This window comes from Nelusetta ayraudi, unplaced genomic scaffold (genome assembly GCF_046127955.1).
Source record: "Nelusetta ayraudi isolate G7.1 ecotype Tasmania unplaced genomic scaffold, CSIRO-AGI_Nayr_v1 ptg000071l, whole genome shotgun sequence".
NCBI lineage: Eukaryota > Metazoa > Chordata > Actinopteri > Tetraodontiformes > Monacanthidae > Nelusetta > Nelusetta ayraudi.
In genome coordinates, this window is record NW_027466121.1 from 3,410,753 (window position 1) to 3,482,501 (window position 71,749).

Genomic DNA, 71,749 nt, shown 5'->3' on the forward strand with positions numbered 1-71,749 from the left:
TTGTGGACATCCTGTATTATAAGGGATGACCTTCAACACCATGAAAAGCCATTAAAGCCTCCTTTGATCCTTTTGGCCTGTAGGATGATTTGGACAATAGCCAGAGTGTACCCGTTCAATAGCTATTGAACTTTGTCTCTGCTGACATCGTGTACGTGTGTGTGTGGGTGCGTGTGAGTGTGAGAGAGAGAGAGAGAGATTTGATAGTCCAATGGCTAGCTTCCAAAATGTGGAAAATAAAACGTCTTGAGAATTTGCAGTTTACGTGCACTGATCATCGTGGTGTAAAACCTTCACAGAACAGCACAGTTTATTGTAACGCCTTGCAGAATCGTCTCTCGTTTACATATTTCTGGGGACTGTTTTGGCTCACGCTGACCTTATCTCCACTGTTCGACCTACTCTTCAATTTGAAAGGGTTTTTTTCTTTTTTTTGCATGGCCCCAAGTCAATTTTTAATGTAATCAGTGAAGGCTCCAAATTTGATTTTCCCCGACTGAACCCTGATATCTGTTTTGAATCTTGGCGAACGCAATATGATTATCTTTGAGACAGTTGTCTTCCTCTCCTGTCTCTTTCTTTGGCGCTGTTATGCTTCATAATATTCTTCTTGCTATGGCCGAAGGGCAGGTGGACCCAAAAAGCATCAGTCTTGTGTTCGCGCTACATTCCTAGTTACACCAGAATTAGAGAAACTCGAGAAATGGCTCTTCTGCCGATTATACTTCTATGGCAGCTTGTGCCATGGCATCGGCACCATGTAATGAGGCTCCAGTTAAAGCTCTACAGTGTTTACATAACAACTACATTAGGTTCCCCCTCCATACACCTTCCACTGGCTGAGCTCTGCGTATTCTTTCTGTCTACAAAACCTCACAAATGACAGGAGAGCAATGATTTGTGTATCTGGGATTAGTCCAAGTGAGGTTCAGTGGTGCTGTGGTAAATGGCATCAGTACTGGTGACCTCTTCAGGAACATTTGCTGGGCCAGCTCGTCCCACTAAAACAGTCTCAAGTAATCTTTTTTTTTGTGTGTGTGTGCTTTTTGCTTTTATTGTCAACCTGGTGTATTTCACCAGGAGAATGAAAAGCTTCCGGATACATCCCATGATGCAACTTGCTGTCCAGTGACTGAGGACTTCTCCCTAATACAATTATGTTCCTTTCAGATTTTATGTTTGTTTCATTCTATGCCTTATCATCATCCTCATGGTTTGAACTGAAAATCAACCAGTGCTGGAAAAAAAAAAGAAAAGAAAAAGGCCAAAATAATGCTGTTGCTGTCAGGAGTTGAAGAAACGAGGCTCATGAAATATTTATCGAAAGTGATTGGGCGACTGTCAAGGTTTTTGCTGAAGCACATTAACATCTCTTGATTTCAGATAGTGTGGATGCCTTGAGCTGTTTTGAGGGTTTACAAAATGACAAGTATAGCAACACCTGCCGGACTTTTTGGTGACTTGCATATCGATTGGCTGTTCGATTCCTGTGGAGCGAAAGCACACAGATTTGGAGAAAGTTCTACATAACTCATAAGTTTGATACTTTTTTAACAGAAAAAAGAAAAATCACAATAAAAATCTTACTGACTTAAAGCCCTCATAAGGCTGCAGCCTCTACAAGATGTCTATATTATTGAAACAAAAAATAGTCTATATGCATGTACTGTATAATTAATCAATACAACACATGCTTGAATTTGGAACAGATCATTACAAGTTTTTCATCTCCGCAAGTAATGCCATCAAACTGTGTGCGATACCTTGAGCAGACACATCCGAGGCGAGTTCATAATGAGAAGACTGAACTATTCAGAGGAGCAAAGTGTCAACCTGTGTATATTCCTTTAATTGGCTTCGGATGACAACAGTGTTCCATTGTAGAAAGGAATTACCACCCGGCAACAGACAATATGTGCGAGGATAAGGTTTCTCTGTCGGAACACTGTGACATAATATCTGGGTTTGCCTTGATTTCACCACTGCAGGGCTGCAGAAGAAAATCATTCTGTATCTGCCTGAGTCACGTATGGGCCAACAAAACCACTTTTGTTGATTTTGTTGTTCAAATTTGTTGATGGAGACTGGGCGCTTTGCAATAAAGACAACTTGAAATATGTGTCCACTACTCAACTTTACTACTTCACTCTACTTCATTTGTTTGTGTTTTATCTGTGTAAATTGTAACCGTGTCGCCTATCTTGGCCAGATCTCTCTTGAAGAGAGGTTCTTCATATTAAACGTTATCTTCCTGGTTCAATAAAGGTTAAATTAATAAAAGGTAAATCTCAAATATGGGTGACTGCTAAATACCTGCTGCAAGAGGTTTCATCAAAATATGAGATGGTAATTGTCCCACCATCCTAGAGAATAAAAAAAATAAGGCTTAAAGATCTTGCTTTGGTTAAACACAGGAGATCGTCAGTGTTGTGTAGGCCTCGTCACTGACCTCTACTTGCAGGTAGTACTCTGACTACTCTAAGGTACCACTAGTTCAGGACAGTCGGTGGGTCTTGCAGGCAGGAGACAATAACTACCTGACCCTTGCATATTTAAGCAATATCAATACTTAAAGAATAACATGTTTACTCGTGCTCCACAATGGTTTGGACAAGACTAACTGGAGCTTGCAGACATCAGTGCCTCCGTCCCTGTCCCTGCTTCTCGGAAACTGTTTGAATGCAATAAATAAGACATCAACAGGCAAACGTTACCCACTGTGTTTTGCGCTGAGTTATTCACTTCAACATACATTGCACTCTGAGTACATATTGTTTTTTAAATTTTTAATACAACCCACAAGAAATGCACACGGGGATGCGATGCGAAGCAAAGCGACCTATTTTGAATGCATCACCGGCATGTTTTGTTCCTTCATATCCCTCAGCTCAGCATCCCTGAGTTGTTGGCCCATACCAACGGTGAACTTCTCCGAAAAGGTCATCCAAGGTCATGGTGTCATACCATAGAGCGTCATTCATCAGCTTGATGATGCTGACTACTAGTGATGGTTAAAGGAATAGTTCAACATTTTTGGTAAATCTGCATATTGCCATACCCACTACAGTCATATGAGTTCTTGGTAGATTCCCTATTTTTGAACATGTTGGAAACCGACATCATCAACTAAAACCAACTATTCGATGGTCACTTTCTTGGGCCAATAAAAAAAAAGATCTGACTGTACTTCTGCCGTCAACAAAAGAACATCCAGGAGTTAGAGAACCTTTACTCTTAATAAATGTATTAAAAGACACTGATTCAATCAGTTTTGTTGCCCCCTGTCTGCTGCAAGTTGTGCAACTATTTAACCACCTCATTCATTATCACATGCAACAACACACCAGTTGTCAGCCAAAGACACGCCGCATTGCCGTGATCACAGGCAGTCGCAAAGCTCAAGACATGTGATTGCTCCGAGTGAATTTTGGCTTTAATGTAGCAAAGAAGCCAGCAGGCAAGAGGCCTTCGACTGCCTCTTCAAAACAATCCTTGGGAGTTGAGTAACAATGTGTCTGTTGGTGATGTTAGCTTGCTTCACGCTAGGAATATAACCTCTTCTCTTTCATTTCTGAAGAAGACAAGAACTAAAGATGTTATAGATAGATATGTAGATGTAGATAGATATATAGATATGTTGTGAAGAGCCTACAGACATGTGATAAAGCCTTTGATGTGTTCAACTTCAAAGTGAAAAAAATACTAATGTGGATGTTTGAAGATGTAGCTTTTATTGAAGGTTTTTACACAATGCCAGATTTTGGTAGAACTTCAACACATTAGACCTAATTGTCTTTGTGCCCATCCACCCTGCATATCCGTCTCTGCTATTGATCAACGCAATCAAAGAAAAGAAAAACATTCAATACCCTCGGAATAATCCTGAAGCATTGTAGTTTTGACATCAAATTTTCAACTTTTTTTCTGAGCCGTAGCATTTCCTCTTGTACGAGCAGCGCCAAACAGATCCATACTTCAAGTGGTACACTACATGCCTGAACAAAAAGGGCAGTGATAAATAATGCATACCAATTTCAGAAGTCGCAGGAAGTCGTTAGTCAGTGCGTGTATCGACAAACGAGGCTGTCACTTTATTTCAGAAGATTCGTCTGACATACTGCAATAATGGTGTGCTGTAGTTGTAAAGCAATATCTGGATATCTGTGATCTAGTGCACATCACTACTGATTAAAAAAAAGAAAATCAGTGACACGATAAAGAGCACATTTTTTCCCCTTGTTTTCTTCATGTTATTCCTTCCATGTTATTCACAGCAAATGGGACCCAAATCTTCATTTCAGTTGAGACGGTGTTGCAGCTGCTTATCCATGAGCTCAAGCCCAAGATCATTTTGTTTTGGCAGAGGGAGCCTTTGGCAACTACCGTGGGAACTATGTCAATGAGGAGATTAAATTTTCCTTAGCACAACTTGCTAACCTTAGCAACTAGAATACCTTTAAAGCAACTATTTCTCTGAGAAATAATACACTGGTAAAACACTGCATATTACAGGATTTGCTGATCATCAGGGTGTGGTTTCCTGCATATACACAGTGGAAATTATCCACTAAGTGTAGCACTTCACTGAGTGCTGTGATGGCCAAGACAATTATTACAGAGCAAGGCATTCAAGTAGTACTGCATGAGTCTCAGCTGTTTACATAGTGCTCCAATTCAAATACTTGGAGCCGATTGTCAGTTTTTCTGTACTGTGAACACTCGTACAAGTATAAAGCCAGAGTTTCAAGATTTGACACGCATTCCAATTCACTTTGCTGGCACGGAATTAAAAGTCCTGGACATGTCGGCACTTTACCATCAACCTGGTTTCATTTCTTATCTGTTATTTTAAGAGGTCAACACATTGCTGCACACAAGAACAGGCACATCCTTGTGTTCTCCAGGGGTTTCTGGGTCACACACTTGGAATATGAACATTAGACATCATCTTACAGATCATTTCCACTGTTGAATTCGCATTTATCTAAACGTGTTGATGCACACATGCAGCTTTTGCTCGAAACCTTCTGCTGGTAAGCCCAAAAATGGAAAAGAGGGGGAAAGTGCTGATGATGACAATGAAAAACGAAAATAGCTGCTACAAAAGGTCAGGCGCAAATATTAAAGCCGGTTCTTTGTTTATTTTTCTACACTTTCCCCATTGATCATGTACATTTTGCAATCATGAAAGCAATTACCGAGAACAAGGGCCAACAGAAATCTTTTCTTTTTGTGCGTGGCTTCCAACCTGCTTAATGACTGTGATTTCAATCAGGAAACGCATGAGAATAAGGATTAGACCGAATGTGATTTCTGGTCTTCTCCGCAGGACGAATTGAATCAATGGATGAGAAAGGAGGGACAGGATGGCGGCCCTTTATTGCTGTTTTTCTGCAAAATACAGATTCATGTTTTAAAGAAAAAAGGGTGCAGAGGCAATAATCCCACTTAGTTTGTCGCAGTGTGAGATGTGCGACCGCACGGTTCATCGGTCCAAGAGGCACAGGGACACACAGCGTTCAACACAACTGAACACACCACCTTACCAGGAATTAGGGTAGCGTTCTTGGTGGGCAACACAACTGACAAGGCTCAGTTACAGATCGGCTCATTTGAAAGCAGTGATGAGTGTGTGTGTGTGTGTGTGTGTGTGTGTGTGTGTGTGTGTGTGTGTGTGTGTGTGTGTGTGTGTGTGTGTGTGTGTGTGTGTGTGTGTGTGTGTGTGTGTATATATATATGTGTGTGCACACAAGCCAAGACCACCACAATGCCGCGCGGCTTTGGAAAGTTTTCAAAGGTCATTTCATGAAACCCCGGCTTGTGCGTTCCTATTTGTGTCCCCTCTTTTGTGTGTCATGACATTATCATTACATTCCCTAACCTGTGCACCTATGCAGCACACGCCGGTCTCTATAGCAACTAATGTCCTTCACAGAGACAACTGCGCCCTGCGCTATTCAGACCTTCTCTTCCCCTCAGAGTCTCCACATTACGCAAGACTTGGGAAGCGGGGGTGTTGTCGCCGCCTAAAAAGACCTACAATGACCCGCTGTCTTCTCCTTTATTACCTGCCATTTTTTCATATTACCTGAGGAGACAACTGCCTCCAGTACGACTTGTTCTCCGTGCAACAAAAGCGGCGCAGAGGGTTTCTAATATTAATAACCCATGACATAATCAAGTCCTCTCCAAATGCACCGCGGATGTGGAGCTCGCTGTTGGTCCCTGGCGAAGGTGTTGATTTCAGCCATGTTACTTGGAGGAGAAAGATGGTGGATGGTATTGTATTAATAATTTGTTTTCTAGGGCTAAACAATCTTTATGAATATATGCATAGACTTTTTTGCCTACTTTTTTGTGGGCAGCCACGATAAGCCAATGTGTTATAGAGGGTGTCTGAATACGCATTATAAAGCCGCGCGAATGACTGTCATTGATCATGGAGAACAAATGACAAACACTCCAATGACAAAGGCAGCAGATACGTAGTTACTTTGAGGCAGGACATGACAAAACCTTCATTTCATGACTGAGGAATTGTTTTAATTCTTCAAGCGCTGGTTATTTTGTTCCTCATCACATTCTTCTTCAGAATGTGGCGACATTTCGTGCTCACAGAGGGGTTTTTTTTTTATTTATTTTTTTTCGAGCTGTTCCTTTACACGGGCAAGAACTGACTTTGAGCACTAAGAAACTGTAATTTAGCATGCACATATGCTTAATACAGCCTCAGGGAACAGCTTGAGTCTTTTGGTTTTATTTTTAACAGCTCAAAAACATTCTTAGGCTGCTGAAGTTTTACTTTTTTTTTTTTTGAGACATTTACTCTCTTTGGCTGCTCCTGAGAGCTCAGTCGGCAGAAGGTTTTTGCCACTAAGCTGTCTGGAGCATCTGGAAGCCTCCACCATACAAACACACATTCTGAGAAAAAACAAATCAGAATAATAAAAGGGCCGACATTAGAATCAACACAAGCTGTTTGTGTTACGCAGTGTGTATGGTTTCATACGAAGTGAGCAGCAGCATCAAGCTAAGCAGGAGATGATGTCGCTGCTTCTCGACTCTCTTTAAATTAAACTCACTCTATTTTTTGACCTTGGAATTTGCTTTGAAAGTAGCTCCCTTTGAAAGACGAACCTCATTGGAGTCTTATTGTATTATCTCCAATTACATCTTTACAACAACATCCTTTAACTAACAATGCAAATGAGGTCAAGATTAATCTGCTTTCACATATAACAAGTGGAAAGGCCGATGTTCTTGACAATGGAGACATTACACAGAAGAGATAATACTGTGAACTTCATTTAAAACCTAATTAATTTCTATACCTGGGGTTGCCTTGACATTAACCTTGGTGCGATGCACCAGGGAGCGTCGTGGTAATTACATTTTCTTTCTCAGTAGAACTGTGGGAGGTCGTATGACCCACAGAGCTGTGGAGAGAGAGAGTGAGAAACTTTCGAACGGTTGCATGGATTAGGAAATGTTATTAGACCCTGCACCCAAAAAAAGTGGGTGAAATTTCAATTTTGGGTAAACTATGCCTTTAATTTTAAAAAATTGTACTTTGAAAAAGAAAAGAAAATTGGACAGTGCATTTTAATGATTCTCTCTCTCTCTCTCTCTCTCTCTCTCTCTCTCTCTCTCTCTCTCTCTCCCTCTCTCTCTCTCTCTCTCTCTCTCCCTCACACACACACACACACAGTTCTCTGGGGATTACTGCTGTCAGTGCTGGATGGGAAGCCAGTCGGATATCTTGCTGAGACTCTATGGATATTTTATAGGTCTCCACAAATTGTAATAAATCTTTCATATGGTAACATCTGACTCTGTGTGTGTGTGTGTGTGTGTGTGTGTGTGTGTGTGTGTGTGTGTGTGGGCGGGGAGGGAGGGGGTATGGGTGGGTGTGTCTGTCATCCACCACTGTGTAGGCTGTGCAGCAAATAGAAGAATAGACAACAAAGGAGCTCAATTCAAAATCATCCCTCTCCGCAAAAAAAAAGATCTCCAGGTGTCCACTGCCTAAAACAAGTGTTCCCAATGTGTGTTGTAATAGTGCGGGGGGACGGGCGCATACTTGAAATCATCATGACACAGAATAAGACTATGCTTTGAATAGAGTGCTGTGAGTGAAGAGGGTTTATTTTGAAAGTGACTGAAATAAACTGACCGAACAAGCTCAAATGTCATTGTTTGACAAGTTAAGTGAGGCAGGATGTTTGGTTACAAAAAATACAAAATTGCAATATAATTCAAAATAGATGAAGAGCACTTGCATTGCAAGGGTGCAAAAATGCTGCCCCAGAAGTTTGGATGGTGAAAGTCAGGTCCAGACGACCGTAGGGATGTGTTCTGTGTTTATTCCAATCATTCATTTTCAAGTGTATTTAGAGCTCACAGGTATTAGAAAGATGACGTGAAAAATGGCGGGAAACCTCTGCCACATAATGCATTCTGTTAGATGCGCTGCTCACTGTTGCTGCTGCGTGTATGACACTGTGTTGCTGTTTCACGTGATGGGGCGCCCTCTTCTGGTCAAGAGCTGCATGTTTCCGGATACCCGACAGAAGATCTCACGGCTCACCGGAGAGGAAGTCTAATCGGATTATTGCATCTCTTTGTAGGCGTTTCATCCCGTCTAGTTGTCATCTTCAAACACTGCCCATTCTTCAAGCAACTCCGGATTCAATAACTGCCAAACAGGCGACGCGGTGATGGTTAAAGGATGGCAACCAGATGTTGTCTGACATAACGAAAGAAAACAGGACCAGGTGGCGCTACTAGGGCGCCAGATGGAGATAAAAGTGAACCAGGATTCAACCATCAACATTTGGACCGAACCTGATCATAACATCCAAGAACCCAACAAAAGAATATGAACCCTTTTTTTTCTTTTTCTTTTTTAATATAACACAAGTGTGAGCCGTCTGTGTATCTTTTTGTCCTTCACAATTCCAAGCCCCTACCTGAAGAACCATCGCTTTGAGAACTCATGGGTGGTTGTACATTTGACACTGCAGAGTAGAAGAAGAAGAAGAAAGAAATGGCATTGAATATAACTACTGCTCTCCCGTTTAAAAAGGCTGGCAGGTGAACGCATTGCTGTGTGTTTGGAGTGAATGTAAGAGTGTGTTGTAGATTTGGATTTTATGGACCCCCGCAGCAATGTTCACTCCTGACTATGCTGATGATTGTAACGCTCTTGTGTAATCCTGTTCCCCTAAGTTAGGTTCTCAAATTCATGCCGCCCCAAGGGGAAGGGTGGGAGACAGAAAGAGTGCAAGGAGGGAAGGTGGGCGGGATCGTGGCTGAGATTCTTTTGGATCCTAATCCAGTGGAGCAGCAGCTGTTCGAGGACCAAGACGGAAAGTTCCAGGGCTGTGGCTCCAACTGGACGGGCAAACTCAACTGAGCCCAGCAGGAAACAGACATTATTCAATGAAGAGCATAGAGGATTACTTTTAACACAGGGACCTGTAACCAAGGCTGATCCCTTTTTTTTTTTTTTTTTTTTTGCCTTATTTTTTTGTGTGGAAGACCGTTTCAGTGGGTTCCTCTTTGGATATACAGGAAAAAGCCCTCATTACTGCTGGAAAAGCATTTCTCACACGAACATACTGAAGCTATTACTGCTGCAGCGGTGGCTTCAAAGCGTGGCCGCAGTGAAGAAATGTCAGGCCGGGCAGGCGGAGTGCTCCCCGTCCTTTTCCTGTCACTCTGCCTGAGTGCAGGTTCAGTCCAGGGCCAAGGTGCCTCCCAGGATAGCTTTATTATCCAGTACATGGAGAGGAGGCTGGTCCAGTTGGAGGTGAGTGCCAGCTGCATCCGACCGTTGAACGCAGTGACAGCTGTCATGTGCAGGACGTAAGTCATGCACTTTTTTTTTTTAAAGGGAGCAATATGCGATTTTCAGGAACTTAGAAAATGATATGTGAAGCTCTAGCGGTGTTATTCCTTAAGGCTCCTGTCTGTTGATATTGAGCCCTTCCCATCCTATTCCTAACACGTTTCGCTGCAGCTGGACCGGCCGTGCGTGCATGTTACTACCTCCTCCCCCACCCATAGCAACAGTTACCACTTTTATAAATAGAGAGAACTGCTTCTACTGCGGGCAAACGCTGTGCAAATTTGCAAATAGCATGAAAAGTGCTCCAAATGCTGGATAAAAGCCCAAGTCCAGAGAGTCGCCCCCCTCAAGAACTTTAACAACAACTGTTGCAATGTTGTGTTTCCAAGGGAACAACTAACAACGATGGACCTACGAGAACACGAAAGTGCTTTATTTATTTTGACTGGCTTTGGATGAAGAAAACGAAACAAATAGTAGACAGGAGGAGTCAGCCAGGTCAATTACTGATAGTGGCCCCATGGAAACAACAACAACAACATGGTAACAGAGCTCTGAACAAAAGAAGTTAGGGCCATAACTTGCAGCTTGGTATTTTTAATCATTACTCAACATCTTCCTTGTTTATGTTTTGTGAGTTTGTTGCTTTGCACAGAGACCGGGAGCCGCTGTGGGTAATGAGGGGCGCGCAAAGCTGCTTCGCTTTGGTTTACATACTGTGCCCAACTGCGACCCCTAGCAATGAAGAAAATTGTGTATTGCCACTTTTAACTTTTGTTTGCGGACATACTTATTCAAGAGTTTAAATCCACAGCCTCGTTTTGATATTGTTTGTGTTGTAAAATATGTTTCAATTCAATAGTGCCTGTCCTAAACCTGCCACAGCAGAAAGATACGAAACCAGCATCGCTGCTGTCGAGTACGGTGCAGTTAGTGCCAAAGTAAAGAAGCTGCAAAACACAAAACAAAACACAGAACATCCAGAGGACAAGATGGGAACAGAAAATCTTGATAACTGATAAAACTAGAGCCAACAATGAGACTGGAAGACTATTTGTCAGGGGTAGCAAAGTATTCACATTATGTACCTGTGTAAAAGTACAGATACTGTGTGAAAAAATACTCTGGTAAAAGTACTGATTCAGCTCCTTCACTCTGGTAAGAAAGTACTGTTTCTGAAATGCACTTAAGTTCTAAGTACTTACTGTTTTTAATGAAACAATACATTGGTTGATAATTTTTCAACAATGAAAAGAACATAATAATCTGCCACTTTTTGTTTAGAATATACGGCAGCAGAGTCCAAATAGCTCCACTTTGAGCAACAACAACTACTATGAATAATAATAAGTGAATTACTTTGAACAGAATTTGTATCTTTTTAAAACACAAAAGTAACCGGCATGTTTTTCCAATGGAAGAAGTACGTTATATTTGTGAATAAACATAGGGAGTCAAAGTAAAAAGTCATCAGAAAAAGACAATACAGATGCCTGAAAAATCGATTCAGGTAGTAACCAAGTTTTTGTATTTTGTTAATTGCCACCTCTGCTATTTTGTTGACTGGACTGTATGAGTTATGTTTTTTCTCACAACCTTTCTTAAACCATCTATGATTTTTGTGCGAATGACACCAGGAACGCCTAAGTCAATGTGAGCAGAGCACAATCAGTGTGACCCAGAAGACTTATGACCTCTCCTCTGAAGTCAGGGGCTACGCGTCCACAGTCACGTCTCTGAGGTAGGCTCGTCTCCTGCAAACGCCATTCAATGAGCTCCTCCTGAAACTGGAATTAATTCTACTAATTGGTGTCAAAGGGATTGGTGGTGAATCAAAAGTGTGAATGCCCGTTTGCTCCACAGATCAGAGGTGAGGAGCCACATGGACAGCATGTCTTCGCGGGTGGAGCGAGTGGAGAGAGAGCTGGAATATCTGGAAAACAAGATTCCCAACCAGTTGGATATCGAGATGGAGGAGGCGCTGCTGGAGCAGCAGATCGAGGCTGCCGAACTGGACCTGCTGAAGAACAAAGCCAAGTTAACAGTGGGAAGAGGTCGGTGTTTGTGTGCATGTGTGTGTTTGGGGTTACTCTGATAAATACATAACAGCAGCTGTATTAGAGGAAGAGCACAAAGGGGAAAAAAAGAGATAGACAAACAGATAATTGCAGCCAGACAACTGGAGACAAACAGTGAGTGGGCCACGCAGGAAGCTGTGTGGCTGTTTTGGAAAAGAGAGAGAGAGAGAGGGAAAAAAATCATGATCTGTCTTCCAGACTGCAACACAGCCCTGAGTCAAATCAAGTCTCTGAAGATTGTAAAGAAGATGGGAGACGCCTCTGGTTCCTGGTTCAAGGACCCGTCTGAAGGTTCATCGAAGGTACTGCAAAGATTGCACCGCTTAAACAGTAACCGCCCGTTTACAGCAGAGTGACAGCTATGTCACAAACTATCTATCTATCTATCTATCTATCTATCTCTAATAGTTTGAATGTATATTGTGCTTTACAACCATGATTCATTTACATCACATTCCAACTAGATACAGTAAAGTAGGTGTGTAGCCAAAGCTGTCCTGGGCCGCAGATTTACACCCTCTGACCGCCACCCAACATTCACTCCCATTCACACAAGGCAGCGGGGGTAAAGTGTTTTGCCCAAAGGGATCGAGCAGAGTTTTCTGGGCCAATAACCAGATGATTGAAAGGCGTGGTTCATGGCCGCAGCTCAGTCCACAGCTGGCAAATTGTGGAAGTTGACTTGGGTGTTGTTTAATTCCAGATGATTGATTGAATTGAGACAATTGACAACAGCTGCAGATTATAGCTTGCGCCTCCCACATACTAGTCACACACAAGGATACAGTGGCGTATTGTTTTGAAGACCAGGCTCTTTTGAGTGACAATTGAAAGCTTTTTTTCTGTTACTACAGTATGCAATAAATCAGTGGCAGATCTCAAGCAGTGTTTTACAGTCTGACCGTGTTCTCCACTGCCTGCGATCATTTAGGTCTACTTGCTGAGTGGGATTCGTAATGACACTCTGCTGGAATACGTTTCGCTGCACAGTTTCACCGAGAGGGCCACCGCCCCCCCGGCAAAGGTGGTGCAACTGCCTTTCTATTGGCAGGGGACGGGTCACGTGGTCTACAACGGATTCCTGTACTGCCACAAGGCAGACACGCCCAACCAAATACTGAAGGTGTGTGAAAATGATTCAGAGCCGAATTGCTTGTTTTCTATCTGAGATCTATCTCCTCGCGTTTGATTGCATTGCACGTTGCATGAGGGTTGAATGAGTTGAGACAGCGAAATAGTTTCAGCTGAGTGCCAAAAATCATTGAAAGAGTCACAAAAATCATTTCCAGGCTGCAGACTTTGAGGTCAGCAATTTCATTTTATAACAGTTTGAGAAAACTGCCAGAAAACTGGGTCTGAGTTTGTACATCCTGATAACTTTGGCTCCAAAGAGTGATGTGCTGTAGGAGGTGGGACCATGATTGACCACTGATTCGCAAGCACAGACCAGGGACCCCAAATTGACAGAGCTCAGATTTAAAAAAAAATCACAAAGATAGAAATAGGAGTAGTTGATAATGGTCCAAGCAATGGAGGGCAATCAAGCATTAATCAAACCTTATTAGAAGAACCTTTCCTGGTAAAAGCTAGGGAAGGCTATTAAGAAAATACAAAACAGAAATTCAAGGAGTGCACATAGTAAAAAAAAAAATATAAATCTCACTTACAAAGAATACAATGAACACACTGCACATCACCCCTTGCTCAAAAATGTGCTTGTTCTGGCAGGACACGGAAGTCAAGTTTAGTTCAAATTTTCAGTCAAATCAGCAGATCTGCGGCCAGTCCGCGTCTGCTGAGCTCCTCTGGATGCATTTAATTAACACCTCTCAGTCTGTTCTCCTGTTACTTGTCTGGGAGTGTTTGCTATTTCGCTGCTCCAAAGCGTTACTGTTTGTATTACAGAACAGAAGGAATGATGCTCCTGCTTAAGGTTGCCATTGTGAGTGCAGAGGCAAGCCATGCATTGGAGAGTCCAACATAACTCTCTTTTGTATGTTATTGAGGAGTTATTCAAATAGCTTTCTGACGAGGAGACAGTGGTAACAATAGAGTTTGTGCCAATTCTGGCATATATTTACATGGTGTAAACACACAAATAAATATAAATAAATATGATCTGTTCCTGTCCAATGAACTTGTACGTAAGTACACTGGCCGGGCTGATGTGTCAGTTGAATGACTAAAGATAATAAGCTTCATGTCAGTATCTTAACGTAGCTTCAGGTTTATCCATTGTTATACAATATACATTGTTGCTTTTATTAATCACTTGAAGGTCGACCTGTTGAATGGCACAGTGGCAGACAGCACACTGCTACCTGGAGCGGGTCGCCTACCCGTCTACAGTCTGAACCCAAACACCTACCTGGATATGGCAGTGGATGAACTGGGACTCTGGGTCATTCACGCTGACCCTGAATATGGCGACAACCTGATTATTACCAAACTAGATAAAGGTAGAGCCTGCTCACCTACACACGTGCGATAAGCAAGGCAGCCATATCGACTCAGACTGATGATTTCTCTGTTGGCCTCAGGATCTTTGGCAGTGGAATACACCTGGGATACGCAGTGTAAAAGCCGCGATGCCGAAGGAGCCTTCTTGATATGCGGGACCTTGTATGTGGTGTACAACACGCGGCACGGTGGACGCTCCACTGTGCAGTGCCTCTACGACATCCATGACACCATCCACAGGTTGGAATACAGAAAGCTTAGCTCTCCGCCGATCACACATTTGAAAACATTGTGATTAAAAAAAAACAAATGTCAATGTGACACGTTCTTTTTTTTCTGCAGTGATGAGAGCCCAGTGATATTCTTCCCAAAGCGCTACACCAGCCACAGCAGCATCCACTACCATCCTGGGGACAAACAGCTGTACGCCTGGGACGACGGCTACCAGACCGTGTACACAGTGGAGACCCGGAGGAATGACCAAGTGCCTGCGGCTGAATAAAGATGCCCAGTGACAATGAAATATGCGCTTGTCTGCTACTAACACATCAGTTATGTACTAGTTAACAACAGTTTTTTTGGCCAAGTGGTCCCTTGCTGGCAATGGATACCCCCCCCCCTTTTTTTTTTCCAAAACAGCATAGAAAAACAACAAAGCAAAACCATTTTATACTATACTTTGTACTACGTTAATAAAGAGTCTTTAAATGCAACATGCAGTGCCTCATCTTGACCACATAAGGTTATCTGAGTTGTTTACATTTCAAATTTTAGTTCATCAGATGTTGAGTGTGTGCTTTTAGAAATATAAAGGCATGACTGCATTGTTTTCTTAACCAATCGAAACCTGACATAATATTTTGCTCTGATCAACATTGTCAGGATGGCTCACACATACAGGTCTGATCTAATCGGGCACACTGCGTAGGACATTTAGCAATAAAAGGAGATCTCTGCGTAATTACTAAGCTGCCATGAAATGTTAATGTTGTGCTTTGACGGGGGGGGATAAATAATAATAATAATAATAATAATAATAAAAAAACATATATATATATATATATATATATATATATATATATATATATATATATATACATATATATATATATATACATATATATATATATATACATATATATATATATATATATATATATATATATATATATATACATATATATATATATATATATATATATATATATATATATATATATATATATATATATATATATATATATATATATATATATATATATATATATATGTGTGTGTGTGTGTGTGTGTGTGTGTGTGTGTGTATAGTAGTTGTGCACACATAAACGCTTTTACTTACAGGTAATAGAAACTAAGTTCTATATTTGGTTTTATTTTAAAACAAAACAAAACAAAAAGCCTTCATGTCACTTCAAATAATCACATTAAATAATGCCCAAAGTTGACTGTACCATGAAACATGACGCAGGAATAATCAAGCTATCTGAGTAATTAGCCATATTAAAAACTGTAAGAATTTCCAGGCGTGTGATCAGTAACAAAATGTCTAAATTCTGATATAATGACAAACTTTCATTAGTGTTTTTTGTATTTCTCTACAAATAAGTCACATTCATTCCTTTTAGCCTTTGTCATGCTATTTATCTCTCTGTAATGCACGGTGACAAACAGCATTGTGTTCCGATGTGACGCTGAAATCACCTCCTGTTCTGCTGCCGCTGCACTCTGATTCATCCCGCCCATTTTCAGTTAGAGGTGACGTAAGGAGGGGGCGGGGCCAAGGGAACCGTTGAGTTTGACAGAAACATTAACTCAGTGACCGGACATTGTTGTCCGCGGTGGTATTTTAAAACCGGCGGAATACGTTTCCTCAAGGCAGCAAGCATGAGGAGGAGAAGCAGCAGCAACGCCAGCGGCAGAAACTCGACCATTCGAAGGCGCAGTGAAAACTTGCGCTTTGATGAATTTGGCTTCGCTATTCTCAACAAACGAAAGGATCTGAAACTTCATCACCGATGCCATGAATACAGGTGCGAGTTGGTTGGTTGGTTGGGCTGCGTTAGCCGCTCCAGATTAGCATGGAAACAAGCTGGCTGTCTGTTATTATTGAAGCATAATAACTAATCGGTGAAGTTACTTTGAACTGTCTAGTAGGCACACAGCGGGATCTACTTTCGGCAGAGTTAACCATTCTGTTTAGTAAACACATTTTTAATAGTAAACAGTATGGTGTTAAATTAGTGCATTACTTCACCAGTAAACCATTAAATCGTGTTGTGTTAAAAAGTGTTGTTTTGTTTTGTTTTTACTCTATTTGAATTCAATTTAAAGGGAGAGCAGCTGATGACTTTTTTTCAGTAAACAGTTAGTTTAATAATAATAATTAAAAAAAAAAAAAAAGCATTATCAATTGGTATCCAGTGGGAAGTTGAAAGAACAGTAAAACAATATATAAAAAAGTGTCCTCACTTAAACTCCATTTATTTGTCAAACAATGAGGACATTTGTGACATTTCGTCTTATAAGATGTTTTCTGAAAGCAGGTTTGACAATGGGAAATGTTGATTTCCATTACCTTGTTTCCCAAAGCCCCCCACCCACCCGATTGCCTCCTCCTGCTTTAAAATTGTAACATTATCATCATACATTGTGACTGGTACATTTCAATAGAATATCTTCCGAGATTCTTACTGAAAATTCTAGCTATTCGTGGTTAATGTTTCCTCACTTTCAAAATGATCCCAAAGACTTCAGAGCATCTGCATTGTCTTTCAGTTTCCCACAGCTGAGCTCGGTCAGGGTGAAGGAGCTGTGTGAGCTGCTCAGCTACTGGAATGGATCAAGCTTCATATGCAAGAGCCAGGTGAGATTCGTCCCAGAGCTCAATGTGTCTCCATTGTACAGTGATTGTAACGATAATTGTTGTTTTGTTGTGTCTTTTTTTCATTAGATTGAGCGATTTATTCGGATGGGTATTCCATCAAGCCTACGAGGGCGGGTGTGGAAGTTCCTCCTTGCCATTGACAGTCTCAGAGATAGCAGTGACTTCAACTATCAGGTGAAGTTCAATGAGACGTACTGAGAAGAGCTTATGTCACCCAGTTAGTGTTTTTGTGGCTTCACTTAGTTGTTGTCAGAAGTTCTAATAACTTCAGCCAATAATATTAGCAGTGTATCATTGCTATTACTAGCCGAGGAAGCATTTTAAACTTGTTAATGAACTCCTTAAAGTGCAGTGCATCCAGTAATACTACAGAGCTAAGGAAGGCAAGTACAGAGGTTTAGATTGTATTAGATTGTATTGTTATTTCATTCAATTCATGACATGCAGAATGCATTTCAATTTAAAGTACATTAAAATTGAAATGCAAAAATTGGCAATTGTAGACTGCAAACTGTGCACATTTAAATACTAATCTATGAACATTAATAAAGACACTGAGACCATGTTGTGCCTATGTTGTCTTTCAGACGCGTTCTGAAAATGCAATGTCGTAATTTGGCCAGCAGATGTCCACGTTGTGCTATTTTTGTCTATCTTAACATTTGTCCTTAACTTGACTGGCTGCAGTTCAACTCTTTGACACACAATCCTGTACTCTTCCAAATGTGTTTTCTAGTCATTTATATTCAACCTTTCCTTTTGTTAACTTTACAGAAGTGCTTGTCAGAGGTCCGCGGGCCCCTGGTGGACTTGGGGGTCAGTGAGTACGGCATCCTGTCTGCCATTACCACACTGAGCGAAACTCAAAATGACCTGGGTGTGAACCAGCAGCAGACCTCTGCCTCCACTCAGCTCAGTTACTCTGTGGACGACATCACACTCTTCAGGCAGATTGCTTTGGACCTGCGTAAGTTCAGCCCGGGTCTTGTCTTGATGTCGGACGGAACAGTCTCAAAGGGAATTTTAGCCACACAAATGCATACAAGTTGGCAAGCCTGTAGCAGAATCTCAGAGTCGACCTGTCCTCTTCTTCTCCCCCTAATTATTTTTCATGTTTCACAGAGCGCTCCTTCCCAACACACCGCTCTCTGATGGGGGACAGCCCAGAGGCCATTGAGGGCCAGGCAAAACTCTTCAGGGTGCTCCTCGCCTATGCAAAATACAGTCCACTTGTTGGGTACAGCCAAGGTATAAACTGACAGATTCCTTTATTGGCTGGATTGGGCTGCCTTGATTTTTATTTTGGTCTTGAGTTTGTTTGCTATCAAAATAAATATGTTAACTGTATGCCTCGTACTCGCGACACTTTGTTATGATTTGAAAAGCTTTATCTAAACTAAATGACAGATTGTGGCCACTTGGGGGCAGCAGAGAGCCATTCATTTCAGACCAAAAGTACACGCTTTTATTTTGTACAGAATAATCCAGGTAATCAAAATCTAAATTGTGATCTCATCTGGTTTTTACCTTTTAGCAAATCAGCGTTTTAACGTTTAACTTTTTGTTGAAATGATGTGTTTTCCACCTGAATGTTTAAATGAAGTATTTTAATCATACCCTGCACGCTGCATGTAGAAAATGCAGTATTCACGAGTGGACATTTGTCTCACAGGGATGTCCTACATAGCTGCAGTGTTGCTGATGCAGTTTGGAGAGGAGGAAGCATTTTGGGCCCTGACAGCATTGTTAGATAAGCCCAAGTATTTGGCAGAGCTGTTTGACCTCAGCCTTACCAAGTAAGAATGCTTCCTAAGTGTACCATGTAAATATTAACACAGGTGACTTGAGACTTGACGTAATTGACCTCATTTTTAAAGAAGGAGAATGATTTCAAACTGTGCAGAAGTCGTCAAGACCATCGTCTTCTTCAGCTTCTAGTTGCTTCAGTTTTATTCAAACTGGATCATTTAGTGATTCATCCAACATGAAGCAAAAATGAAAGTTTTTAAAACTTTTTTTGGGGAGATTCCAAGGGGTGGGGGGGGGGCTTCCCGGTAACATGTTTACAGAGCTTCATGAATATTTGCCACTGCTTTATTTATTACTGATTGTGCAGTATCTGCAGTATAAACCATGGTTCTGGTCTGTTCAGGGTCCAACACCAGGTGAAGGTGTTTGACCAGTTCCTCAAACACAGGAAACCAAAGCTCTCTCAGCACCTGGTGAGTGCCATAAGTTTTTGTTTTTTTGTTCTTTTCACCTCAACTTTTAACTTTCCTGTACTGATCATAACATAATGACGGTCCTTATAGTGCGTAATAGTGACAGTCGGTGTATGCATGTATGTGGCCACATATAGCCAAGTGATGAGTTGCCCACCTTGAAGGGACGGCCCACAGTAATGTATCTGTCAGCAACTGGGCCTCCTCTGTCACTCACTGTACGCCCACCCCCCCCCCCCCCGCCTGGTCATGTTCAAGTTAGTTTCTCCCTCGGTTCTAATTGTGCCACAACCTCCCTAGCCGTTTATTTAGTGCCCCGCACAGCTGACAGGAGAACAGCTGACAGTAAAACAATTTTATATTGCGCATCTGTCATCGGCCTCGTGTGTGCGTGTGAGACTTAGAAAGCCCCTCTGAGCTCAGCCCTACTCAGGTGTGATGCACCTGATGTGATCTCAGCTCCGCTGTCATCTACATTAATCACCGCTACTCTGCAGAGCTGCGGCAGGACGGTCACACAGTTTTTTAAGAAGAATACAAATGCAAAAATGACAGGTAATATTTCCTTGTGCAGCTTTTGTTTGAAACAACAAACTAACTGACAACACAGCTTGTTTTGCTGCTTGCGAACACAACGTAGTCCTGGAGAATTACATTACTTAGCCAACGGCCTCGTTGAGAGCTTTTGTGGATTCTGCAAGTTGTGGCCTGTATGTTGATGCAGTTAACAAAGTTCTTAAACATGCACTGGGACAAAAGTAGCGTTTTTTTTTTTTTTTCATCGAAACAAAGGTCAACATTTCCCGAGCTTCAGTGTGGTCCTGACACGCTTCAACATCTGCTCAATCAGCACCCAATACAATTATCTTTTCCTTTTGTGTTTCAGTCCTTTCTCACTAAATAACATGGCATTGATATTAGTGTAATGTCATCAACATAGGGTTGAAAGTGTGCAAAAGGTTTTAAACATATTTACCTTGACTCACTCATCCTGAGTTTTGATGTGTGTGAAAAATAGATCATTATCAGTGAGGCCAGGGACATTCTTCCAGAAACTTCTCTTGAAGCTCTCTCAAGAAGCTTCCATAGATGTTATATACTGCATATAAACACACAATGTCATTTTTCATAATTTCCTCCATTTGAATGCATGCTTTGTACCCATTGGGCCGGTGCACTAACAAGTGACTTCAGATTGCCCGTAATATTACTGCACTGCATTGACCGGGCTGATTGCTTGTGTTTGTGTGTAGTCTAACATTTTTCAGTAGAATTAATCGGGACAAAATATCTGAATAATGAATTCCCAGTGGATTTAGTGCATCGGCAGAAGTTGGCAGAGATGTGAATTCCAACACAATGGCCGGTTATGCTAAAGCTCCTCTTCGTGGTTTCCCAACAACCTCGCTGCAGGAGTCTGTGGGAGTCTCATCGCTCCACTTTGTAATGCCATGGTTCCTCACTCTCTTCTCTTCCCTGCCCTGCTGGGACTCTGTGCTGGCAGTCTGGGACCTCATCGTTCTCTATGGTAACTACACACACAAATGCAGAAATATATACGAGCGAGCTGGAGAATCTCCCAGACCTCCATTGTCTTTCATTCTGTATCTTTAATCGGTTTTTGCTAGTGAGGCTATTTTTTTTATATCCCACTTTCAGTCGACTTTAAGGAGCCTTGCTAGCAACGTTTGAAATGTAATTTTGATTGTGTGAAGTGTAATTTTTACATCTGTTTTATGCCGCGCACTGTCACTTTCAATGCCCCTGATCCACACTGAGGACCCACATTGAAAATGTTGGCGTGGTCTGCAGTGGCATTAACGGTGGCCCCCTAAGAAACAAACCACTAGATTTGTTGTCATTCTTCCAATCCTGGTTGTCAGGCCTGCCGGCTGTGTTTCGCACCGCCTTGACCATCGTGGAGCTCCTGGAGCCTCGTCTGATGGGTCTGAACGACGAGGGGGCAGTGTTGCCCCTGCTGCTCAGAGTTCCTGTTGACGTGTGAGTAAAGCGAGACGCCAGACAAGAAGCGCTGGCAGACACTGTCCTCTCCGGTGCTCGTTGCGTTTGTTCAGTTGTGTTTGCACCTCTTTCTTTTTGCCGGCAGCACTTTTTGCTTTTGTCATTTGTCGCCTCATGCGCACAAATTTAGTTTTTATTTCTTTTTTAAAAAAGTGTGAAATAAGTTTTATATTTTAGATGATCTAGAATAGCCACCCTTCATGTGAAATCTATATAACATGGCATATTTAGGTATTTAACATGTTTTTCTTTTGCCACATTAATCCGCACATCTTGCTCTTATATTTGATGTCTTCAGTATGAATCCACAGTGTATAAAGTAGTCAAGTAAAGATAAAGAAGAAACAGGTGTGTCCAAACCTTTGACTGGTAGTGCGTATACATCCCGTTTGTATATATCAACATATACATGAAACAATATTGTTTACTCCCACAGTATCTGTGAATGGTGGTTCATAGCACCCATGCTAATGTACAGAAAGCAGTGGGATTCTATGGAGCAATGCCCAGAATAGTTGTCAAAAGTTCAGTGTTTTGTGGAATCGCTCCTAAATGGAGCCCCAGGAAGCTCATGAATATCAGTCATTGCATCGGGACTGGACGTGTTTGACAGCGAGCGTTCCCTGACAAGTGGAGTGACATTGTTTTGCCCGGGTTGTTTTTTTTGCACATGTTTGGATCAAACGTCCTTTATGCTAAATTAGTTTTGCTCAATGGCAGCCCATGCTGCTTGCGGACGGAGCCCTCTGTCTGTCTGTCTGTCCCCGATGATGCTGAATACAAACGTCTGATGGCGGCGGACGTGTTTTGTTGACATGGAGCTGTAGTTATGGCAACACAGCAGGGTCAGCGGGTTTGTGTATACGGCCTGTGTGTCAGTTTGACTGGTTCCCAGTGATTACTAGAACTCATTCATCCTTATTGCCTTCAGAGATCATCTTACGTTACTTCAGGAATAATGCAGTAGTGGTCACACAGTATAGATATGTTTTTGTTTTTGTTTTTGTTTTCCCTCGGTCTGAACAGTAAAGGACAAGGCAGGCAAATACTACCAATTTTAACTTCATCCTGAGTCAGGATGAGGAGAACGTCCTCCGGATGGACGACTTGCAGGGTTGATATTAATTATATGTATTTATTTTATATGTAAAATTTAAAAAAAAAACTTCATTTAAAACAATACATCAATCAAATTTTCATTGCAAAGCAAAGACAAATTAAGGAATGGCGAAAGAAATTAAGAATAGCTAACAATACTACATGACGTATTGACTTTTTGGAGCTTTTTTGGAATTAAGATTTGCCTGAATGTCACAAGTTATCTATAATTTACACATGTGGAAGACATTAGCGCTCCCACAACTCCCCCCCCCTAATGTTATTTATTCCGAGGACCACTGTTGGAGAACGAGCCTTTTTATCTTCACTTGTCGCCGGGTCATTTTCCCAGATTTCGGAGCAAACCTTCGAGAATGTCCCTCACAGTTTAAGCCGTGCATAATTGGTTTCCTTGGAATACATTTCTGGTCTTAAGTGCCAAGGAAGGTCGCCTTCAATATTTTGATCCACGTGTGAATCTCTCGTCAGGCAGCACAGAGGGCACAGCTGTCACTCCCGTTTTGTTCTACAGCGCTGCTGTTTGGTGGGCAGCATGCCATCCCGTCGCATTGAGAAGTCCTTGAATTGTGCTTGGCATCACTTTGAAAGTCCGCTAAGAAGTCAATGCTATAGTCTCCCAGGGCCGGATCCCGTTACACTGCGAGGAGGATCCCGTTGAAGAAAGAGGCAAACGGAGAGAATGGGCCTAAAAGAGGGAAGAGGGGGATGAATGCCGTGTCGGAGATAGTGGAGGCAAGCGGCCGTGCACTTATGGCCGTCGTGGGGAAAGAGCAGTGACTGAAGGACAAAGAAGGAGAACAAGCTGAGACATTGTCGCTGTTCATTTTTGTCTTGGAGGAGTTTTTTTTTTTTTACCCTCCGTTTCTGATTTAACGGCTGCTTGAAAGTTGCATCCATCCCGATGTGCCTCAGTGTTCTCACCGAGCTGGCGACTCCCAGCGCACCCTGCATGACTGACAGTCAAAAGGCAGCTTTACTCTTGATGGTAAAATGCTTGTTTCTGTTCCACCCGTCCTTCCTCTTCACAACCGCTTTAGCTCGAGTGATGAGCATTAACATCCTGCGGGCCAACAAATGGTGTTGATCTTGAGGTTAACTGACTTAATTTACTTGAGTAACTTCATTACTGTTGGTAACTTTAAACAAAACCAAAAAAAAATCAAAGAAATTCATCTAGACAATTTTGAAAAAATATTTAACTGGCCAATGAGATTGTCGTCACGTATCACACGTGTACGATCCTGAATTTGGGACCTTTTTTTCTTTTTTTTTGTCCAAAGCGTATCTTTATTATGCTGGAACACTGAATGCTACTGAAATATTGCTTATCTTGAATTCCAGACAAAAGGGCATCTACGCTGTACGATGGCCAACGGTCCATTTTCCACATGAACAACTCTGCTAACGAACACGTTGTTTTCTAAAAGAGAAAAAACAACACACCTTTAAAGTGACAATAAGGGTTGTGAGCACCGCGAGATGCAACAAAATTCAAACTATGGTGCGTGAAGCTATTTGGCAGGGACGCTTCTGTCGTTCTGCCCCAGGGCAGCTGTGGCTATGCGTGGATTTTTGTCAGATTTACCCTTGAATGAGGCCTTTCCACACTGTTGCATCCAAATCCGATGTCCATACGTGAAAAGAATTACACAATTATCCCTGTTCGTTGTTTTAACTTGCGATCGGGATGATACCTTTGCGTAAACTGAAAATCACATTATTTTGAGCAGTCGTAAGGGAAAATACTTAATGAGGAATTTATTATTCTGGCTTCTAAACATTTAACAGGGACGCATTGTTGTCTCTTTAGCCTCCGCTCGTCCTTGTTTCGCCTCCAGCGACAATATCTCCTGTGTGCATTGCCGTCCACCTCGACGTCACTCTGTATACGCACTCCTACGCACTTTGTGTGTACGCTGCTTTGTGTGAGTCTCCTTTGCCGGCTTCGTCTCCTCTCCCCTTTGTCTACCGCTGCCTTCACAAAAGTCAGTTCCCAAAAACTCGGCTGGCGCCCCCTCCTATGTCTATTCACGTTTTGCTCCCCGTCGCCTCCTACACGTCTGTTTATCTTCATTCATTTGCACTCGCTGACACACTGTCACCCACGTTCAGCCAGAGGGGTTGATGCATCATTTGTTTTTGTTTTTTTTTGTCTCAGTGACCAGACTGGCCTCAATTAGGCCTCTGGCATCTTGTTTTTCTTCTCCCTCAACAATCTCAATATTGAATTTAGAATTCATTATTTGATTCCCATCCCATTTTGAAAGCTTCTGACGTACTGTAAATATGGAAGAAATTAGGAGACGTTTATTGACGGTTATAGAGTGATTTCCATTATAAAAAAAAAAGAAAAAAAAAAGATGGGTACTTTTGCATATAGATAATCTGTTTTGTCCACTTTGTGCCTCAGGGCCTGTTTACATAGAGACTTATACAATTATTTTGAAACCGCACGTTTTTGAAAACACTCGAAAAAAAACACACAAAAACTATGGCGATCAATCTTTTTTTTCTCTCATTCCTTCCTTAAGGATGCACTGCACCTAAACAATTTCTGATCTAATGGAGAAACGGAGAGTTCTGGGTCCTGGTCAGTAAAGAAATCATCATCGCTAACCAGCACGACCTTCGTCACCGAACGAGCGCTTTCGAAACATATCCGCCCAGCCAAGTATGTCTGGAATGTAGTTCCAGCAGTGCATCTACCTTGAAAATAAAAATAAACACATCATTTTACATTGTTATTTCATCGTGTGGTGGATGTGCAGGTCACAGCTTGTCCACCATTGCGTTTTGGAGTTGTTGGATTGTGTATTTTAATTTGGTGAGGTGAGCTCATGGGCTGATAATTAAGCCTTCCTACAGGGATTGTAGCAATGGGCAAATGTAGCAAAATGATGAACTATCTCTTTAATGCTCCTCTTTTAAAAAAGTTGGATGAAGAGGCCAGTTTGAGCAGAGACCTTGGACTTGACAGGTCTGCAGCGGGGATCATAATTCATTGCTGTGATGCGCCGCATTATTTATACCCATTGTTGTTCTGTACTTCTCTGCTGCTGCTTTTATTCAACACGATCAAACTTAACTGTGATCTGTCTTAATTTGCATGTGTGCTCCCTCCTCTGTCTCTGTTTTCTCTGCCCTGGCTGGTCCTCCATCATTCTCTCCTCACGCTGCTTCTACACTTTGCTTCAGTTTATAACAAAACAACCAACTTTCAAATTAGTTTTGTTGCGGGGGGGACCTGTAGATCGCTGTAGATCTAATTTAAAAGGTTAAACTTATTTCCAAGATGCATTTTAAACAATTATTCAACTATTTGAACTCTAATTGAAATGCCTCGTTGCTCCTAAAATGATGTATCCTTTTAAAGGGCCCAGTACACTGTGTTAGTCCCTGCCCTGTGGAAGACTGAGGTCCAGGACTGGGAGCTAAAGTGTATGAACAGCGTGGTGCTGGATGAGAGCCAACACACAGAAATATCAGGTAAGACAGCCACACACTTTAACATTATCATGAATATACACAATAAGGAAACATGCTGGACTTAATTTAAAATTTCTTACTTTTTTTTTTTTTTTTTTTACTTGTTTTGTGTTTGTGCATTTCCTTCTTTGTGCCCCAGCTGCCCACCTCACTTTATATGTGATATAGTTGTACAAATAATCAATAGCAGGGTAGACAGAGTTGCCACAAACGCCATTCAAAAATTATTTTCCAAAAATTTCAAATTAAAATTCTGAACCTAAAATTGTTTGAACATTTGCGATTTCCCTTCAAGGGGGAGCTTCAGTGTGTTAGGCCGCTGGAAGTGGGAACATTTCTCAACCCAAGCAGCTGTTCTCACCCCAGGGTTAATATAGCTAATAGACAGAAGCACCACTTTGCATTAGCTGCTCAAACTCCTTTGGCTCCGTTGGCCCACATCACTTAACCTTCAGAGGCACACAGAGTGATCATGTTACTCACATACACACCACCACCACCACCATTAGTCCTGTGAGCCCTGTAGTTCACAGTTGGACCTCAGGGAAGAAACCTTAGGTTGTTGTTTTTTTTTTTCCCCCTGAGTTTGCTGCACAACCGGGAGGAAACAGTCGCCCCTTGTTCACCTCCTTCCCGTCGGTTCCTCCCCTGCACCACTGTCCAGTTTTGCTCTGACTTCCATCAATGTTATGTTAGTGGGTTTCTTTTCATTTCGTGCGGTGACAATTTAAGAAGCTGAACCCTTTTACGTTGATCTTCCCTCGTCCTGGCCACCATCTTGTACCATCATCATTTTGACACTTTTCTGATTCTTCTCACTTACGACAGTAAGTTTTCCGCTCTGTGGCCCTGCAGCCAAAAGGAAGTCCGACGGTCCCTTTTGAAACGCGCTGGAGCCACTGATGAACAATGCTCACGCGACGGGGCTGGCGGTGCACGTGTCCACCGCGCCCAGATCTCGTCAGATCAAAGGTGCCTTTCATCGCCGCTCGTCGAGACGTCCGTGCCACACGATACCCCCCCCTCTCGCCAACGACGTCTAATCTTCGCGTAAACAGGCAGATTGGAATGCAAATCTGATGTGCTTGCGGCTGACAGACTGGAAGACTGGAAGGGGGAGACGAGAGAGTAGAGTGAGTCACAGGTCGGTGGCTTCAGGCCTGTTTGTCTGTGCGGCGAGGAAGAGGAGGGAATCAGGAGGGCTGAAAATGAGAACGCCTTGGCCGTGGTTGTGTCTGTGTGTGTGTGTGTGTGTGTGTGCGCGTGCATGTGTCTGTGCGTGCGTGATGGGTGGGTGGGTGTGTGTGTGTGTGTGTGTGTGTGTGTGTGTGTGGGGGGGAGTGTTTGCAAATAAGGAGGAGGAATCTGAGAGAGCACAGGAGCAGCGGACATTACAAAGGGATGTTTTATGGGGGTGATAATCCATCACTCTGTGTGTGTATGTGCGTGCCCACTTTTTAATGTGTGTGTGTGTGTGTGTGTGTGTGTGTGTGTGTGTGTGTGTGTGTGTGTGTGTGTGTGTGTGTGTGTGTGGGTCAGCGTGTGAGTCAGGATGACTCATCCTTATTTGCTGCCCTGTCAGACTGTCTAGGCCTCAAGGCAGCAGGGCAAACGAGCTGATTCATCTGCTGCCTCTTGAACACTATCAAACACTGGTGTATTTTCTCTCTCTCTCACACACACACACATGAGCGCACGCACACTCACTTTCTCTCACTGGCTGTGTTAATGACACCCCAGCACTCCTATGGTGTTACAAATAGCACTTCAGGACCCCTGCAGCATGAACTGCAGCCACCAGAGAGGACTTTCCTCATGAGCAGGAGACGTCGGTGCATTTGAATCAAGAGAACCGGTTGAAAGGACCTTTAGATGATAAATAAAGTCAAATAAACTATGTTGACTTTTATGTAATTGTTTTTTAACCGTTGTTCGTCGACCTTGAGTGCCTTGAAAGGAGCCTTATAAATTAAATGTATCATTATTTATTATTGTTAAACCTCAAACAGATTTAGGTCATTCTACTGCAGGCGTGAAAAGCTTTTGCGAAACCTTCGCAACTTCAAAAAAAATGAGCCGCCACTCAAGTGTCCATCATTTGGATACGAAAATAAAAGTTTGTTTAAGAGTTTAAAAGTTTGTTTAAGGTAAAGTTTTCAGAGCCCTCGAGCCTCCAGACTCTCATTATGCCGCAGCTCAAAGCCCCCAGACATAACAGAGACTCAGTCACACTCGGCCGCCTTGCGCTCCACTGATGATGACAACTGCAGTCAACACAAATTCACAGCAGCCACTGTGTAATTCGCCACCAACTCGGTCGCAGGTAAATCAAATGCAAAACCAGGCACATGGATCCAGTTTTCACAGTTGTGTTTCACGCCGGTTCATTTGAACTAATTCTAAAATTAAATCCTGTTTTTTTTTTTTTTGATTAAACACCTATTTTTTCTTTTTCTTTTTTTTTGGGGGGGTGGGGGGGGATGTCAATGAAAGAGCTAAATGTTGCTCTGGTTGCACGAGTGACCCCGGCCAGAGGAGTTGTTGTCATTGAAATTGTCGGAGACGGTCTCACGAGCGGGGACGGTTCGGCGAGCCCGTCCAGTCGCCGACTGAGTCAGCAATACAGGACAAAATTAAAGTCACTGGACGTTCTGCTGAGTCAAACCGGGGAGCCGGAGCACAGAGCAGGTAGATGCACTCATCTGTCCTTCTGCAGCCTATTTTTCTCCTGTTACGGTCCTGCATGTTCTCTCCCCACGTCCTTTCCATTTCACTTCCCTGTCCCCTCTTTGCTCTCCTCCTCCTCCTCCTCCTCCCCCTCCTCTCTAATCAGTTTCCTTTGCCCTATTTTCTCTTGTTCTACCTCATTTCCTGCCCTGTGCTGTCTCTTCTTGCTCTCTGCTCCGCTATCGTCCTTCTCTCCTCCTTTTTCTCTGTCCCTTGTCTGTGCTAATGGCAGATGCCAGCCTCCCGCCCGGCTCAGCATGCTCCCATGATACCTACCTACTTCCTGTCCGCCTGCTGCCCGGAACCCCAGAGCAGTGACTCAGCATTCATTTTGTGAAGCGCCCTCAAATAACCTCGTGCAGCCAGTGTCGTCCTCATTCTTAAACAAGCCGTTGTATCGTTGTCGCTAGCTTCTCATCTTTGTGTTGTTGTTGTGCTGTTTCATTAGATTTTGTGCACTGTCCTCTCTTATTGTGATGGATGAATGACCAGGTGGTTGTTGTTTGTCGTACTTCAGCCCTAATGTTGAAATCAATGCAGTGATTATAAAACATCACCTGCCCTTTGCACTGGACATCATAACGAATCCTCGCAAGAACAAAGTATCTCTGTGTATTTTGCGATTCTTTGTCCTTTTGGACAAGTTTCCATTTGACTCTCTGTATTCCCCTTTCGCTTTGACCTCAGCCTCCATCTGCAGAGTCACTGCAGCAGATTATGTATATCGGGGTTTGTGTATGTGAGTTTGAGTGCGTGTGCCGGGTCGCCTAGTACTTTGTGAGAACAATGGTAATGTTATTTCACCCCAGTGTGTCCTTCCGTTCATGATTAATGGAAAAGGCACAAACTGCTCCCTCATTGCAGCAGTGCTTTGTCTTGCAACTTTTCTGTTTGTTACTTTTTTTTGTATATACTGTGTGTATGTCTATGCATATACATATGCGTGTACACACACACATAAAGAAAACCCATGTGAGTAGATAGCATCACTTTCTGTTTTCCCCAAACATGTATTGGGGAGGACATGAGAGCAGAATTTATCGTGTCAAAACAAGCGGCGTCACGCCATTAAAATTCTAAATGACATGATATTCAAAATGATATTTAACTGCGCAAACGTTACAGCTGGATGTACTGCACAAACAACGATATTAGCAGAGGCCAATAGAGGGTGTTTAAAGGCTCAGAAAGTGACCTATAGGAAGACAAGTGTTCACTCTGCAATTTAAGAAGCTTAATTTCCTGGTCTTAACGTTAATGTTAATCCATTGGGGAATGCATTACATCACTGCCGTCAGAAAATGATCAGTTTTGTGGAAAATGAATCCCTGTGTGGTTCATTCTAAACCTAAAGTGGTTGATGAATGTAAATAGGCTTATATTTCCTCACAGTCCAATGCTTGTTCCTTTTCTTTTTTTTTTAATGTGACTCTATCTCATTAGAAGGTTAATTGAAAGGTGCAGAGACATTTCTGGGTCGTTCTCTCTATTGTCAGTAGTCTACAGTCGTTAAGGCAAGCGTTGGGTGTGGATCGCATCTATTAGTCCCACAAGAATGTCACCTTTCTAACCTGGCTAAGGCTTCTTAGCTGTGGGCACTTGGCCCCCCCGTGACCCCTGAGTAAAGGCCTGGTTTCGCTGTGTTTAGTCCTTTGCTGAGGTTCAGTGTAAACCTCCCTTCCTCTCTTGACATGGATACATCCACGGTTAAAATGGATCGCAGCCTTCTTGACTCCTGCCTTCTTATCAGCGACAGCTTACACAGTCAGCCAACCAATGAGCTGCCTCAGTTGAGAAAAAACATGCAGAAGGCAGTGTTTAATCATTGTATATTCTGAAGCCACTCAACCATCTGTGTGCAGTAAATGGAGTGAAGATGCTCTGATGTACTTCACCCCAAATGAGTTCCTTCTTCCTTTTGCCGTGTTAGTATCGTGCAGCAACTTGCCTCGGACTCAGTCAAACCTCTCTTGGTCAAACCTTTAGCAAAACATTGGGGTCAATGGGCATGTTTGTCAAGGTTTGTGATTGGAGCTGCTTTCCTAATAACCTCTAGTTCTTTGGCAGGGCAGACGGGTTATGACTTTTGCTCGTTAGTTTAGTTCTGGAATGGACCCAGATATTGTCAGTGGTTATTTTTGTTCAACTGAGGTCCAATTATCAGGTTTGTGAAACAGCAGCTAATGGCATAAAAGCCTCTCTGCAAAGTCCCACATTCCCCATTTTTGTTGTCTTTTAAGACATTTGAACCAACTGCCTTTGACCAGCTCAGCGGTCTGGTGGTAGAGTGTCCGCCCTGGGACTGGTAGGTTGTGGGATCAAGCCTCAGCCTGGTCATACCAAAGACTGTAAAAATGGTAGCCATTGCCTCCCTGTTTAGCACTCAGTGTTCGGGAGGTTAGATCACCCAATGGTTCCCGGGCACGGAAGCGCTGCTGCCCATTGCTCCCTCGGGGGATGATGGGTCAAATGCGGAGGACACATTTTGCCTCCTTTGGGATGTGACCATCACTGGGACTTCAACCACAAATATCAGTCAGTGATTCAAAAATGTTCCTTTGATTATTCAATAGTGTGTATGAGACACTGTTTGACACTATACATTGTAGGTAGAATTCCATTTCACTTTTAGTTTTGATTCGTTTACAAGCACCAAGAGATTTAGCTTGACAAGAACACGTCCTCCTCTCTCCCTTCCTCCCCCTCCCCTGATCCAAACAGAGAAAGGCAGCTTCTGAGAGACGTGCTCGCATTGCTCCTTAATTAGTTGAAATTAGGAGGAGGGATGAATTATTTGTGGCTGGTGCGTAATTGTGGTGTATGATGGGATTAGACGCCGCAGGTGAGGGGGAAGATGAAAAGGCAAGAATAGAAAGACAAATGTTTTTTCAAAGTGAAAGAAAGGAAAGTCATTTTGGCTCGAGGGTCGGACCCTGGGGGTTTTCCTGCGAGTGTGCAGGTTCTTGCTGTTCCTCTCTTGCCTCATGTTTCCAAGCTCCAGCCAGTTTTTTCCCTTGCCCTTTTCTATTGTTACACCGTTGCCATGCTCTGTGTGTGTGTGTGTGTGTGTGTGTGTGTGTGTGTGTGTGTGTGTGTGTGTGTGTGTGTGTGTGTGTGTGTGACACAGTTTTCAGTTCCTCCATGTGTGTGTGTGTGTGTAAACTTTGCTAGTATTCCTCAGCAGAGCTTTGCTCTCAGATTTTGGGCAAGGATCTTAATAATTAATCGACTTTCCTAATGATGTTTACTTCTCATAATATCTGGGGCCTAATTTCTTAAAGAGGTTCTACTGATTTGCATACATGTAAATTTGGATGTTGCTTCACTTGCAATGCATTACATAAAAAAGTGATAAATGGGAGTGTGTAGATGAGAGAAATATTACAGAAAAAAAACAAATATGTCAGAACAAAAAAAGTTTGAAAATCTTTCACCCTAGTTTCTCTTTACATGACTTGTTAAAATCCTTCTCTATCCTGCACCTCTACTTCCTCTATTCTAAGAAATGGAGCTGTATACATGACCTTTTCAGGCCATCTTGCCGTCAGACTTTCTGCCATATGGATCCTCTCAGTCTGGCCACTGATGTAAGGGATAGATAAGCTGTGTGTGAAGCTCTCATTAGGTCCTCAACTCAACTGGAACCGCGCACTCTCACCTTGATGTCTCAGAAAAACGAGGCACATGTCCTAAAGTAACCCAAGAAAATAAAGGGTCTGATTTAGCTGCGATTAAATCACCGTGGAATGACAGAAATGATAAAATATTAGCATGTCGCGCTGAAATTAGAGACCTTGGACCCTTGAGACGGCATCTTTCTAGTTTTGAAGGCTTTCATTACAGGACAGAGGTATCCTTCCATCCTAATTGTCGTCCCTGCCCTCAGGGCTCTCTGTTTACCTCTCAGTTCTGTACTCCCGCCCCCAAGCACACTCAGCTCCGAAACCATTCCCGCTGAAACGCACCAGGAACGCGTTATCTTTCAAACTGTTTCCAACCTCTCATCCACCAGCTTCTTTAGTCTTTGTGAGACCTTCGCCCTTAAGGATTGAACTTTGACCTTGCTGTAGGCCGCAAGGGACATTTAGAGGCGGGTTCTGAATGACAGAGAGTGGTGGAGGTCAAAACTCACAGGTCAGTGGGCATAAGGGTTGAAGGAGGTTCTGATTTGCTCCGCTGTGAAGTTCTCCCAAGTTCTCTCCCTTTTTCCCATGCTTGGATATTAAACATTACAGTGTTTTCCAAAGCAACAACAAGCAGCTCTACAGATCTCCTTTTATCTTGGATAAGTTTGTTGCTGTATAAACTTTAAAAACTGTAACTGCATTTGCATTAAGTTAACGATCGGTATTGTTCATGCTCAAACATGGAAGGATGTGCTGTCAACTAGCATGATTATCACTGGCTTATTACTGGCCACACACCTGCTGTTTCCTAATGGGACTAATAAACACTTTTCCAACTGATTGAATTAGCTGTAAACTTTGCACACACACTACAAATGAAGCTGTCGGTACAGTTTCGAAAAGTTCCTACCCGTTACCTTTAACACTTTTTTTTATGTTTGTTTTTCTTAATCTTCTGGCTTCCTCGTCTTTTATTCTGTTCATACTTATGAGCTGCCCTACTTCCTCACTCTTTCCTGTTTACTTTTCTCCCATCTGTTTCTTCCCACACTCCCCTGTCCCTTTTCTTTTCTGCTGCTAATCCACCCTGTCGCAACCTCCACTCTCCCATGCTGTTGATTTACCAAAGAGCTGAAGGATTGTTACTGTTACTAATGTTTGTGGTTGAATGTGCCTGCATCTGCATCTCGGCCTGTAAGGAGCAAGCTTGTGACTGAACAGCAGCCTCATGTGCTATCTGTACTGGCAGAAAGTTTTGCAATATAAAAAGTTTAAAAAAAATAATAATAATTGTTTTGCCCAGTTTTATGAGATGAGCTGGTACCAAAAAAAAAAAAAAATAATGCTAATGGATTGGATTTATTTAGTGCTTTTCTAGGCGCTCAAAGCACTTTACTGTGGGTTAATATGGGTTAAATGTCTTGCCCAAGAACACAATGACAGACTGGAATGGAGCGGGATTTGAACCGCCAACCTTTTGGTCATTGGACAACCTTGGACAACCTATTGTGACAGCAGCCGTGCACTGTATACTACAGAAGTTCATGCATATTGCTGCATGACTGTGCCCATGCATGTGTGAGCGCTATCTGATGAACAACAGCACTAATTGTTGTTTTCTTTAGTCGAGCGATCCGCTTATCTGCAAGAGCACAAGACATTTGGCTGTTTTTGCAGCAATTTCGGTGTTCCTCCCTTCTTACTTACTGTTTTCCTTCCTTCCTGCCCCCTCAGCTCTACCACTTTTCTGTCATTTCAGTAAGCCTTCCTCTTCCCCTGTCTATCTCTGTGCAGTCGCAGAGGTTAAACGAGCCCTTTGTGTTCTCCGACCAATCACTGTACACGTGTGAAAAATACGGTTCAACCGATGGTGGTCAGTCGTCGCCATGAGAATAGAATAACAAACATTTTGGCATCTCCTCTTTATCAGATCTGCTCGTGCCAATTTGAAACATCAGTGTGTTGTAGGTTTAAAGGCGACACTGGCAATGGCTCTGCTCTCCCAGTCAGTAGGTGGCGCTCACTCCCCTGGCTGCCCAGTTATGCTAATTGCCAGGTTTATGCCAACCACATACCGTTAGAGTTGTAATTGTTGGGATAATGTTGTTGGCGTTCCCTTTCTCTTTTTTGGTCACTGGCTTTTACTTTTGTTACAAATGTTTGTTTTTGAACTTTCGACTGAAAGCTACAGGGTACTGTAGAATGCAGGCAAACCAAACAGGCTAGTTTGGGATCCAACGGTGTCCATAAATCCTCAAACAGCTGCATCCTCCGAGTGTGATTGTCTGACATTGAGGGATTTGATTCATTTAGATTTAACAGGACTAACATCTCAAGTTTTAGCCTGGCTAATTATATTTATTTCTTTTTGGGGTGTCCGCATTCACTTCCTTCATTTAATTCCTTCTTTGTGGTTAACCCTAACCATTGTTAACTAACCTTAACCCCTAATACTCCTAACCCACCCCAACCGTTTTTTTTCCTTCAAAACACCCTTGAAACCCTTGAAAGAAATAATGCAATCAAAACGTGATTTATCATGGTTAACTATGAAAATTCAGAGTTTAATCGCGATTTTAAAAATGTAATTGTTTGACAGGGCAAATTGTTTTTTGTATGAATTCACCGTTCTGTTTTGTCGACTCCTGCACAACACAATCTGCTGAGGGCGGCCGTACGTAACAGCTTATTTGGTTCCTGCCACAGGTGTGCATCCCCTGCCAACTCCCAGAGGACAGCAGACACTTAAAACGAACCGAAACACAACCTTCAAAAGGCTGCGCATCATCAGCATTAATTCCTGAACACTGAGGAATCAGCAGGTCGCTCTGTCATCCGAAACTGTCTGTGAGAGCGAGGAAGGCAGGGGGGAGGGGGAGGGTGAGAGAGTGGGCAGTAAAACACACACTGTCATTCATACCTTCTCATTATACCCCTGAGTCATAGAGGAAGGTGCTGAGCTCACCGGCACAGACATTCTTCTGGAACCTTTGTCTGTGTGTGCATGTGTTTTGCCAAAGAGAAGGACATCTACGAATTGTTTTTTTTAATGTACTGAAAAAAAATGACAAAAACAGTTTCAAAAGGTGAGGCTGCGTCAGTCACAAACTTTAATTCCCGCCCTTGATGCGTAGCAAGTGTCGCTATCTTGCTCAAACCTCTGGAGATGGAGATGAGACAAAAACATGATTGAAAATCTGCTTTTGCAAAATGAGGTTTGGAATTAAGTCTTTCCCTAATGATCAGCTGAATAGAAGAATTGCATGCATTGATTGAGGCTCTGATTAACTTCTAATCAGTGAATGGAAACGGGCTTCCTCAATCTGCTGAAATGAGTTTTCTAACATTCGTCAGCATCAGATGAGTTGCCATTCCTCTGCACTTCACTTCAAGTCGTTCCGGTGTTGTTCGGAGTATCAAAACAACCTGTGCTACAACAAGCTACTGTTTGTTTAGGAGGACAAGTTAAAAGCCAGGCAGGTTATATTACAGTGGTTACAATTAAGGCTGAACAGAATCCAGGATTTAGTTCTCAGTTCACTGGGAAACAAGGGGGGGGGGATCAACTTGAGCCCCAGAATCAAAGCTCCACTAAAGTGCTTTATGTCTTCAGTGTTCACATACTAGTTTCTCAATGTTCTCATTGTGCTTGTTATTCTAACTCCATTGAGCAAATGCCATCATTTTACAGGGCCATGAAGTAAAACTGTTTTTCAAAATAGACCTACTGCAAACATTGATACAAGCTAATGGATTATTGCATTGTTATTGTCTCTAATATTGCATTTGGTGTAATATTGAGGGTTAACACGGTCGTCTATGCTGCATCCAGCCATGGCAATAGTTACACATTTCTCCAAGAGGGGTTTAAGGCCCTGATTGTCTTGAGTGCATCATGCTGGGGCTGTTAACCTTGTCTGCTTGCGAGAAAGACACGACCCAAAGTTTCACAATGAAAATCACACATGGACTGATTGTAGAGTATCTGCTGTACAACTGAACAGCCCTGCTCGCAGTCATTGGACCACTTGTTTTACTCACGACTTGCCAACTTTGCAGAAAGTTTCCAGTTGTTTGTGCGTCCGTGAATGCGTGTGGCGCCCCGGTACCATATTCAACATAGCTCGTGTTGTGGTTGCGCGCTGGATGTACAAAGCGAAGCCTCCTGTCTTGACATGCCATTGGAAGGGAAGGTGAACGGCCCCAAGCTGTGTTTTTTTTTTTTTTTTTTTTTTTCCTGCTTCTCGCCCGCTGGTCTGATGTGTCAAGGCCCTGTTTGACCCTGGACCGTAGGAGCACATTCACACTGTTGAATGGAACTCAGGCGGGTTTCCCCCTCTCTCTGTCGGCCTGTCTCTTTTCTCCTGCACACACACAAACACACACACGCGAAGATTTACAAGTTCTCATTACAACTCTGAGTCATACAGAATATGCAGGTGAGCTCAGCGCTGGTAATGCCCGTTTGTGTGTGCCCACGTTCGACTTGTGGCAACCGCCAAATCTGAAGTCATACCCAATGTTTTTTTTTTGTTATTCGTGAAGATGAAACAATCCGAGAGTTGCGTGCCGACTAAATTTGGAGTGCGGAGTCAGCGGGAATGAACGCATCAACAGGTGTGAGCTGCTTCATGTGATTTGCTTTTGTTTTTTATGTCATGTGTTCTGATCCGGTGAGTCTCTGGGTGGCTCACGGCAGACACGCCGTTACACGTCAACGTTTTGAAGTTGGCATTCGGTCGCGGAGGGAAAACCTCACCGACGGCTGACAGCGACTGAGATGGAGTGAGAGGGGGTGGGGGGGGTTGGTGTTGCCGTGGTCGGGGTGTCGTCTGAGAAATGGACTGGTTCCAACATCAAAGATAAGGCCGAGTCCAGGCTCCGCCGAGGCCTCCCATTAGGCTGTGAGAAGCTGCACTTTATCATGGGGCCTTTTCCTGTTTGCCTCCAGTCTTATCCTTGAAGCTGGCGCTGAAACAATGAGGCCCGGTTGCAAATGAGTAAGCGTCGCCCGCCGCCTCCCCAGTGACACGAGGCCACACACACCACACATTCTCAAAACCCATTTCACTTTGATCACTTCGAACGGGGTTATCGCACCGGGTTTCTCTGATGGTCTTTGGGTGGTATTCTTCGCTTCGACTTGGATATGTGCACGTTTCGGCCAAAATGAACGTGTGAATGATCTACTTTTTGATTTCAACACTAATTAGACAATGAAGTAAACCGAACACAAAACCAAACAAATGAGTGAGCAAGAAACTGCTGTTTGTGGGGGTGCAAACAAGCCAAAAACCTGACTCTTGTGAAATAAACAGCCCACTTTGACAAAGGTAACTACAAAAACAAACATTTTAGACATATTAAACATATTATTGCAAGAAAATATCTGCCTGCCTCCCAGTTAAAGGCCAGAGTCGTAAACTAGGAGACTGTTTTGTGTCATCTTTCAGTCCCTCTTCACTGTTTGTACATGTTGCTTTATTTTTTTTCTTCAGCCCAGGGTGAGAAGCAGGCAGCCGTCCCACCGCCAACCAGCGTCAGCGACGGGGGCGAAAAGCAAAATGTGGCAGCTCAACTCCACTCCACTCAGAAAGGTGAGTGCCGCTGCCCCATCCCTGCGTGCGTTGCGCCCTCAGCCACCAGCCACTTTCTGTGCAAGCAGAGCCTCTTTGCAGCAGACCTCCCATGTCCATATATCTCACCTCGACTGCTGAGTGGTCTCGGGGGGGGGGGGGGACGCGAGCCGCACTAAATCACAGGTTCAATGGTGGGCAGCGTTGCATGCGAGCGGTTGACATGTACAGGCCTGTATAATAGAGCGTTAAATCACGATGCTGTTGCAGTGAAATCTTTGGTAATATTTTAACGCGGCCGCTTGTCATTGGATGACTCAGAGATGGAGGATCGTGCAGGAGGAGCCCTGCACCAGCAGCCAAGAGGCTTCCAGCCTCGCAGCTGCACAACCGCTCGCTTGCGGCATCTGTGTTGTCTTCTTCCACTCCGTTCGTTCGCTTTGAAAGTATTGTGTTTTCACAACATGCGCACTGATGAGCATTGTTTATTTAGTCGTGTTATTTGAGTTCAGCGACTTTGGCCTCTTGTGTTGTCCATAGAGTCGAGAAAGAGTCGCTGTTTTGTTTCTTTTCACCCCATTCAGTAAATGAAAAGTAAAAGTAAATGAGACATTTTTTTAAAAATTTGCTTTTTAGTTTTTCAGATATGATCGCCCCTCTAATTCAGCGTTGGGTCTTTGTGAGCTTATTTTTCTATTTCAACTTTTAATACACATTTTACTAAGAACAATCCACTTTATGTGATGTACTTTTGCACCCGGCTGTCATGTTTGTAATCGTATGCAAAAAGTTTGACTGCCGGCAAACACAGACGGGACATTCTGAGCGTCGGGTATCTGCCTGCTGTGTTCACAGCTTGCTGTGGCAGGCACATACTGCCCACTGAGTAAACACGGCGAGCCACAGATAACATTCATTTGTTTATAACAAGGACAACAAAGCACACAAACGGACACAAAAGGTTATTCCGTTGGGACATGTGCGTAATGGAATGATGGTCTTTTTGTTTTGTTTTTTTCATGTCGTTTCTCATATTGCCGCTGTGTTTTGTGAGTCTATTGCTGAGTCGTGCACAGGTCTTGAACAGTGTTCTTTGTATTCTCACGGAAGGGAAATGTTTCTACCGCTGATAATCAAATGGGCTACCAGTCAACAATTGGAACACACCCTATGAATCTAATGTCTTTTCTTTCGTTCTCGTGACTATTGACATTGCAGTCTCTCACTGGAGGCTTCAAAACTACGTATGAACACACATTGGAATTATGTTGGCAGCAATGCAAGTGGAAAATAACCTCAAACACATTTTATTTTTAAATTCTTCAAAATAGCTACCTTTCATTAAAAATCATATTTGGAGTTATTTAACCTGTTTTTCCTTGCTGCATAATTGCATATATCTTGCTCATATATTTGGTGTCTTCAGTGTCTATCTGCAGTGTGGAAAGTTGTAAAAAAAAATGCATGAGAAGGTGTGTCCAAACCTTTGACTGGTAGTGTATGTACATGATGAATATTTGTTCTTTCTATTAAAAAAAAACTTCTGATAAAGAAGTCTAAGAATGTCTGACGCTGACCCTTTGTTTTTTTTTGTTTTTGTTTTTTTTAATTTTTGGCAGATTCAGTTTCCAGGGCGAAAGGCGTTCTAACCCGAGTTGTGCGTCTGGCCCAGCGGTACCTGGTGAACCCGATGAGTAAACAGAGATCTGAAGAAAAAGGTGCTTCTCAAAGACAGACAAAACCCAGGCAACATAGTCCGCGGCGTGTGAACAGAAGTCGTGTGTCGGCTTCACTCACACAAGCACAGGTCAGCTTGGTTCTGCCCCGAAACATTCGAGATTATCAATTTGTTGACCAAAGAGCAAAACATGACACCTCAAACCAGCAACATTAAATAACAATATTTTCAGTTATCTAACTCAAGGAATCAATGATAAATACTCATGATGGCCTTTACTCAACTCATATGTAATGCTTTATAGGGAATAGTTTTAGGAATTTGGGTCCAATGAGAGGCTGTGATTGAAAACAATTATAAATAGCCAAGTGTGCAATAAGCAGCTTCAGGGGTTTAATTTAGATGCTAAATCCTTCTATTTAGGCCAGACCCTTCAAAATTGGCCAATTGCAAATTCAAAGTGTGTTTATCTGTGGTTGAAAATAAACAAGACACTTTCTCAACTTGTTATGCAGATATGTGCCTGAAATATTTAGTGTTTCGAAACGGCTGAAATAGCACAGCACATAAATCAAAAGGGAAACGCAAATAAAGCAGCACGGTCTTAACTTGACTTTGTTGCGTCACACATACCTGTACATGCACTCGGTACAATGGGACACACTGTGGGCTGCTGAGATGTCCCTCTTCGCCGTGATGGATCACCCAATCATCTGTTATGGTCACGTGGCACCTGCTCGGCTCCTCAGTCAGCTCCGTCTCCTTCTCCCCCTTCCTCCCCCCGTTCAGATCAAAACCCGGAAGACTCAGCAGGGAGGCGGAGCTCACCCGCCCGTGGCCGCGGCAAACGGCGGTGACGTCACAGTGGCGCCCGTCGCCGTGAAAGACGCAGGCGGTTACTTGAAAGCTGACAGGTGAGGACAAAGGTTTGAGTCCTGCTCGCCAGAGAAGACGTATTGGGCCTGCTTGCACTCACGCACGTCCGCTCTCCTCTCAAGTGTTTGCTTTTGCTCATTACACCGTTTTTACTACTCATTCTAAACACGTGAATGGCCTCCTGTGGACCTCGTGATGTAAATTCTGGCAGGTCCCCGCACGCCGTCCATTTTTCACTCAACCTTTGTGTATTGTATGCGTAGGGTGGGTGCCATAAAATCCACATCCGTTCAGCCTGATAGCAAAAGCGTCCGTACGGCAGTGCGTTGGCAACAGTGGTTCCAAACATTGTTGCGTAATTTAATTACAAAATGAAGATGAATGTAATCAGTTACATGACTGGAAAAGATGTATACTGAAATGACTGTTACTTGTGGAATTATTCATGGCTTGGCTCGTGTGATAATGACATTTTTTGCCGCTTTGCATTGTTTTCTTGTGCACTGGTTTGGCATTTCTAAACAAAAGTTTGATACCATTCTGAGGCCTCTGACTGGTTCAGAATCACACCGCCGTACTGCTCGCCTGCCACTTGAATTGTCTCTCTCTGGAGTGTAGTCTGAGCGATTTCGAAGTTGCAGCAACAACAATGCTGATTTTTGGAATTGTGCGAAAATGTAGACCATTGCATTTTCAGTGGGATTCATTGAGTGCTAATATAAATGGTAAATGGTTGGGGTTTTTCATTTTAAAAGGTAGTAGGTTATGCCGCCCTCATTTTGTATCTCAGACTGACCTCGCAGTAAAAAAAGAGGTGCTGAAGTTTGACCTTGTTGTGGCTGTTATTTGGCTGCTTGTTGTATTGAGTCCTGCTGGAAACTGAACACTAAAATAGTTCAGAACATTTATTTCAAATTTGGAAAAATAATCAAAACGTAATCCAATGTCGTGACACTACTTTGATAAAGCAATTGAAATAGTTGCAGTACTGTTACGTTTTCAGTAGAGTAACTCGTAACTGTAATCAGTTACATTTGCAAAGTAATCTTCCCCAACACTGGTCTTCTGTTATTGCTCTTGTTCGGCACCTTAATTGAGACCTTGGATACACACACAGTGTTCGAAAACAAATCACACCCTCGTGAAGCGATCGTTAAAGCTGGAACTCGATGTACCTGAATGGCACCAGGAAGCCTCCCGCGCGTATTTGTGCGTGCGGCCCAATGAGAGCGGCGTGGAAAGCGGAGACGAACCATTTCCCTGCCCGCCCGCCCGCCCGCCCGACCTCTTTATCAGCGCTCGTGGTTTTGTCATCGGACTTGTTGCACTCGTAGCTCCAGTATGTGTGCGTGTCTCCTCAAGTGCAGTCTGCGTGTGGCACCGAGCTATTTTGGCGAAACTTTATCCGGCAGTCGCTCAGTGGAAAGTTTCTACTTTTCCCCTCATGCCATGAGGTTTTGTTCCGTCAGAATAAACCAGCTGCTCCTTCAGCACCACTTAGAATTTCACAAAGGTCCTCTAATCCTCCCAACGCAGCGCTGGCACCCCCCACTACCCCCACCCCTGTCAGGAACACTGCGCAACACAAAAGTTACTCTTACTGTCACTCTTGTGCTAGGGCTGTGTGTGTGTGTCTGCGCTCCCCTGACTGTGCACACACGCACGTGTACGTGCTCATGTTTCAAGCATACTTGTAATTCCTAGCAGGTTTAGCCTTTGTGTTTAGTGGTTTGGGTTGTTTTAACCAGGATGTGGGTCGGCGGAGGTCGCCGGGATGGGGCGGGGGGGGGGGGGATTATTGTAATTGGGTGGCAAATAACCACAAGAGGATGGAGGGGGAACAAAGCTGTCCGCCAGGTGCGGGAAAACGTGCGCCATCTTCACACACGCACTGGTTATCCAGTCGTGTCCCTTAAGTGCGGCTAAATCAAAAGTTGTCTAATTATAAAGTGCGCAAATCTGCTCTGTCAGTCACGGCTGAATTAAAGGATTTTGCTTCTTATTGTGTCAGGGAGGATAATGTGTAATCTATCAATAACAGTCATTTTAAGAGACGGAGTAAAGGCACGCATTTAAGGAAGTCTTTATTCCAACCTGCTGTGATTGAAGTTAAGTCTTGTGTAAAATGCTTTGCAAAAAAAAACAGAGTTCAGAGGATTGGCTGCGTAAAAAAATCTCATCATTGCTAGTATTTTCTTCTTTTTTTTTTAATGATTATTTTAAAAAGAACATGTTTAATTCACCAAGGTAACACATACACGCAACAATTAATGTATAAACATTTATGACACATGAAACAAATAAACAGGGTAAAACAGTCACAGCAGCATCAAGCCTGTTGTGAGGCAATGAAAACAAAGTTAAAGCTTCTTTTTTTTTCCTTTCACTGCTGCTCATCATGTTGAGTAGTTTTGGCCCAGGCTCAGTTACTGACACCATTCCAGCAGAGCCAAAACAAAAACTCGGTTGTTTAATGATTTATTCTATTGTTTTGATGAAACGTATAGGTTCTTAAATATTAAGAATAATCTATATATTGTTAAAAAAAAAATAATAATAGATTGTATTCATAAAATCAGACATGTTTTTTTTGTTTGTTTGTTTGTTTTATATTTTAAAGCTCCTAATGGAGCAGCATGAAAACATGATATCATCACTGGAGCCAACGTTGCTGCCACTTCGAGTATCAAAGAAAAGGGATTATCCAATGGGAACTCAGATCCTATCAGACTTCCCTTGGTGGGCCTCGTTCCAGAGAGGTCAAAGATCAGGACTTTGTGCCCTTACTTGGCCTTCAGGGTCACCATGCTTGAATACCACGGTCACTTGACGTTATACCACGGCCATGTGACATATCTGCCGTTGTATTGCATTGTCTAAGTATGTTAGCTATCCTAATATCTTTGTCTGGGAGAAATCTTTGTCAGAACGTGTTGAATTTGCAAGGACACCATGAGGTAGCGTGAGGTGAGCTGCAGAGGGGAAGCATCTTCCTCACTGGCATTTTTCTTCCTCCTTTCATTCAACGTATGCTGCAAGTCACCAAACTGCTCTCTGTTCTAAAGAAAGGCATTCCTATATATGATAAATATTATTGTTTCATCAAAACTGTTGTGCAGGCTTGCAGTTTTTGGAGAAAAGGTTGATCCCCCAGTTTGCCAAATTGCTTTCTTTTAAAGGTTCACTGTGTCAAATTTTAACAAATGGTGGTGCTACATGGCAGCTAACTAGGAAGACCTTTGCTCTGTGTATATTCTTATATATATATGAGAAGCATTCTAAGGGTAGGAAAGCCACACTACTTTTATTGTACTGCAAATATCCACTTATGTTAATGTATTTATGGGCAGAATGTTAAGCTTTTACCAATATAAAAGTCATAAATCACTCAAATTTTTACGCACTGGACCTTTAAAAAACTTAAAAATCAAACAGTCTGATTCTCAATCAAACAGCATTGTTAAAGTCATTTTTTTTCCCCCTTAATATGGACCTTGTAACCCATTTCAACCAGTAACCAGTCACCGGTACTTCTGACGGTTTGACTTCTGTTTCCAGAGCGGATCCAGCTTTCCAGAGGGCCGACACTGTACCCGCACACAAGGCGGCCCGTCGTCGCAGCAGCCACGGCCCCGTCCAGCCGACAAGAGTCAAATCTCTGCACGTTGTGCGGAACAGGAAGAAGCCAAGCCAGAGCGCCACGTCCTCCTCCACTCTTCCTCCATCTTCTTCCTCCACCCATCCTCCCCGCCCTGCACCGTGCGACGCTCCTCATCAGCTGGAGGCAGCGAGGTCGGCTCTCATCAAGTAAGAGCCCCCTGTCTTTTTTTTTTTAACCCATCACTTCTCCTTATTGGTATGGATTAAACGTAGCATGCAGCTACGGAAAGGCTCCACATTAAAAAAAATAATGCAGGGGCAATTTGCTTTGTCTGCACGTTGGTCGCTCAGTATTGATGTTCATCAGAAATTATGAAACATCATTTAAAACTCGTGTATTTTATAGGTTGAGGAACTCAATGACTGTGACGTCTCATCTGATGTTGCTTTTAAAATAATAAGATAATTGAGAAAATACGTTGGGGGGGGAAAAAAATACTTTAAGTCTTGGTGACTTTAATCTGACTGACCAGTGTTTGTTTAGAACAGTGGCCGGCATCTTAGCCACACTGGAAATGCATTCTGCTGTTGTCATGTTGATGAATGGAGACCTGAGCTGAATGATCTCAACACAATTGACGGTGGGAAGCAAGATTAAGAAGTTTAGTTCAAGGCCAAACACCCCACCTTTTTTAAAGGTTATTTATTCCAGTAATACAATAAATGTTTTTTTTTATTTAAGAAAGAAACAAACAAACATCCGAACACAAAAACATTTTGTTTGCTACAGTTGTTAAAGTTTTTTTGGTTTTGTTTTTTTTTATTCAAACCACTCTACTCATTATACTGCTGCGGCACAGTGGACGGTCCTCCCACCCATTACAGCCAAATGATCATTCAAACAAATCACGTCCATTGTGAATAATTCAGGGTTTAGTGTCTTTTCCTCAGACACATTGACATTTGGACTGGCAGAGCCAGGAATGGAAACCACTGATCCTCTGATTAGTGGATGTCCGCTGCTCTAGCACTCCGATAACATTCAAGTAAAACTCTAAAACTAGGCTTTCGCTGTAGCTTCGTAAAAATGTCCCCTTCAGTAGCAGTCATGGCCATTATGGATGTTCAGCACGGCACGCTCTCCGTCAAACACCCCTGTTTCATGACATATAGTGAGTGGGCTGCCAGTGATCTTGCTGTTTATTGGCAAGTGAGTGACGGTTACTACATCATTACTCCATACGAGTCCATTAAAACAACTTTTACAGTAGAATAACACATGGCGCAACTATAAAAAAAAAAAAATCCCAATAAATGTACAGGGTTGTTTGCCTGAAGCTTTCAACAAGGCTTCCAAAAAAAGAAGAAGAACTGAGCTGAGCTGAGCTGCACTATCAAAACAAAAAACATTTGGTATTCCTTTGCAATTGTGCCGTTGAAATAACACCCTTTGGATGTGTCATCACTGTAATGAGCACGTCTGATGGTTGAATAATAACACTGCCAAGTGTTGTCGAATCACCGCGCCGTTGCCCTGAAGAATGCTCGATATAGCTAAATGTCATCTTTTCACCGCACAAACACATACCTGCGCTCCGCTTTGACTGCGCTTCACCCACTTGACTTTAATGAAACGGATTCGGCTCGACGGGTAATTATCAGACTGCTGCTTTTGTGTCGGAACGCCGTCGTAAAGCCATGCGGCAAACACATCACACCGTCGTGTTTACTGTTTTCATAACGTTTGAATTAGGCGTGTTGGGCCTGCCTCAGTGTTTTCCATTGCGTTTACAACAGGATAGGGTGGGGTGACAACAGCACGGAAATAGACTCGTCTTTTTTTTTTTTTTTTTTTTTCTGTTTCAGAGCTTGCACACCTCTTTTTTTTTCCCCCAGCAAGTCACTCGCAAGAATCTACTGGGAAGCTTTTGATTACTGCGAGCGTTTACTTGATTTAATAATAACGTTCCTGGTAATTAGTTTCTTCTTCTCTTGTCCAGGCCCATGACAACACACAAGCAACTGCTTGAAGCTGAATGCTTCTCAGCTTACCAATTTGTAGACAACAAATTGAGCTAATTATTAGCACACTTACGTTTTTGAATGAATGTATTACAAAGCTACTGGGCGTAAATGAAATACGAGTACAGTATTAACACAGTACTCAATTCACCTCAAATTCTAATTTTGTCCACGCTCCAACGCAGAGGTCAGTGATAAAGGGGGAAGATGTCACTTTTTGGTGAAATGTTTCTTTAAAGAAGAGATGTTAGCTTTGCCAGTCATCAGCACTTTGTATTTGCCCACAGGCTTTGTTCCTACAGTGGTTGCTGTACATTGGGGTATCTATTTCACATTTGGATCCATCCTTCCATCTGAAAGACCAAACACACGAGACACTTAAACTTCTTGTCCTAGTGCTTTGTTTCTTCGCCCCAAAACCCCACCTTGTTTAGGTTTGTGGAAATCCATTCAGGACGTCAGGACGTCTATTCAGAAGAAAACTACCAACCTTGTGATGAATTAAAATGTTTGACCCTTTCTCAAAGACGTAGTTGGAACAACAATTCCCCTTACATATTGGGACAAACATTGCCCCAAACTGATGGCAAAACCAATGAATGAATTACAGCGTTGGTGCCATCAACCCCCGGCCCTGGAATCCCCTCTTGGGATTTTTTTTTTCTTTTTTTTTCCGGAAAGTACCTGAAACATCCTGGCTCCTCTTCTCTTTTACCTCAGTGTTTTAGCCCGTCGTACAACCATTTAGACACATGATCAGTGTAAGTGCACACAAAACAAGAAAACAAGTTTCCCAATGCGACAATCAAAAGTGCCAATTACACTTGGCCAAGTGCCAGATAACTGGCCCGACCAGTATTCTGAGGCGCAGACCCAGACGGTCTTACAAACACAGGAGAAGGAGGGGGGGAAAAAAAACGCAGCATTCCCCAGATGTGTCAATCATTTGCTTTTTCGGTTGCAAGTTGAGCAGATAGTATTTTCCCCTCCCTCTCTGGGCGCTCATCTTGACAGACGAGCAGCTTCGCAGTGCACTTTCTGGCATCTTTTCACACTTGTGGCCTATGAATTGCACCTTAATTAAATCTCACCGCGATGGTGGGGCCCACTTACTAGAAGATGACAGAAGGTTTCTTTTTAATCTCCGTCTTCTTGAATGCCAATACCCGCAGGGCGAAATAGCTTAGCATTGATAGCTCTTGCCGGGGGGAGGAAGACGCTCGGCTTTAAAGAGCTCGCTTGGCACCTGAGAGAGAGAGAGAGAGAGAGAGAGAGAGAGAGAGAGAGAGAGAGAGAGAGAGAGAGAGAGAGAGAGAGAGAGAGAGAGAGAGAGAGAGAGAGAGAGAGAGAGAGAGAGAGAGAGAGAGAGAGAGAGAGAGAGAGAGAGAGAGAGAGAGAGAGAGAGAGAGAGAGATTTCTTCCTTCCTTCATGACAGCTTTATTCTCTTCTTTTTTTTTTTAATGGCGTGCGTGTCACCCAACCGCTGCCTGCCTGCCTGCCTGCCTCGGTGCCAGTGGTCCAAAGGGTTTGACCCTTTTGTCTTTGAACAGGTTGAACCTAAAAGTGTTCAGGTGCGGGGAATGAAAGAAGCACCGAGGTGGCAGCAGCGGCACATGTGACCCTGCAGCCTGCCGGGACAATAGCGGCAGGAGTCAAACCGAGCTCGCAGCCGCTCCGGACGCATGTGGGAAGAGGGCGACAGCGGGGGCCACAGACGTAAACATGATTCTTGTCTGTGCATACTGCATGAGCGTCTGTGTGTGTGTGTGTGTGTGTGTGTGTGTGTGTGTGTGTGTGCCGAAGCTTGTCACTCGATCCTCTGCTGGTGTTCAGTGTTCGCTCAGCAGTGTGGGAGCCGCTCGCCCGGCCCGTACTCACCCCTCCGCTCCGCCTCCTCCGGGGGGAATGTTTGCATTTCTGCGTCCGTTTGGTTCGCCGTGCCCGTGGATAGCGCGTCACGTTCGACCCCGCGTTTGCGTACCAAGCGGGACGACGTTAGCCAACGTTTCGCTGAATCGCGCGCGCATCGCGGGCCTTAACGAATGCGCTTTGTGGCTGCGCGTATGAAGTGAGGCGTGCTATTGGGAAGGGAGTTTGCATGGGGCAGGTGTAGTTGTGTTATGTCACAGACTAGCGAGGTTACACAATGGCTGTGTGTGCGCACACACACGCACACATATGCAATGTTTGTATGCGATTTTAAGACACAAAGGGCCAGCGCTGGAACTTACTGCAAAGGTTTTTTTCGTCGAGCAAAGTGACGCCATCATCGCTTTGGCAACCACAAAAAAATAATAAGAATAACACCTGTGGCCACATGGTCTTTATTGGTGCTCATTGTTTTAACTGCGCAACCCAGTTCAGTTGGAATTTTAGTGTTTTTGTAGCTTCAAAAAAAAAAAGACTTCCTTCTCTGCGATACTTTAACAGCTGCATTTGATTCGCACTAGAGACACCACTGTGATGTACAAAACAAGGCAGGAAAGGTGCATATGCAGGAGCAGGTTGATAGATAGATAGATACTGTAGATGGATCGATGGATAGATGGAGCCCACATTGGGAAACTACACATGTATGTTGTTTTGCTTCTTTTTCTTATTACACATAATGGAAATGAGACCAATGTTGGTTTTACTCAACAAATTCTTTTGCATTTTGTTCTTTTTTCCTCAAAAGTTTTTTTTTTTTTTCTCAAGCTCTCAGGTGATCAGGCGTTTAAACGCAGCCCTGCGTCTGGCTGCTGTTTGTTGGGTGAGTGTCTGTCAGTGGCCGCCGTCCCTTTCACAGGTCGCATGTGAGTGACAGAAAGCAAGAATTGCACAGATATTTTCCGCACCGTTGTGTTTGTTTGATCACAGGAACACGTTCTTGCGTTAACTTTCCTAAAGACGGACGACAATGGAACGGCTGTAACAAAAAAAAAAAGTCTTAGAAAGGCAGACTGGCGTGTAATTGGATTTTTTTTTTTTTCCAAATTTCTTTGCTTTTTTTTTTGGCGAAACAAGATAAAAAAAAAAGTCGCTCTTTGAAAATATATCTTCAATCACACCCACTGGAATGTCTTTATGCCTTCTTTACAGTTTAGATCTACAGTATTTCAGTCATCAACTCTTTGGATGAACTCTAATTACACTCATCACGTGACTAAAAATCAAGAGGCTCCTACACATTTCTATATAGAAGAGCAGCCTCAGTGACTTTCAGCATTGGGCCAACACCTTGCTATCGGCCTCCAAAGGTGAATCAGGCCCAACAGGTGCCGCTCTGACAGCAAGTGAACCGTTAACGGACCACACCTCTGTGTATTTTTAGGAGCTGATTTGAAAAGGACTCTCCATGCGTGCCGTGAAGGGAGTCCAACCGTTGCAGAGAGGGAAAAAAAAAAACAGATGTGTGATGCAATCAGTTTTTCTCTCCGTTTATTTCAAATAGAAAAGGTAAAAATGGATTTGAGGTATCACCGATTCGATTGGCATCACACTTGGGCGCACCGTAGCAACGGGGTTCATTTGAATGTTCGCGAATGGAAGATAAAAAAAAAAAAAACATTAAACTTTCATAAAGAAAATTGCCTTTGTTCAAATCCATGTAATATCTCACCTAATATTACAAGGATTTGGTCGAAAATAGCAGCCACACAATCCAGGTAGGTTGTTGCCGTCAACGGGGTCGAACCGGCGACTGAAGTGACACTTCGCCGTGGGATTCTCCCTTCTTGATATGAACTCCACTCGTATCGTGCCGGTCCCCCATCCCACCCCACCCCACCCCACCCTACCCCCACCGCGAGGTTCACCATCTTTAAATGAACTGCCAGTCTTAAAATGTTAAATAACCTCCAGGCACTTCCCTCGGCCCGCATCCGAGATGCTATCTGATAGCTGCTGTGTCTTAATGTGAACACCTGCCGCGGACAGGATGAGGGAGCCGGGACTGTTGAGGTTCCCGCTGCTGGATGAATGGTCCATTGTCTGTAGCCGCGAGGGGCAGAGCTCGTCACCGCGTCGTCGGGTGGACTTCCAGGCGGCGTAAAGGAAAAAAAATAACAAAGCCGAAGAGTGGCGAGGAAAGTCCTGACAGGACGCCAGAAAGACACGGCTGCTGGACTTCTCACTTTTACGGCGCAATCAACAAAGAGCTTTGTTTTTGTGAACCGCATTCCATCTTGCACCACCTCGGCTGTCTCGGTTCCAACGCTTTGGTGATTTTACGACTACTTTCGCAGGTGTGGTGTCTGTCAACGACTTGGGTCGACTTTTTCTTACTTGTTGTGATGCTCGTATCTGGTTTTGATTGGGTCGCTGCACAATCTGACTGAATGCTGCTTCACGTGTTTAGAGCGGATGTTGAATTCAGTGGAAACCGCTTCAATTCCCCAATGACAAAATCTATTTTATTTATTATTATTTTTTAATTACAGAATTAAGTAAACATTTTCATTTAAAATGAGTCCAGGTCAAGTCATTGGTATCAGTTTTTTTTGACTCACCTGAATTAAACTACTGCATATCGATGATGAATAAGGGAAATTTGGGGAAATTTGAAAATGTGCATTGCCAACCATCTACAAAACTGGTGGAGGTGGTTGCTCAAACCCTCTGCTGTGGGAACTGCACAAAACAAGCACAGTTAGCGTTGCAGGATGCACAGTCAAAACACAGCACTACAGCTTGACGACAGACTACGGGTGAATGGAAGGGACAAAAGGCCTGCGATTAAAACGCCATTAAAAATTTGCACGTTGTGCCTTGTATTTAATCTCACCGCGATTAATGCGTTTGCACTAAAAGAACATATATATATATATATACATTTTTATTATGTGTTTATGTTGTTTGTTTGTTTGTTGTGAAATGCTTGTTGGTGTCCAGTGTTGCTAATCAGCTCTGCATGGCCAAGTGACCAATAGCAGAGCTGCGTAACTTGAGCAGCAGCCTGGTGTTTGCTGCTCGGTTCGAGCAGAGGAAATTGCTCCACAGGTTCGGCGACGTCGCGGCCGCTCCTGTGAGCCTTTCCCTCGGCTTCGCTTCCTCCCTTCCCTTTGTAATTGAATTTAAATTATGCATGTGGCCTGTCTGCTGGGGCCGAGAGGTAATAACTGCTCTTTTTGTCCACGCTTGTGTGCGCGTGAACCTCCCACACCTGCCTTATGTATGCGTGTGTGAATGAATGCATGTAATCTATAGGTGTGTGTGTGTGTGTGTGTGTGTGTGTGTGTGTGTGTGTGTGTGTGTGTGTGTGTGTGTGTGTGTGTGTGTGTGTGTGTGTGTGTGTGTGTGTGTGTGTGTGTGTGTGTGTGTGTGTGTGTGTGTGTGTGTGTGTGTGTTCTCACAGGCTCTAGGAAACAAGAAACCCGAGTGCAGTTCAAGTGACTGATGTTACCTGCTTCACACTTTCCCGTGTGTGTGTGTGTGTGTTGCGTGCCTTCGTGCGTGTGTGCGTCCTCCTAGCACAGAGGTGAAACAGCGTCGTGCTAACCCGAGCATGCTACTTAGTCACGCCGCTGATCCTCATCTCAACCCGACACCCGCTCTAAATGTTTTAGGCAGTTCCATTGCGGTGGCCGATGGCTGCAGATCATGTCGTCGCAGCAGTCGTGTTTTGACTTCCCCGAGTGAACCGCGGCGGTTACTAACCAGGGGAAACTTGAATGTGTGTCATGTGACATGCACAGCGGCAGATCACGATCTGGGTTTCAGTGTGTTTTCACACCCAAAAAAAAAATAAAATAATCACGTTTGTTTGTTGATTTGGCAAATCAGCGCATGGCCTAATCTCGTTGGTTGAGCAGAACAGACGTGTGTCACCATAACACCGTCTACACAGGTTTGGCAAACTTGAGTGTTTGTGTGTCTCACGAGCAAGATGCCCAAACAACATGAAAATTATAGCAACAAGGATCAAGACGGAGTAAAGTTTAAAGTAATGCAGATCCGTCGGGGCCCCAAACTCTTTCATTGCTGCTCCGTCGTCTCAAGTCGACACCGCCGGTGTGCTGTGTTGCGTTCCGATGGCTGAGACTCCGCCTCCGTGTACACAAATTTGTTTTGCCCGCTTTTATTATCGGTTTGTCTGTTTTTCTTTTTTTTTTTTCTTTTTTTTTTCCCTTGGCACACATTTGCCCTGACAGCTGGTGGGAAGATTGCACATCCCAACATTTGATACGTTAATGGAATTTTTACGGACCAAAAGAGGACGGACTTCAGTCCTAACTGAGGTCATTGGGGTTATTGATGAATTCCTCTGAAGCAATGAGTAAAGTCTCTGTCTGCCTCTGCCAACAGTACAGTCTAAATTTCTGTCATGGGCAAACTACGGCCCGGGGGCCATATGCGGCCCGTTGAGCTTTTTAATCCGGCCTGCCGAACTTAAAGAAATTATGTTAATTGTAAGTAATAAAATAGGTGTGAATCGTCCATTTTTTCCAGTGTTTTAAGAGTCATTTCAATAAAGAGCTAAATACCGTGGGGCTACAGAGACACACATTTTTGTTTCAATGCCTTTTTTCATTAGTAATTGACATTAAACCAAATGTTTTCGGGATATCCCATTGTTACTTCTATGAGGTGGGTCACCAAAGCACTCCGCCCATCTGCTGCTGCTGCTCCGGCCCCCTGTGTCATATTTCAGAACTCATTCTGGCCCACAAGTGGAGACAGTATGCCCATCCTGTATTGGACTGTTTATCTGAAATCACTGCGTTTCTGTAGAGAGAGTCAGGCAGCGCCGTCTGCCTGAAGAGGGAACAGCTGAACTTTCGGCTAACTGGTAAACCGAGCCAACCGTCCCTCCGCCACACCGTTGACGGAGACGCGCGAGGGGCGGTCTCGATCTTTCGCCCGAGTGCAACGCAATCGAATTACAGACCGGTGTCGTTTTTCAGTTAAGAGCCCGCTTCCCTCGCATTAGTAGTGGCGGCGCTAAGTGGTAACGCGAGTGCAATGCGTCTGATGGCATCGAATGGGTTGTGGTCCAAAGCAGCTCGGCGTGGAGACGGGAGGAAGCGACACCTGCGCCCCTCGGCAGCCGCGAACGCGCAGCTAAACAGGTCATTAGCCATGCAAGTCCCGCTCCACCGTGTGTGTGTGTGTGTAGCAGAGGAGCGCCGATCATTCCCCCAATGGCGCGTGTTGTCGTACTCGGATTCCTCGGAATATCCCGAAGTCTCCTCGCAGACTCTCCTCAGCTGATTGCGTGATCGTCATTACCTGAGGTCCTTTTAGAAAGGAAAGGCTGCGGTGGTGAATGGCGCGGGGCCCGCCTCGCCCCCTCGCCCCTCGCGCCAGTGACTCCGACTGAAAAGGCCTTGAGCTCGTTAAAATGAAAAAAAGACAGAAAGAAAGCGTGGGGCCAGTGTCAAGGAGCAGCATTACCATATTGTCCATTCTTCCCAGGCTGGAGGCCGGTCACAGCTGAATGGCTGTTTACCAGCGAGCGGCCCCTGTCTCCAACCACATGCGGCTAAAGCTACCGTGGCTAACCCGCTCAGGGAAATCCCCGATGACACTTTGGAAAGCAGGCCAGAGAACAAGGACTCGATAAGCGGACGCTCGAGGGGGAACACGGAGCCGCTCGCACGACGTCTCTCTTTCGTGCACGTCGCCCCGTTCGCGCTCGCCCGCCCGCTCGCTCGCACGCACGACGACGCGACACAGTGCCACGCGGATTCCAAGCTAGCAGCGGCGGGAAGTAACAAAGTACAAATCCTTTTTTAAACTTTCTAGTTTTACTGCCTACATTTTGCACACAAGCACCTGCACTTTCTACTTTGTACACCGGGAAAACCTACTCCTTACTTTTGTGTTTAAAGCCGTTCAAAATGATCCAGATGCTCATGCAAGACCTTTGACCTCTGGTCAGTCCAGTCCAGAGTATTCTGTCACAACTTTTTCATTTTTACTTTTTACTCAAGTAATTGAGTGAAGCAGTTGAACAAGTACTTTACTTGTACAAGGGAATTTTTTTTTTTACATAGAATATTATTTTACACAAAAAGTATCCGTACTTGTACTTGAGTACAGAATGTGAATACTTTTGCCGCGTCTGAAAGCCAGAGGTGGTGAATGAGACGCAATTCCAAGATAATGCAGCATTATCCACATTGTTTTCCTTCATGATGTCACGACTATTTTCAGAGGCCCACCCAGGAGCCCCCCACCCACCCACCCACCCACCCACCCATACATTATCTTCACTAGTGGTGTTTCTAAGATAAGCAGTCGTGTGTCTGTCTTACATGGGCATTGTGGCTGTTTCCTGTCCAGGAGCTGGAAGCACGGCAGCTTCTTCCCTTTCCCGCTTTACAGCACTCGCATGTGATGCTGCATTTGTGTTATTTACATCCGTCTTCTCATGGTGGACTGAGATATTTCTGGGTTATTGGCTTAAGTGGATTGTTTTAGCAGAACCTGAGATTTAAATAAGAAGACCTCAAAGCGTTAACTTGGAAGAATTTGCTTTGAAAGATTCAATTCAGTGTCACATTATTGGCAACTTGCAAAGGTATGAAGCAGGAGTTGGAGGTATTTCTGCTCTGCCCCGTTCCACAGGATGAACTTGTATTTAATCTAAAACAGCGTCTCCCAACTGATGAGTCACGACCCAAAAGTGTTTGGATTGGGTTTGCGGCTTTGTGGGCAGTTTCCCTTTTTTGTTTTTTTAAAGGGATTTTAAAATATTAATATTTATCGAGAAAATGTTGGGCATTTATTTTGCCGGACACACAATTCAATTCAATATTTTATTTATTAGGTGTACTCCTTTTGGAATAAATTTGGGTCTCGACTTCATGAGACCTCCTGAGACTCCGCCAGTTGACAACCACTGATCTAAAGTGAATCTCTAAGGTAATAGAATATATTTTTTCATGTGCTTACTGACTCACCTGCTTGCCTCTCCCCATCCTCAGGGAGTTGTCCTGCAGACATCAGACCAGCGTCCCGTTCAGGGACATCCGAGAGTCGCAGCTGATCTGAGGCCCAGCGCGCAGGAGCAGGAGCAGCAGCAGGAGCAGCAGCAGGAGGAGGCAGGCAAGACGTGACGGAACAGGCGAAAGCCATGGAGCGCTACAGCCCAGTGTTTACATCAAACATGCAATCTGTTAGTTGTATAAGTCCACCTGATCTCATTTGGGATTCCAAATGAGTAATTAGCCGACGCACGGAGCGGAGGGGTGGGTGGTGGGCGGGGCTTCTGTGCAAGGGGTCAGCACAAGCATGAATCCAGGCAACGGCTCATCTGAAGTTTCTGTTTTTATCGCAAAGTCTTTTAAATCCAGAGGATCATATTCAGCGAGGGGACTATCTTTAGAGCCCTGTTTTGAATACATCCCGTAATTGCGGGCATGCATGCACCGGTGCATGTGCAAGTAACCCGAAACTTAATTATTTTTTTTAATGTAATACTCCATCCTGAACTGGAGTGGTGGTGCGTCTTCTTTTCTGCCGGAGTCATAAATGTTTTACCGTGACACTGTTTTTATTGTCTAGAATAGTTGGCACTAATAAAATATTGATCTTTTTCTCAGTGTCGGTTGGTTATTTATTCAGCAGGAGGTCCTGTTCTGTGCTGCGAGAGTCGGTTGGCATCACATTTGTGTTGCTGGGGATTTGCCATAGGGACAAAAAAAACAAGTCCCCAAAATGTAAATCATGGTTTTGTTTTGTTTTTGTGGGGGGGGGATTCTTATTTTCTTTTTTTTTTTTTTTTTTTTCTTAGTTTCATTTCCTGGGAACGTGTCTGCAGGTGAGTGAGAGTTAAGAGTATCTTGTTTCGTGAAACCACAGTCACATGCAAGTCACGGCTAGGTGCTCGGCACTCGCTGGTGTTTGAAGTTGCGATCGAGTTTAGCTTTTGTTGGTTTTGGAGTGGGATGAAAGAGAGCCGGCGCTGCGAACACGGCGGAGCGCTCGGCTGCAAGTGGCCGCGATCCCGTGTGCGCGCGCGGCGCGCTGGGCTCCGAGCGGCGGTGGCGGCGGCGGCGGCGGCGGGACTCGGTCGTGCTGGCTGGTCCTTAGAATGTGGACATTTTAGTTTCTCTGTTTGCCGTTTTAATGCAGTCTCAATGTCCTGGGTTTGGCATCCAGCCTGGTCGGCACATTTTACCGTTACCATAATCTTTTATTTTCCCATGAAAATTATCCACGTGATAATGCAGATTTTTAAACACTTTGGAAGTGTTTGAATGTGTTTTTCATCCATATTACTCCGCCACTCAACTCCTTACTGCAGTCCTTTCTGTCTAGTTCTCTTTGATTGCCGCCCCCCCCCCCCCCCCCCCCCCCCCCCACCCACGTCTGATTTTCCAACTGTTACTCCAGAAACTGAATTCCAAAAAATTCCTGCAAAAGTCCATGTTGACGTACGAATGAAGTGAAAGTGGGAACTTGCCTGGTGTGTTAACCTTCACCTTGGGGGGACATGAAAATTGGAAAATTGAATGTTAAATGTTTCAGTCAGTTCAGTATTTATGGCCAATATGCACGAAATATTCCAGGGAATTTTAGTGACTGGAAATAACCATCAGCTCTTGGCATTTGCGAAAGAGAACCCTCTTTGCTCAATGAATGAAAAGCGTGTTGAAACTGGCAACGCCCCCCCACCCCCTTGAAGTGACAAACTGTTGATGTGATAGCAATGTCTGGTTGCTTGATTTTATATTGCAGTATTTGCATGAATACAACACATAAACTGTAAATAGTGAATTATTTAGTTCTATATCTTATGTATCTGATTTATGGCATTTATGCACCAACATATACAGAACGGAACCCTGGATTCAGTTTCAGGTGCCGCCTGTTGTCTCTGAGGACTCCCTCCATTCAAAGCTGTTTAGAGCTATGGTTTGTTTGCCCTTCGGGCTGTTTGACTGTTGTTCGCCAAGCCTCCGCTGCAGTGTCGCAACAGGTGAGCAGTGCAAACTATGCCAGGGGAAGAAAACCGCAGATGAGCGGCTGCAGGGAATGACTGTAGGCTGCGTTATCACACAGGAAGACCCATAATTGGCTGTGAAGTATAAACACTGGAGGAGGGAGAGAATGTGGCTGCGGATCACCGGGGGGGCAGGGGGGAGGGGGAAGTGATCGAGGTCGATTGTGCAATAATTGCACTTGAATATTTTTGTAATTGCTTTTCAATTTGTCAGCCTTGGCGACCGCCAAATGCACAGTGTCTCTCGTCCAGCTTGAAAAGCTCCAATGTGAAACATCTTCAGGTTTCAGGATGGTCTTCATCCTGGCTTACAGACACTCGGGGAAAACCCCTGGTCCACATCTACCTCATGCCGGCAAACGTACATGCACTAAAGTAAATCATGTATGCGCTTTTCCCATTACTCTCATAACTGGTGTTCATTGTCGTCACGCCTTCACTTTGCTGTATTTCTTGTTTGTTTCTTATTCTCATTTGTTGGAGATTTTCAACATTTTTCCATCCAAATTTGCGTGGACAAACTTGGACAATGGTGTTGATTGTGATCGGTGTCGCGGTTGGCGCTGATGTGAATGCCCTTAAAAAGGGTTTTGGGAGAAAGAAAGTGACGGAAAAGTTGCAGTTGGGGCAGTTTTCTGTGTCGATGCAAGTTTGTCAGGCTCATCCAATCACATTTCCATTTTTTTCTCACGTGTGAAAGCTTCATTTCAGTTCATTCCATCTCTCCCCACTCTCCTCCAGCGTGAGCGATTGTGGTGGTGACCTATTAAAAGTTGTGGAATTCTCAGTTTGGACCCTCTGACCTTGCGGTGGTTTGACCCGCCAGTTCGGAAATCAAAGAGCAACCGCGCAACCTGGTCAGAAATGCGGGGGAGGATGCAAGGGGGCTTGCATACCTCTGTTCACTTACCCTGCACCGCTTCACTGTGCAGCTGTATAAAATCAGCGTTCGGGCAGTTTAACTTTTAACTCCTGAAGAGCCGCAAATTTATTCCGACACCAGTTTACGGGAATATAAATTCAATTTGGAGGGGAAGTTGGGTGTGAAAGTAGAAGAGAGCACGGCGCACCTTTCGGTCAAACATTAACACGCAGATGTTTGCCTCTTTGTCTGTGAACCACCTAGAAATGATGTTTTTCTTTCTGCTTAAGGGATTGATAATTTCTTCAATATTTGCTTTCAACTCCCTCCCTGCAAACCCACCGCACGCTCACCGTGCCGGCCTGCCCTGTCTGAGCATCTCACTTCAGATTAAAATCAGACTTTAGATTAACACAGGTGTATTTCCAGAGGGATTTGTCCCCATGAGAAATGTTTGCCCTCTCAATGTCTCACATGAAGAATCCAGAAAATTGCTGTTTGGGGCGTCGTGAGAGCCGAGGGGTTTAAAGCATGGAGCATGTCATTACCTCTGCTTTGCAGATTATGCTCTTTGGTCCTCATTATGTCTTTTTCGGCAAATCTTTTTTTTGGGGGGTGGGGGGGGCATAGTGTGCAATTTCTGCCACTAGGGGTCTCTTTGTTGAAACAATACAAAGAGTCAATGGCTGCCATCATCACAATGGGATGGAGTCATGAACCAATCATCGGTTCGTCATCGAACTCTGCGTCCTCTTCTGTCACCTCAACTCTTCCTCTGGACGTCCCGCCCGCCAGGCTCCAAACTCGGCATCCTGCTGCTGCTGATCACTATTCACTCTCCCTCCTCTGAACATGTCCAAACCATCTCAGTCTGGCCGCCAAAGACACCTAATCTGATGTATTCATTCCTGATCTGGTCCCATTCTGGTCTCTACCAGCCACCTCCATCCAGCTCTGCCTGCTTCTATCACTTATGTGCTAAAGCTTTAGACATAGATGAACATTCCAGTATTAGATGGCAGCTGATCATTTATCACCAGCGAGTTAAACGAGCCTTATAATAAAAAATTAATATTGCAACAGCGACTTAAAAAAAAAAAAAAAACTCTGAGAAGAGTGTGAGAAACTGAATAACCAGAGAGGGGGGGGGAATCTTAGGAAGGAATTCAGTTTGGTGTCCAGAGTTGGACGGCAACCGCAGGTTAATGATTGTCTCCTGTTTCCCCCGAACATCCTGCGGCTGAGCTAATCTACAATCGCATTCCTTCTCGTTGGTGAAAGTGAAGCAGAGTCCCTCTGATCTCTGCGCGCCGCTGTGGAGGGGCAGCGGGCTCGGCCTACCTCGGTGTCGATCCACAGTGGAGCCGGTGAAAGCTGCATAATTAACAGCCTCACACACATAATCAGGCCGAGCTCCCGCAGGAAGAGCAAGGCGATGTAATAGAGAGGTGTGCTGCGAGTTTTGTACAAGGATACAAAGCTGCCGTGGGATGAACAAGGTTATTGGTGATTCTCCCATGCGGGGATACATACAGTATGTGTCTGAAGGCATTACGTCTGTCAAATGTATCAAAAATAGCTCTCTGATCCTGTAAGGCGCAGGGGCAGGGAAGCCACGGTGTGATTTTTCTCCCCAAAACCCAAGCAGATTCTGCTGCTGCGAATTCAAAAACAGGGCATTTTTGCTCCTGGTTGTGATTTTCTTTTGATAAATGTTCTTCCATTTGCCAGTTCCAAGGCTAGATGCAGTGCCAGAACCTTCCGCAAAATAGCTAAACTGCAGTCGCACAAAATGCTGGCTAAAAGAAAAAGTGTTAGCTTTAGCATTTAGCTTTAGCCGACATAGTTTTTCGGAATTACTACTGTCAGTAGCTGTGTTTCCATTGCAGTTTTTCACAAAATAAAAGCGATATTTCTAAAATTTTGACAAAGTACAATTGCGATTTGCAATCTCGTACCGCGAGATTTACGAGGACTTCTTTTTGTCTGTTTACGTTTGTTTGCTATCAAGAATGGTTGTTACATTTTTCTCTTTTATTACTTGTAAAAAATATTTTGTAATCTCCTCCGTCCAAGCATAACGCGCCATTTTCACTTGAAGTGAACTGGTCACGTGACCCCGTACGTCACGTCCGGTCACGCGTAAATGCAAAAAAAGTGTTTCCTTCACTCTTTTGTGATATACCTGTACATCGATGCATCTGAAAAACCACCTCATGAGAGCGTAAAAAACCTTTTGCAATACTTGAGAGGTTTTTCAAAGTTTAGATGTTTCCATTAACATTTTTTTTATTTGCGATATTTACGTTTTGCGCCATTCTAGGAGTGATGGAAGCGCGGATAGTGTGGCAAGTTTTGCAGTGTTCCAGTGTGAACAGCTGCATCCAGGAGGTCAGGGTGATATTGACCCCCACATTAATTTTAACTGAGGCCACCGGCTTAAGAGCAAAAAAAAAACAAAAAAACCTGGAAACTGGAAAAAAAGAAAAGAAAAAAACGACGTTTCCAGCTGCTCCACCGGCAGGAGTCGAGAGGAAAGTTTAGAGAGCGCCTCGTCCTGCCCGCTCGTCGAAGCGGCGGGCAGGAAGGAGAAAGGCAGCATCTGTTTCCATCTATTCATCTGTCTGAAACATCCTGCCAGCCGCGCGGCGCAGCCTAGCATGATGTGCGTGTGTGTGCGCTCAACCCACGGCCACGTGTGTCAATTCTCCGGCGAGCACCACCACCTCTCGCTGAAGGCTTTATCGCGGCTCACGAAATGATACGCATCCGTTGACTTCACCAACCAACCCGTTGCACACGTACGGTCGCCTGTTTACGTAACTTACAGTACGCGCGGCCCTCAAACGCAGACCAGAAGCGCCACACAGTCCCACTGTTTGTCTTAAACAGACCTAATAATAATAATAATATTTACTTTTTTTCTGATCTTTATTTATTCATTCATCTGCGACTCAAATTTGACATGAAAACACTCTGGTGAACAGATGGTTAGTTGATTGACTCAGCTTATTTCCCGCTGCTGGATGCAGTCAGAATTCTGTCGGCCAGTGGCGGCTTAACGCAATGTTGACATCCTTCTAGCAGATTGCACCGGCGTGGTCGATATGTGCGGATCTCGTAGTTTGCATTTTTTTTTCCGTCAAAGCTTTTAATGCGTACGAGGAAGAAATTTGCATTAGAAAATTTATGGAAACCGCGGGCGTCTTCCTCTGATTCGTAGAAAAGATTTTGAGACTCGCTCAAGTTGGTTTTAGTCTTTTTGATGAGTTGAGCGACGGGACTCGTGCTGTTTGTGTCTTGCTGGATGTTTCCCCAACGAGCAGAAACACTGTGGTTAGCATTAACACATCTGTCTAGACTCTAGACAGATGAAAAGACCGACATGTTCCTCGACCTCAGCAGCGTATCAACAGTTCCTGGCAGTGATGCCTGAAATCCTCTCAGTTTTCCCGCTGGTTTTGTTTACGAGACACAAAATCCTGTGATGTAACTGTGCTTTACGTAGCCTCATTGATTCGCTTCAAATCAGTTAATGGAGACGTGCCACGACCATTCTAATGTTTTTTGTTTTTTGTTTTTTTTTAAATTTTTTTAAAGCGACATTCGTGGAAACACAACGTACAATTATGCCAACGCCCAGTCAGACACATTTCTGTTTCTATAAATACCAACCGGGTCAAAGATTATCTTGTCTAGCCGCAGAAAAAGCAGGCTCACCTTTTCTTCTTTCGCTCTGCACTTTTTATTTAATCATCAACCTTTTTCATCGGGAGAAAAACACTTACTTACAAATAACGTGATACTGTCATGCATTTGTCTTTTCAAATTCTAGATCTGTATCTTGGCAGGGAGGAAGTGGAGGTGCGGGCACAGCGAGACAAACGTGCTTTGCTTCTGACAGATTTTGGATTCATTTCATATTCGTCACTCAGCTGTGACAAGCCTGTGTGCAGCAATCAGACCTCGAGCGCTAACGTCGTTGTAAACCTGCCACGGCTGTGCGTGCCTCGGGTGACTTCGTGAGAAATGGCACTGTCGTGCGATTAGCCGCTCTCGGCTACGGTGTTTCCGACCCCTGACCCCTGTGCGTGACGAGGACCCAGCCGCCAGCATGATTGTGAAAGGACGGGGCCCGACGTCTGACAGAACATTCTAAAAATAACCGCACAAAAGTTCCTCAGTAAACGTCGTCTTTTTTTAATAGGTAAACGCGGAATCGGCAAAAGTTTTACTTTTTAGCATTTCAGCCGCGCTCACGTTACCGAAGCAATGATTCACGCGGCCTCTCGGACCGTCTCCAAAGTGTGTTTTTCCCCCTCGTGTTACATAATCATCAACATCACCATCACCATCATCACCTGTGTCGGAGGAAATCTCGACACCCACCTGTGGGAACTCACTGTTTGGCTCTCACACGATGTTGTAACCTGTCAGCTGCCTTCTTGTTTTGTTTTTTTTTATTGGGAACATGACGAAGGCGCCGACAGCGGCGGGTGTCGTGTCACTCAGACGTCTTGTAAATCGTCGCCTCTCCGTCTGTCGGAGGAACGCTGTCACGAGCAGCTCCGGCAAGCCAGGAATGTGAGGTCAGGGCAGCGTCGGGCTCTGCCTGTTGACTCCGAGTTGATGCGTAATCTAAAATGTACATGGCTTCACCAGACGGAGCTGCAGTGAACATACCTGCCGCTAACGGTGCTGACCGGGCGTTGGCTCACCCGGGGCAGCACGACTGCACAGGTTTCACAAAACTGTCGCAATTATGTTGTCAGCCTCAGGTAGGAACTGTTTAATTGGTCTAATTGTTGTCTTATTGCAATCAATTTTTGTTAATGGGGCTTTTCCCACTCGCAACAACTTCTCAGCGCCACTCAGTTCTTCTGCTCTTCCATGAGTTGGTAGTACCTGGTACCTGGTGCCATAGTAGTACCTGCTCGGCCAGGGCCGATCCCTGAATGTTATGTCAAGTGCAGGCCACTGATTGGCCAGGCCACAAGATGATTTCTGAGAGCAACTCCTTCACAAATATTGAACCTGCTATTTAAAAAAAAAAACAAACAAACATAAGAAGCTGAAATTGTCTGTCCTGTTAAAGACAGAGTTTCTACACCTCAATACCAAATGTAGGTTCTGGATCAGATGGACGCGTGAATTTTGGTCCCATGTCTCATTCCAGTCTGGGTAATGGTTTTTGCCTGTTTTTGCCGACTATGGAGCATCTAGACTTTTCATTTTTCACCAGTTCTACCAGCCCGCCATTTTTGGTGAGATTCAGAGTACGTTAAGGGGGTCAAAAGGAGGTCGAAAGACACGTAGGGGAGAATAATAATTATTGCGCAAGATTCGCTTTCGCCTTTCGTCGGACTTAGCCCCCCCCAAAAAAACTTGTTTTCTCTGCAGGAAAGCAGAAGATAAGAATGGCAATCAAACCGAACGACCACAGTACTGGTGTACTGTTGGATCAACCAGAAGGTCTATCAGGTCTCCAAGCGGATGGCCGCTCCCGGGTACCAGCGGCAGCAGCAGAGGCTCCAGCGAGTGCGGGAGTAGTGCTGATAGAAAACACTGTCTGCAGGATTTTTCTGCAGCGCAGTTTGTCCCACTCTGTCATCCTGAATGGCTGTTGCATCCTGTTCCACACAGTCTGACCCCCGGCCCCGCCCCCATATGGAAAACTATCGACTGAAATAGGGGCTGTGCACTTCCTCCTTCCTCTCACAGTGGTGATGTCAAGACAACGCCGCTTAAACCCGCTCGGATGCTGGATGCCAAAAAATTTCCAGGCAGAGTCTTTCATCTTTTGTTTTTCCCCCCTGCAGATGATGCCTTTGTGTTTCATCTAAATGTGTCTCTGCCCCCCCTCGCCCCCAACTATGGTGCCTCAACACACCTGACGCCCCACCCTTTGTATTAGGAAAACCTCAGCTGATGCTCTTGGCCTCCACTTCACCTAGAATCTCCACTTCAAACAACAGGAGCCGATTTATGTTTTAAAATTTGCAAAGAGAATTCGGACTGCTGCTTGGACAGACGAAGCAATCACTTTTTGGGGTCTGTGTCCACTTTCTGAGCGATTCCCTTCCTTTAACGTCACCATAATTCACCAAATTGTTGGGGTTGTGTTTTGGCCGCTGACCGACATCTGAAGAGGAGCCCGTGAGCAGCTGTCCTTTGTTTATCTCCTCAGCTTTTTAGTTCTGCCTCTTTATTCCCCGCCTGTGACGTCACCCCCGCCAGTGAAGTCCGTCTGGCCGAGCAGCTTTCATGAAATATTGATCACGTCTCCGCCCTCCCTGCTGGGCATTGACTTTAATTGACGGGCACTGGAGTGCAGGAATGGAGCCGCGGAGATGACAGAAGTGACAGGACGGAATGGAGACAAAGGAAAGAACAGAACCGGCTCATCAAGTCCATAAACGTCAAGGCCTGACTTCACCCCTCCATCTCCCTACCCCCTACCCCCCCCCCCCCCACCCCCCACCCAGTCCTCTGTAAATCATTCTGTGTCCCTCCTCTGGTTTATCATGTGCACTCACACTCCACGCACTCTTCAAAGCAGCTGGGCCGCTCTCTCTTATTACGACCTCTCCGCATCAATCTTTGCTTTCCGCGTAATGAGAGACTGAATCTGAGTGATGAGACGGTTGCGGAGGGGCGTGTGTTCTGTTGTTCACCCAGAGGATTGTCTGTCCTGGATTGCAACCGCCGCAAACTGTGTCTTGTCCTCATTGTTTACCTTTCGAAAGCGATCTGCTTTTTCGGGGGAATGGGAAAACCCAGCGCAAGGTTGCGAGAATCACTCGCTCTTCCTGTTGTCTGTCCTAATGTGACGGGACAAGCCTCAGACTGACTTGAGGTGCAAAATACTGCAGGTATAAGCAGGATACTTTTGACTGCCACTCGGTCGACCGTCTTTCATGTCTTAAAACAAAACTTGCAGGGATGTAAAAGTATATGATGCAAGTACAACACAGGACGGAATTTTTTCAGTTTTTTCCGATTTGAAGGAAACAACTGGATGTGACTGGATGTTCCACAGGGCTCAGTCATTGGTCCACTTCGATTGATCTTGCTAGTATTTTAATGATCAGAATGCTAATTTTCACTTTCACTGATGCTGACGATGCAGTTGTGTGCAGTATGTAGATACATCTTGCCTGCAGAATCAACACTACAACAGTTTTTTGTAGGCTTCCTGACTTTCACTTGGCTTTAGGAGTAGTGTTTAATACTGACAAATCAAAACTTGTGTTTAAAAGGGAAGCTGAAACAAGAAGGAAAAAGTTCTCTCCATTATTCCAATTGCACTCAAATTGAGTCAATAATGCAATACATATATATCTTGCCATCCAATATCTTGGCAGATATTGTGAGGGACTACACTCGAAAAGAAAAATGCAAAACTGCAAAATAGCAGTTGTCTGTCCTAAATAACTTTATGCGAGTGCATTTTTAGTTAAGGTGCATTGAAGCAAAAGATTATTATCAGATATAATGGGATTCAGATTGAACTCAGCTTGAAGTCTTGTGATTCAGTCTCATCTATGTCTCAGGCAGCAGGACGCTGTGCCACAGCAACCATATCAGTGTAAAAACTAAACCCCGACAGAGTGAACATGTTGTCTGCATAAGAAATCTAAGATACTGATAAGCTATTTATTGTCAACCCACCTGTTTTCTGGCACACGGATTTCCCTGGCTGATATGCTGTTATATGCTGCTCTTTGATCCTTTGCCATCAACCTTGGTTCACTGTAAGATGTCGGGAAAAGCTCGTTGCCATATCTCCGTGAATCAAATGGAAACCATTTGATTCACGCTGAGCAAGCTGCGGAATAAAGCTGCCAGCTGGCCACACTGTCTGATGAAACCCCTTTTCCAAACTACAATAACCAGTAATCAGATAACTGGTACCATGAAGTCCCTGTGATGCAACTTATCGGAGCATTTGATCAACCCCCCCACCAGCCAACCTCTCTGTGGCCGAGTGTCTGACAGCACACCGACAAAGATTAAATGACAGTGTTTCAAAATAACTACCACTAAACCACTAAAGTTGCCCATTTGACACTCAAGGGGTGTATTTATTGTTCTTGGACAGTATTTTTGTTGGCTTCCAGAGTTTGCAAAGTCTGTTTTTTTGTTGGGAAAGGACTCATCAGTCAATCACAGGACTTTAATTAGGTTCACACGGGAAAGCAGAAGTCCGGTTTATATTCTTACAATTTACCTTCAGATAACACAGAGGAGGAGGTACTTTGAACGGTGAATTTTCAGACCCATGAAAAAGAACTCCCAATGGTATCAGGCTTTCATAAATTCCCAGGAAGGCAGACGACCAAAGAAGCTCCAGTTGTAGTAGTCACAGTAGATGTTGTTGTTGTAGTAGTAGATGTAGTAGTATGCAAACATCACCGCACTGGGACCGATTTACAGTTTCAGCATGAATTCAAAAATAATCTTCTGGGATGAATCACACTTCTGTAACACGCTACTACAAGTCCTTTCCTTTTTTTTAAATTGTATTGTATTTGTAATACCCGGTAACTATGATTGGTCAAAGGGGAGGCTTCCTTTGTGGAACAGATCCCGCCCGTCTGTACAGTGGGGGACAAAAAAACAAGATTAAGCACAAATTACTCACGTCAAACAAAGGAAAAACCGTTTCTGGCCTTGGCACAAGAAATATTATCACCGAGCACCGGCTCGTACAGGGAGGCCGCCCCAGACAAACCGATTGACACCGTCTGACTGTACTTCACGTAACAGTTATCATATTGGCAGGTGCCGATGATGTCCCTCCAGCCTCCTGAATATCTGATGACTGAATGTTCAGTCACTGCTGGGCCCAAATCACTTCCGGTCGTAACGCAGGTTGATTGCAGAACAGCAGCTCTGGCCAGACAAGCTGTTGCAGCTCCATTATTTATGAGTTTCCCATTGAGTTGTCAGCGTTGGTTGACTTTATGGAGGATGTGGACACATCCTGCCAGGGGGTGAGAACCTGCTTAAATAAATCATGGAGCTGGCGGGCTTTATGAATCATGAGCTAAGTGGCTTTCTTTTTTACTCAGGGGTCAGTGCACTACGTAAGCTTTGATAAAAAATTAACAGAGTGGGTGCGGTGATGCCACAATGACACTGCAGCCGGCTTCTGTCTGGATGATGGGTTTTTGGCCTTAAATGGCCGTCAGCTGGCCGGTTATCTTTTTTTTATTATTATTATTATTTAAAGTGCTGAACCTACCTTTGTCTTGATGGATGCTCGCCATGAGGAAACTTTTATGGTCCCACAGACATCACCATAAGTGTGACGATCCTCCTTTTAAAAATGTTTAAAGGCACGGGGCTGCCCTGCCAGGAGGTTTATGGCTTTAAAAAAAAAAAAAAAAACTAATTACACATTTTAAGAAGAAACTCCCTCTTGATATTGTGTAGACTGGCAGGAATCCACACTGTTCAAACCAAGCTGGGTTTAGTTAGTGATGCCATAAACGTCTTTGTAGAAGACGATTTCCCACAGATGCATGATTGCAGAGGTGGGCGGGGTAGCAAAGTACAAATACTTTGTTATTGTACTAAAGTAGATTTTACAAGTATACTTTACTTGATTATTTCTTTTTCAGGCGACTTTTTGCGAGTAACATGAGTCCATGTACGATTTTCTTTGCCCTTAGCCAGTCTCAAAACATTTAGCTTTTGGCCTTCTAGCAGATTGCAAAATTTAGAATCGCACCTTTAGTTTTATCTTCTCCTACAAAAGAAAATGAAAGAACTGACTTATGCAGGGACTAGCAGGTCCTAGCAGATCCGAACCTGACTTGCCCCACTGACTCACAAATCTATTGAGTGAGGAAACCTGCCACGTTTAACGTTTCCTCATTAGTTTGCATTTACTCAAGGAGACTGTAAAAAAAAAAAAAACAATCTCATGGAATTGTTTTTTTTTTCCCCCCCAAAAAAACTCCTTCTGTCACAGTCAAGATGACCAAACAGATCAGTCACTGCTAGGTGAGCCAGAGGCGAGCAAAGGGAAAACAAAAACAAAAGCATCCAGTGTTGTTCCTTGTTTTCCCTTTGTTGCCAAAATATGATCCGGTTTCGATCAAACTCTGACTATTGCAACATCCACACTACAACCACACTTCACTGGCAACAGCCCTTGTTTACGACTTGCGCTATCTTCTTCCTGGTCCTGGCATGGTGCTTTAGGGCTGCTAAGAGCGGCAGCTCCATGCTTTCATCACAACTTTTCTCATACCGCCTTACCTCTTCAACAGATTCATTGGAAAGTTAATACCCGTTGAAAATGCTTTCTAATAGAGTTTCTAATGGAATTTGGAAAGGGGGAAAGTCTAAGTAAACACTTTGTACTTCTGGACCCTGTATTTCTTCACTACCAGTGGATCCAGTTCTGGTCAAAGCACAACCTTTGGTACTGGTGCATGAAACGAGGACACTAGCACTGATACTGTGCAAATAATTTTAACATATAACTTAAAACATCATCCAGCCATCACGTACTCCTACAGTATGCCGTAGATCACACTATAGCCAGCATTAATTGATAACACAATATCATTGTTATTTGTAGCAGTATGTAGTATTATTATATATCATTAATACCGATAATGTTCTAAGCTTGGAATAAGGAATGAATTTCAATTCAATTTCCAAAGATAATGTGACAAAATAGATTGTTAGGTGAAGAGCTAAACTTGGTTTTATTTGTGTCAAAATGCACTTTTTACAAATGCAATATTTCAAATTACAAGTTCACACAAATATATAACTTGTGTCAAATTATGGGAGAATAATATGTTGGAAACGTAGGAGAAAAGCAGCCCATGCGTCGTCCCTCTTCAGGTTGAGGGACGGACGAGAGAAGCTCTGTCCTTGGATGACCCGAGGTGGGTTGGTCAGAGAGAAACACACTGAGGTTAGAATCAAGTGACTATCTGCTCATCTTCCGCAGGACTTTATATCAAACCATTGCACGCTGTGTTTAAATGTCGCGCTGTGGATCAACTACTGAGGTGTTTTAAATGCTTAATAACAAAAGTGAATCGACATCTGGTTCCCGCTGAGTGAGTGACGGCTGCACACGCGCACACACACACACACACACTCACACACAGCTTAAGAGGTCACAGTCAGGCGAACGCTGCTGAATTATTCTCACTGTATACCTGCTCAATATGAGTATTCTCAAACAACTTCCACCAACCAACTTGTGAGTGCTAACCAGGAAGTAAGACTGAAAAATGTTTGCAGAAGCAATGCCAACTGTGCGTGTGTGTGTGTGTGTGTGTGTGTGTGTGTGTGTGTGTGTGTGTGTGTGTGTGAGAGAGAGAGAGGGAGAGAGAGCTGGTTGGAAACATAAACCTCTAGAGTGACACTGTCTCCCAGGGTCACAAACCCAACCCATACACACACACACACACACACACACACACACACACACACACACACACACACACACACACACACAGCATCCTGTCTGTCCACTAGCTCTTGTCGGGGATTAACACAACGCGCATCTGCACTCGGGCGCCCGCACAGACACACATACACACACACACGCGGCACAGTCCAACACACACTATCCTCTTTTATCCCGACTAGACAGCTGTTTGTGTGTTCATCTCCTCAGCCTCCAGCTCAGGGAAACTCATTTATTCCGTTTGCTGCGTAAGCCTTTGTTTGTTGTGTTCTTCCGTTTTGCAGTTTTCTTCATAGCCCCCTGCTGACTTCAGTTTACCCTGTGTAACAATGTTGCATCACTCTAACACATCCTGCTCTTTAATACTCCCAAGACACACACACACACACACACACACACACACACACACACCGGACAGCCATGATGACATAAGATGCCGACAGAATTGTGGAAGACGATGATGAAGTCTGAAGTTGAATAGAAGTTTTCAAACGAAGTGATTCGAGGTTTCCCTATGACCAATTCAGATGGTTTGTTAGTCAGAAAGTTGCTGTGACGTTTCAATCGTCCCTTTTTGCTGAGTGTTTTTCCTACAAGACTCCCAGACAGTTTTCTAATGTACTCCAGCCTCTGTTTTACATCAGCAGAGATACAACGGTAAAGTATGTTGGGAATCTGAAGAAAAGCTGCAGCAGCGTCCGACTGTGACAGCGTAGAAATGTCATATTTTACTCAGTTGTTCTTGATAAAATATGCAGCTATGAGAAATAAAGTAGCATTTCTAGTTTGTAGCTATGTCTTGATGGACCAAAATAACACAACATGACAGAAACCCCTGTGTGACTAATTAATGCACATAATGAAATGCACATACAGTCACCGACCACTTTGTTAGGCGCACCTGTTCAGTTGCTTGTTCACAGAAATGGCTGATGGCCATCGCATGGCTGCAGCACAATGCATTCAGGTGTGTGGATGTGGTGAAGACGACTTGCTGGAGTTGAAACGAGGACTTAGAAGCTTTAACTGAATATTTTAATAACTGGAAACGGTGATTAAACGTGTCCCTGGTTGCCGTAACAGAACCATATTGTCAGTGGAGATGAGTCTTGACCCGGCACAAATCCAGACAGACACCACTTGGATATAATATGATGATGATGATGATGATGATGATGGAATTTATAGTTCTCCAAGTCCCAGCACCTCGAGTCCACATCCATTTAATCGCTTTGTTTTAACTCATCGCATGAACGCACACACGCACGCACACACATTTAATTGTGCAGCGCACAAACAAAACAGATCAGTGCTTGCACATTAATGCACTGACACACATACAGGCATCGTCCCATAATGCATCAGCATAAGCTGCCGGATGAGTCACACTGGCGCTTCTGAGACGCTCGCTCGCTCGCACGCGCGCCGTGTTTTCCCCGCCAGCGTGTGTTTCCAGCTCCTGCTTACGTAAAAACCGCACTGTTTCGGCCGGAAAATTGTGAGCATCTGCTGCTAACTGGTTCTGACGCCACTTCCCGCTGCTGCCGCCAAGCACAGCGCCGTGGGGGGTGGCGGGGGGGCGGGGGGGGGGGGTCCAGCCCGCACGAAAAAACACACAAACAAACAAACTACTTAACAGGCTTGCATCATCTGTCGCCCTGCGCTCCCGTCCCTTCTTTCAGTGTCGTTCTCTCTCAGCCGTGTATCCCCGCTAATTCGCATGCCGAGTGACGTTGATTTCAAGTATTTTGAGTGAAATTGGACTGCTGACGACTTTTGAGAGACATGAAATATATGTTTAAATGTTTTGTTTGCAAACCTTGCTCGTGAGGCTTGCAAGAATCAAAGCAAAACCAAGAATCAACTGAAGCGACCTGCCCTTAAATTGTAATACCAGACAAAGAAGAAGAACCAACTGCAAGCTCTTCGATACGGCTCTTCCTAAAGTGTTCTTGATAGCATGCTAATCGTAATGTAAGTTTCCCTCCATTTTTTAAATCGATAATCTTACCCTCAAGTTGCCTACTCTGAGTTGTTTCCTAAAATAAGTATTTCAAATTTGTAGTTGGTTAGTCTGCAGCGACTGTAAAGGTTTTTTTTTTTTTGTTAACGCCCAGAACGTTTTTGTCATCGTTGGTCGAAATGTTTGGTCTAAGCAGTAACGGAGAAGCAGGGAAGGGAAGGGAGTCAGACACCAGACTGGGAACAGACAGCAGCAGCTGGGACTGGGAGGTCCTCAGGGAGCAGACAGTCAAACATTAACAGAGGAGGAATGAGGAGTCAATTA

The 71,749-nt window shown here is 43.9% G+C and overlaps 2 protein-coding genes across 3 annotated transcripts; both read left to right on the plus strand.

Moving 5' to 3' along the window:
• The first annotated feature begins 9,336 nt into the window (after positions 1 to 9,336).
• On the plus strand, positions 9,337 to 15,101 carry olfml1 (olfactomedin-like 1). The gene is made up of 8 exons (XM_076042834.1): positions 9,337 to 9,811; positions 11,488 to 11,591; positions 11,714 to 11,904; positions 12,127 to 12,230; positions 12,860 to 13,051; positions 14,207 to 14,387; positions 14,469 to 14,628; positions 14,731 to 15,101. The coding sequence occupies exons 1-8, from the start codon at positions 9,674 to 9,676 to the stop codon at positions 14,888 to 14,890; spliced, it is 1,230 nt and encodes a 409-aa protein (XP_075898949.1). The 5' UTR covers positions 9,337 to 9,673; the 3' UTR covers positions 14,891 to 15,101.
• A 1,032-nt stretch (positions 15,102 to 16,133) lies between these two features.
• Positions 16,134 to 55,748, plus strand: LOC142899250 (uncharacterized). 2 transcript variants are annotated; one of them, XM_076042756.1, is made up of 15 exons: positions 16,141 to 16,418; positions 17,164 to 17,251; positions 17,339 to 17,446; positions 18,047 to 18,239; positions 18,395 to 18,520; positions 18,945 to 19,068; positions 19,425 to 19,494; positions 20,908 to 21,022; positions 21,378 to 21,495; positions 26,009 to 26,121; positions 37,973 to 38,071; positions 39,670 to 39,857; positions 40,518 to 40,642; positions 44,163 to 44,411; positions 55,137 to 55,748. In XM_076042756.1, exons 1-15 carry the CDS (start codon positions 16,273 to 16,275, stop codon positions 55,201 to 55,203), a joined length of 1,929 nt encoding a protein of 642 aa, XP_075898871.1. In that variant the 5' UTR covers positions 16,141 to 16,272; the 3' UTR covers positions 55,204 to 55,748. The 2 variants fall into 2 exon arrangements, 1 of the variants encoding a protein (XP_075898871.1); XR_012928713.1 differs by lacking the exon at positions 55,137 to 55,748 and having other exon boundaries at positions 16,134 to 16,418; positions 39,670 to 39,768; positions 44,163 to 44,299.
• Positions 55,749 to 71,749: the final 16,001 nt, after the last annotated feature.

Coding starts and splice junctions, on each gene's coding strand:
- LOC142899250 (XM_076042756.1), top strand. CDS start 16,273: ATGAGGAGGAGAAGCAGCAGCAACGCCAGCGGCAGAAACTCGACCATT. Junction 16,419..17,163: donor CACCGATGCCATGAATACAG/GTGCGAGTTGGT, acceptor ATTGTCTTTCAG/TTTCCCACAGCTGAGCTCGG. Junction 21,023..21,377: donor GGACCTCATCGTTCTCTATG/GTAACTACACAC, acceptor CCTGGTTGTCAG/GCCTGCCGGCTGTGTTTCGC.
- olfml1 (XM_076042834.1), top strand. CDS start 9,674: ATGTCAGGCCGGGCAGGCGGAGTGCTCCCCGTCCTTTTCCTGTCACTC. Junction 13,052..14,206: donor CGCCCAACCAAATACTGAAG/GTGTGTGAAAAT, acceptor AATCACTTGAAG/GTCGACCTGTTGAATGGCAC. Junction 14,388..14,468: donor TATTACCAAACTAGATAAAG/GTAGAGCCTGCT, acceptor TGTTGGCCTCAG/GATCTTTGGCAGTGGAATAC.